Source organism: Rhineura floridana, chromosome 6 (assembly GCF_030035675.1).
Source record: "Rhineura floridana isolate rRhiFlo1 chromosome 6, rRhiFlo1.hap2, whole genome shotgun sequence".
In the NCBI taxonomy this organism is placed as follows: Eukaryota; Metazoa; Chordata; class Lepidosauria; order Squamata; family Rhineuridae; genus Rhineura; species Rhineura floridana.
In genome coordinates this window covers 86,425,399-86,486,841 of record NC_084485.1, presented here as the reverse complement: position 1 = coordinate 86,486,841, position 61,443 = coordinate 86,425,399, and the positions used below count along the sequence as shown (strand labels likewise).

Sequence of the window (61,443 nt, the reverse complement as noted above, 5' to 3'; positions counted from 1 at the left end):
AAGAAAAAACTGACTGATATATCTGAATAAGCTTCTTTTGAGGCAGGAGCCCGTCTCAAAAGCAGGCACAGGCTAAGTCACCCTTCCCGGAAGTCCACAATGCATCATAATTAAAACCTGACATAAGACTTAAATGCATCAGAACGCCACCTGCCAATCGCTTGGATATCGCTAACGCTCATGCCCACGAGGGCCGCGGCCGTAGCTGCACCAATCCGAAATGAATGGAGCCCATAGACTCCCGCATCGCGACCACTGGCCAACAAGGCCCGCCGAACAACGGCCCAGAATTGAAATTGAGTCAGGGCAGAACCATCCGCATGTATGAACAGATAACGCTGGCCTCCTGGCCGTATAGACAAGAATTGCCGCATTGCAGACACAGGGCATAATTCAGGGACCCGGCAAGTGCTCAAAGACACAATACTGCCACGGCCCTTCTGATCAGTCTTAGAGACTCGTAGGGAAAACCTTACTATATCGGCACCTAGCGTGCAATCACTTAAGCATAAGGCTCTGTAGGCAACATCGCGCTTAGAGGGGACCAAAACTTCGCTAGGGCGAAAAGCACCATAGAACATCGTCAGAGTTACTGCGGCGAAAAGGTGCAACTCATACAGAGATGAGCATAAACAATGAAACAATGCCAGGAACTGGAGGAGGACATCTGGCGTGATTGGCCTCCTCCAGTCAGTGGGCCTGGGAGCGGAACGTGACCAACCCTCAAGGACCTTTCTGACCCTAAAATCTACAGAATGATCCGGCAGTCCCCGCGCCTTGGAAATAAAGGCCAGTGCTGAAATGTGCCCAGCGATAGTAGAAACAGCCATATTGTGCCCTTTTAAAAATATCATAAACTGCAATAAGTGGGAAGCAGGAATAGGCCATGCCATAGGCAATCCAGAAATGTTGCGAAAATCCTGGAACTTCACCAAAGAACGCTCATACACTTTTTGAGTACTGGGCGCAAGGGCGGCTGCAATAGCGGCCCCGACTTCTAATTGCCAAGGTTCCACAGGAACGGTGGGACTGGGACTGGATCCAGTGCCACTCCAGGTGCAAGCTCTCGAAAGCGCGCCATCTGTAAGCGGGAAAGAGCATCAGCCACGCAATTCTGCAAACCTGGAACGTGCCTGGCTATGAATAAAATATTAAAACGCAAACATTGCAAAACAAAGGCTCGCACCAAGCACATAACGCAAGGAGACTTGGAAGTCTGAGCATTGATAATGCTAACAGTAGCCATATTGTCACACCAGAAACACACTGTGTGATTTTGAAATACCAATGGCCAGATATAAACTGCTACAATTATGGGAAAAAATTCCAAAAATGTCAAATCAGAAGTAATCCCAGAAACATGCCACCTGGCAGGCCATCTTGCAGCACACCACTGGGATCTAAAAATTACTCCAAAGCCGAGGCCTCCAGCAGCATCAGAATGTACCTGTAACTCAGCTTCCAATAATAATTCCTCTCGCCAAAAAGAGAGGCCATTAAAATCCATCAAAAACTGAAGCCACATATATAAGTCAGCTCTCATCCCTGCAGTAATTCTAACAAAATGGTAGTGAGAGCGAACTCCCTTCATGGCGTCACAAAGACGCCTGAGGAATGCACGACCAGGTGAAATTACTTTGGATGCAAATACTAAATGACCCACAAGTTCCTGCAACTGAACCAACGTAATCTTCTTCAATCCTAAAATCTCGGAAAGCCGTTGCCAAAGGGCAATCAACTTTTCTTGTGGCAAACAGGAAGATTGAGCCACAGTATCCAACTGGATCCCTAAAAAAATTAGAGAAGTAGTAGGACCCTCAGACTTTTCTGGTGCTAACGGTACACCCAATTCTTTAGTTAAAGCTGCAAATGATTGCATCAGATGGAGGCAATGTGAAGACCCAGCTGGCCCAATAAACAAAAAATCATCAAGATAATGAGCAGAGAAGGAAGAAGAGGCTTTCTTCCGCAATGCCCATTCTAAAAATGTGCTGAATGCTTCAAAAGCAGCACAGGACACAGAACAACCCATTGGCATAGCCCTATCTACATAAAACTGACCTTGAAATTTAAAACCCAGCAGATCCACATCCTCGGGGTGAACTGGGAGGAGGCGAAAAGCGGATTTTATATCACACTTAGCCATTAAAGCGCCCCTACCAGCCTTACGAACTACTCTCACCGCTTTGTCGAAAGACGTATATCTAACTGATGCATATAACTGAGAAATCCCATCATTAACAGAGGCACCTTTAGGGAATGACAAGTTATGGATTAAACGGTATTCCCCAGGCTGTTTCTTGGGAATAATACCTAGAGGAGAAATCCTCAAATTTTTTAAGGGAGGAAAAGAAAATGGGCCGGATATCCTGTCGGCAATTATCTCCTTATTGAGTTTTGCTAGCACCACCGAAGCCATGTTGCTAAGAGAGGGCTGATTTGCTGAGGAAGTAGCAATCCTAGGACCCTCAAATGGAATACGGAAACCTTCCATAAAACCTTGAAGCAAAAAACTAGCAGCTTGCCTATTGGGATAAAACCTCAACAGCCCAGCCAAAGGAATTAATTTTATCAGGCTACTGGCCTTGCGACGTACCGCCGCTATTGCCAGATCCCCGTTTGGGCTGTTGATGGTCCCCTGTACTCTGGCGAGCTGTACACGCTCGCTGGCACGATGAGCTGGGGTGGGAACCCCCACATAGACCGCAGATGTGTCTGAACTTACAAGGCCGTCTGAGGCAACGGCCGGTACTATTAAATGTCCAGCAGACGTGTTGGGATTGAACCCACCGCCCGCCTTGGCCTAAGCCAGAGGCGGAAGTCTGTGCACGCGCTAATATGTGTCCACTATCAGCTCTATCTCCTAAAGTGGGTCGAGCTGGAGTCATAGAGCGGAGCCACAAGCCCGCATGCTCAATGTCCCAACGAAGGGTGGGGTCCAACACCGCTCTCTGCCTAAAATTTTCATCGTACCGCAACCAAGCGGTACCAGAAAACTCGCGAAAGGCTCGATGAACAACGTCCTGATATTTAATCATGGACAAAGCCCTAGACGGGTAAGCCTGAGTCATAACGCCCATATAGATAGTATAAGCGCTCAACCAATTAGGCCACACACGGTCGACCTTCCTTTTCATGGCTGCCTCACGCTCCTTAAATTCCTGACCATCTTTGGGCTTTATCTCATTTTCACGAAACAGGAGAGTAAACAGGTCTATATACTCTCCACGCCAATTTTTTTCCTTAGTAGCTAACAGTAAATGGTCACCTAAAGGAAGGGAGGTATCGCCATGTGGATAAACTCCCGAAGGAAGAGGCAAATAAGGAGGAGACTGGACAGAAGAATCACCTGACGGCTGCCAAGGTGTCACTGCAGCCGCCGGCCAAGGAAGCTGGGGTTGCTGTGGAACCAGCACCCCTCCCATAAACACCACAGGGTGGGTAGTATCACCTGACTGAGAACCTGGCATTTGAGGGTCCCTAAAAGGGGCACTTGAACTCTGAACCTGTGTGCTGAGAACATGTGAATGCGCAAATTGCTCACCTGCGTAAGCAGCCGGAGAAGCAACCACTGGGGGGTGCAACCATCCCCGAAGTTCCAACAGGCGTAGCTGTGGCCGCCGGTGGCATAAACTGTGACTGTACTTGAAGAGGACCAGGAGCAGGCAGGAGTAGAACAGCAGGAGAAGAGATGGTAGCAGGCACAGCAGCCAAACCCACTGGAGTCACAGCAACCACCGGCTCATCAATGGGTGCAGCAGCTTCAAGAATACCAATCCTAGAAGCCAAATCCGCAAGAATACTAGATTTAGGCACTCTGGCAGCCAAGCAAGCAGATTTCTTACCTGCAGGGGCGGAACTTGGGCCCGCCTCTATGTCTATTGGCTGCCTACGCTCCTTTTCCAACGCCTCGACCCTAGCCACCAAAGCACGGATAGTCCCCAAATCCTCTTCATCATCGGAAGATTGCGGCTGGTGCAATGGGGGACGTTTTTCAGCTTGCTTCATCACCCGCACCCCTTTTTTCTGCTGAACTTTCTTGGGCGGCATGATTAGAAAAAACACCAATAAACAACAATTATGCAAATTAAGAGAGAATTCAAATGCAATTTTACTCCACAACTTTCAGAAATTTTTAAGTAATAATAATCACCCAGAAATGAATAGCTACGGAACTATAACATTATTGTATTTATTTATTATTTTTATTATATTTATTTATTTTTTATTTATTTTTATTTTATTTTATTTATATATAAAAAAAATTTTAAAGGGAAGGGAGGGGGGTGTTGTTTTAGTTTAATTGATCAATTAACTATAATAAAACAAACAACCGTTATAATTATCCAATTAATACAACACCTTATCAATTAAATTATAATATGCAAGAGCTATTTTTATACAACTTAAATTTTGCAATGAATTGAATAAATACCAACAGGAACAACTGAATCAGCTAAAAACTATAATTAAACAATGAAAGGATGGGAGGGGGGGAGGGGGGAAGGGGGGGAGAGGTGCTTTGGTGCAGACGAACAGAACCCAATAACGAACGCCAATTACCAACAAGAAGGAGGGGGTAGAGGCAGATAAACAGTAACGAAGCAAAGGAGGACTTAACAGAATAAATTCAAAATTACAAAAGAAACAAATAATCAGCAAACTACAACCCCAAAAAGAGAATTTTAAAGGCACAGTAAAAGAGCAATGACGTTAAACCCAAACAGGGGAGCACAGGGAAGGAATTAAGCTGCCGTCTAGCCGGCGGGCAGCAGCCGGGCGCATGGGCGGACGCCCGCCACCCAGCTGATCAGCGGGGAGAAGAGCGAAAAACTTCGAACCAACAAAGTATACAATAGTAAAATAAGAAGCCGGCGACCCGACAGGCAGCCACGGGAGCTTGAGCAGATGCCCGCAACCCAGCTGACGAACGGGGATTTTAGAAACGCAAACAAAAGGTATTAAAACAATAGCAGTGGTGGGGGTAGGAGCGTGGGTAAACCTGGCAAGGGAAAGATGGAATACTGAGAAGGATCACACCCAAGACGCCAACGGAGCCACGGGAAGAGAGGACCAAGCGCAGATGCCGCAAGGCAAAAATGCAAGCGCATGGGGGAAGGAGCAGCTTTATATCTGCTGCTCCAACGCCCCTTTAGATTGGTTAAGCCATCTCACGTGGCACCCTGACATAATTTCTAGAACCTTCCCGCGTCTTCCCTAATTAGGGTGGAGGCAAATCACGCCCCTTACTGGAACGGCAAAGTCCAGGTGCTTTTTCTTCAGGAACTTCTCAAGTTCTTGCTCATCCTTGAGGGACTCCAGTCTCTCTAATTGTGAAAGAGGAGTTTTAAATTGTGTTTTAAATTGTTTTTAAAATATGTGTTTTTAAATTTGTATATTTGTTTTTAATGTTTTTAGTTATTGTAAACTGCCCAGAGAGCTTAGGCTATGGGGCGGTATAGAAATACAATAAATAAATAAATAAAAGACAGAGAGAGAAATGAGCCTTCTTGCTATGAATGATTTCCTGAGGTCACTGGTTTAGTTTGAAGTTTAGCTTGGAGTTACTGTCAAAAAGATGCCTTGGCCTGCTACAACAGAAGAGGCAGGAAATAGTAGAGGCCAGTGGATAGTGATCCCCAGTCCGTAGGGTTGCCAACCCTCCAGGTTTGGCCTGGAATGACCAGGAGCTCTATCGCCAGGAGAACAGCCAATACTTTAGGTCTGGTCTGGAGTCCAAGAATTGACCCCAGTCTCCAAGAACCTCTTGAGACCAATACTGGAGATGTGACAAGCCACCACTGTGATCTCACATGGCCTGTCATCTCAAGAGGCCTAAGCAGGAAGGTGCAGGAGATACAAGTGGGGGGCTAATAGTAAAGAGATGGGAAAAATGGATTTAGGAGGCTAGTAGAGGTGCAGAGATAGCCAGGAGTGACAGAGAGGAGGAATTAAGTACTCAAGAACATTTCCCTGTATCTCTCTGTAGCTAAGCATGTTGCAAATATATAATCCACAATTGCCTCAGAAATGAGATGAAGGCTTTGAGCTTTGATGTAAAGACACTTGTCCTCAAGATATACAGTTATTTTAGCTTCTTGGCCAAGAATGCAGAGCCTCTTTTGTCCTTTTTTGAATTTGTAGAAATGGAATACAAAGATGTGCTTTGGCACATCCCAGCAAGGTGGCTGTCACTTCTACCCACTATGGAACGCATACTACATGTTGGCCAGTGTTGAGGGCATACTTTTTTCAGAGGAGAAATAAGAATGTGTGAAGATTTATTTGTTTGTTTGTTTGTTTGTTTGTTTGTTTGTTTGTATATCCCGCCCTTCCTCCCAGTAGGGGCTCAGACTGTGTGGACAGCTTTCAGTGAAGAACACAAATCTCTCCCTCCTTGTTATGTTTACTTTTTGCACAACCTGATGGTAATCTTTCAAGATGCTATGAAGAAAATGGAATGTAACATCAGCTCTGCAGAACTCCATGGTGTCATGGAATGCCTCCATTCAAAGTAAAGAGAAGAGGGGACAAATTCTATGCAAGATCAGCCCAACTCATTTTGGACAATATAGCTGACAACAGAAAATTCAGAGAGGAAGTGTATAATACATTGACATGGTGCACTGAATACCTAGAGAAATTGTATGGTGTTGAAACATCACTTTTAAAAAACAAATGTCAGTGCTCTATCTTCACAATGATATGAAATAGGCAGATTTACAGACTTGCTAGGCACTCCACATTGAAATTGACATGGACAAGCTGTATGATGACTACTATGTTTTACAACAAATAAGGGAAGAGATTGACTCCAAGGAGCAGAACATAGATCAGAGGTGGTTGGAGGTTTTCAGACAAATGCAAGAGAGTAGTGGCAACCATATGAAGAAACTGGTCTCTTTTGCACTTTCCATTCCTGTGGCTAATGCCTACTCTGAGAGAGTTTTCAGTTTAATGACACAACTGTGGACCAAGGAGAGAAACAGCTGAATTACAGCATTGTGAAGGCTGAGCTACAGGTGAAACTGAACATTAACATGACCTGTGTAGAGTTTCTAGACCTCTTAAAAAAGAACTGGCATCTGCTAAAAACAGCAAGAGGCCAGATCAAATATAAATTTAAAAAGCAGAAAGCTGAGGACAAGCCAACCCAGCTTTAAGGTAAAAATATCACATTAAAGTATTTTAGTATGACGGTGTCATGCTGCAGAGAGGGAGGATAGGACAAGCATAAGAGGGTGGGAGAAATGGCCTCCACTAGTGGTTGTCTTTGGAGACTCTCGGGTTCCACTGTTGTTTTTTAAATGTACTCTTTATTTTAAAGGTTTTTCTTATTTTTTACAGAATGATAACAAAATGACATGCAGAAAGAACACAGTACACTGAGAGAAGAAAACTCAAAAAGAACAAAAATAATATAAAATAAATAAATAAAAGGGGTGTACTCTTTGGTCTGGTTTACCAAGTTTGGGTTTAAACAGTGAAGAGGAATTAAGAACAAGATCATTTGTATCTGGCACCTAACAGCTAATAAACTAGGCAACAACCAAGTGTCCCTACATACAGTGTTCCACAACTGGGGCACCTTTTCCAAGGAATCCCTATGTCCAATTGTCACCAGCCTAAACTCAGAATGAGGGAGAACCCAAAGTATAGCTTCTGATAAAGATATTAGTGTGGGTGAGTAAATTCACTGTGGGAGCAGGCAGTCCCTTCATATATCTGGTCCTGAGCTTTATAGGTCAAAACCAATACCATGAAAGTGCTGGGAAACAGATTGGAGCTTGCCACATATATGATGGTCATTCCTGTGTACAATGCATTGTAGTAATCAAATCTAGATATCGTCATGGCATATATGACTATAGCAAAGCTCTCTATGTCTTGTCTAGGAGGCCTGCAACAGTCTAAGCTGGTGGAAGGTGCTTTGTGCCACATATGCCACTGCAACCTCAAAAGTGAGAATTGAATGAAACAGCATCCCCAAACTAGGAACGTATTACTTGTTGAGTGGAATGCAAAACTATTCAGAAAAGACTGAATGTCATTTTCCAGATTCAGGAAGCCAGCTATCACAGTAGGACCTCATCTGCACTGAGCTTCTGTTTATTAGCCCTCTCCAGCCTATTACTAACTCAAGGAACTTGTTCAGCACTTCCATCACTTGACCTTTTTCTGAGAAAATCTTAAATTGGAGAGTCAGTTGCAATCCTCCTGGACTGGCTAGTTTATATGAGCTCAGATGAAAAAGATAGGCAGAATTGGTGTTTCCAACATACTGATGATTACTAATTCCAAATCCTTGAATGACTTTACCCAGCAGATTAGTGCAAGTGTTATAGCATAGGGTACAAAATAGAACCCTTCAGTACCCCCATAGTATGTTCCATGGGACATCTCTCAGGCAGATTTAGGGGGGAACAGGTAGCTCCAGAAGTAATTTTCTAAAATCGTCTATCCATTCCATTCATGAAAACATCTTCTGGATTGAAGAACCATCCGTGAACAGGACAGCTTTGGATATCATCCATCTGAGCAGTAGCAGTACATGATACTTAGAACATCCCACCAATATCTACTAAAAACCATTTAAAACCACTAAAAGTCTTACAGAAGCAAAAATGTTTTAACTTGTCTTTGAAAGGCATTCCACAAATGGGGCACCGCCACTAAGAATACCATTTCCCTAGTGACACCACCTACCTGGCCTCACCTGGTAGAGCACCCAGAGGAGGGCCTCTGTGTACCTCCAGGTTGTTTTGGATTACCAGAGATGAGATGCAGACAAGAGATTTGCTTACAAAGAGTTAAAATTTATTGAGTAACTTACAAGCATACAGCCAAGTAGCCCAATAAAAGTGGAACAGTCCGCAGCTCTGCAGTAGCTGGCTCAGACTGAACACCCCATTGGGCACACGCAACACTTTTATAGTATTGAAGCTAGCATGTGGCATTGGCATGATTACATACAATTATTGGCAGGGTTACATACACAAATAATATTTTTCATGCATTAAACGTTACAGCATAACACTGATAATTGGGTTTTTGACCTTCTCATAGAGCATCTTCAAAAGCCAACTGATTGCTAGAACACTATATGGAAATACCCTGGCACCCATCCTTGACAAACTATATGTTGACTGTATCTTCACTCCCATCTCTGCTAACAAGCAGTTGGCATACTATCCAAACTATCCTTCTTCTGACCGTCCTTTGACTCGTCCATCTATCAAGCAACTGCTCATTAGCCGTCCCTTGATTTATTGACCTACTTTGATAATACAACCTAGGCTTAAGCTAACTATAAAACACCTTGTTCATAACATATTATTGAATATATGCCTAATTGGGCTCCTTTGATGCCTCTCTACTAACAAGGTGCATTCCCAGCATTATACTGGGCAGGTCATCATGCCCTTTCCTAGCTTAGGTTTTCAGATGATTATGGAATGCAGGGGCCTGAAAGGGGGATACAAGCCTTTAGGTTCACTAGCAAATACATATTGAATCTATGCTTAACATAAGGCTACAATATCTTGCTATAGGCCTCTACTTGCTTGCTGGAAATAACAGATTGGTACAGGGTATACAGCCTCTGAAGCAGATTTTAAATTTACACAAGTTCATAAGGGAGAAAATACTCCCTGAATTTTACATTTACTTCTTGTTTGGGGCAGCGTTTCTACTGAGCAATATCAAGTACTCCCTTTGGCGTTGGTAAGGCATGTGGACATCCCTTCTTGTCACTTTGGACAATAGATGTCACCTGGCCCATGCTTGGGTTGTGTTTCCCTCCTCATTTGCATGGAATGGGCAGTGACTGAATCATATAGCAGTGGGAGGGGGCCTATCAAGCCAGAGGAAACTGAAGCCTTTGTACTGAAAGGTCTCTTGTCTCTAAGTTACAAAATGGAGGACAGCATTTTTAGGAGTCACGAAGATCAGGTCCTGAAAAAGCTGAAGAAGAGCCAATTTGTGTCCTTTCAAATTGAGACTGTCCTACCTCCGGAGCAGAGCATATCTAGTATAAAAAACCTGGCTGAATGCGGTTCTCTCATCGTGACACATTTAAATATTTTTTCTTTTCTTTTAATAATGTTATTTGTTATTTAATTTTGAGAATTGCATTATTTTATTGATGTATATATTGCTATATTCATGTTTTTGTAAGCCGCCTTGAGGGCCTTTTGGCCATAAGGTGGGGTATAAATTTAATTAATAATGATAATAATACTGCCAGCTAAGCAGGGGTGATGGGAGTTGTAGCTGAACAATATCTGGGGCCCCAAGGTTGAAAAGTTCATTGTTCTAGATTATGTTGGCAGAAGGTGTCTGCTTGGAGCTATTCAAAGTCCTTCTACTTCATCCTGCTCTTACCTGCTACTAGTCTAAACCACCCTCAGGACAGTATGAGCCATGGGCTCTCAGGTCAGGACAAGACAAGACACGATACATACATGATTTACCTTTAATTCAAAGGAAGTATGTTGTTTTCTATGAAAATGTTTTATTCATATGCTGGTATGTGCAGATTTAGATTAATCAACATTTCTTTAATTGGTTAACATATTTCTATAAATTGTACAAGCAGTCAATTTCTTCTGTGCAACTCCTAGATTTTACTTATTTATTTCTTACATTATTTGTATCCCACCTTTCAGAATATAAATCCTTCCAAGACAATTAAATTACATATTTGAAAAATACAATAAACATATTAACTGGAAATCAGGATCCTTCCTACAGGGCAGTTAGTGGTAGGGAAAAGTGCAGCTGCAACACTATAGTTATGGCCTGGATGTTACCAAGCCAAATGAAGTATACTTTTGTTCTTTTAAACAACAAAGTATTCCTAGGTCTGTTACATAAGATATATAAAAATAAAAATCCAGCTATATTGTGCTGTAATTTCAGGGGTTATATTGCAAATAACCCAAGAGAAAGATAGCACCGCCAGTGAAACAGAACTATTCAGTAGGCACAGTAGATCATTTGCCCTAGAATCACAGCAAGGTAGCAAAGAATTTCTCACAATTAAATGCCCATCATCCTAGCACTGCATTTGCCAGGGACAAATACTCATCCTGAATCAGTAACAGGGTGTTGGTTAGATGATGACTTCACTACTGTCCTTTAATAACTATTTACTCAATTAGTCTGACAAGACTGCAAAGGAGAAAGCTACTGGTAATCTGGGAGGAATCCTAGTTCATCACTACTTTGGGAGGTCACAGGTAAAAGAAAATTAAAGGGTGTCATTATTTATTTTCATTCATTGTTGATCCTCCCAAAAATCCTGGAAGCTAATTCTTTCTAAGGGTGAGGGAAAGTGATTTGCCCAAGGCCACACAGTGTATTTTTGTGACTAATTGTGACTGTGGCCACTCTCCCAGGTCAAGTCAAACCACTGGACTACCCTAGCTTTCAGAGTGAAAGTGTGCTGGCACATTTGTAAGACGTCATCCTGTTCTAAGCCACAAAGTCCGTCACCCAAAATAATGTTGAATATTTACTGAAAAACGAAGGTGCTGGCCAATGTTCCATACATATATTTTTAATTAGAACCTTAAACAGGTGTAATAGACAAACAGCTGTAGCCGAATAAGTCATCTTCAGAGTCAATGGACTGTGAAATCAATGGACTTATATTAGTCATGCTTATTTATTTCTATGGGTCTACTTGAGTATAACTCAGTTAGCTACAATCCAAAGTGTTGCATTGAGAATTTTAAAGCAATTACTGAACATTTTATTGCAATAGTAAATAGCAGACTAAAAATACTGAAAAGTTCTATATTTGGAAGTGGTGCTGTATGTTTAACCAGTTTCTGTATGCCTGGATGACATTCATAAAAAGTAAAAGTATAGTGTATCATATGTAATTCATGGTGTCTACCAATATTTCTTGGCAGGAATTGAGAGTACAGAAAGAAGTATCAGTGGAGAGACTTCAGCTTCAGGTATATCCCATTCATGGACCGTGTGACAACCTGTGGAAAGGGAATGGGGATCTTGGAAGGATCAGGAAAAAGCTCAAACCGTAGGAGTGTCAAGGCAAGAGCAACTTTCATCTCATTCATAGCAAACTGTTGCCCAATACAGTTCCTGCGTAGAAAAAAGGGGAACATTACAGTATGAACAGAAGAGTTTTCAGAGATCGTCAACTAAGGGCCTTTTCAGTTGCTCATCTCACTTTTAGATTTTCCTCCTCAGAAAAGTCGTCCTGGCATCATCTTTGTTCTCTTTAGGGGGGACTGTGTGCCCAGCCCTCTTAGGCTTTTGAGTCTGTATATGTTGATGTGTACTGGTATTTTATTCTCCTGTGCTCTAGTTTGTATTGTAAATTATTTGTATCACATTATTCTAGTGTTTTATTATTTTAATTTGTAAGCTACTCTGAGAGATGCAGCTGGAAAGTGGCTCATAAATAAATTTAATAAATTAAAAGAAAAGAATGCATTTAGGCAGAGGCAGGGCCAGCAACAGGGGGTGGCCAGGTCGGGCCCTGGCTGAGGACCCCTGTGGCCCAGAGAGGCCCCTGAGGGGGGCCTCCTTAGGGTGGGAGGGTAGCACTCCAATTCTGCAATCTGCAGCAACATCAGCTCCCAACCCTGCTGCAGATTGCGGAGATGGAGCTCCCAGGCACCTTCCCCCCATACAGTCATTGCGGGCTTCAATAAGCCCACAAACACTGCCCACCTACCTCTCTCATCCCTGTGAATACAGCATTTATGCCTGCCATCAACTAAGATGGCAGTGGAGGCTTCCCTAAGGGGCTACCACTCCTGCCACCATCTTGGTTGATGGCAGGCATGTGTGTACAGCTTGCATATCATTTACAGGGACAATAAAGGTAGGTGGACATGCGGGTGGGTTTATTAGCCCTGCACTGCTTGTATGGAGGAGTTGGGATATGGCACCACAGGCCCAGGGCAGGCTGGTGCCCAAGGGCCCAGGCATGCCTGGTGCCGGCCCTGGGCAGAGGAAATATTAATCCTAAGACTTGAATCTAGGTATTTATTTATTTACCAATATCTGACAGTATTGGGTACATAATAGATTCTGGCCCATCTGGAATTTTTTAAGTCTTGGACACAGTTGTGGCTTTCATGGATGATTAATGTCAAAGTCTCTTATTACGGAAGAAACAGTACAAAGTATTGAAAGACAAATCTTTACCTTGGCCCTGCAGCAAAAGGAAGGAAAGCATATGGATGGCGATGATTTGAACTTTCCAAGGAGAATCTTAGAGGATCAAAGTCCTGCATCAGAAAGTAAGACATGAAAATTTGAATTAGTATGGCAACTGGCAATGGCAGCAAGAGCTGAAGAGAAAAGAAGTATTCTGAAAAAGTAGTATTGGCAGGTTGCAGTTCTCGACACATTTAACTTGGTTGCTGCTGATGGTTTATTATTATTGGTATTCATATATTATTTATTTTATTTATTTATTTTTTATTTTATTATTTTTTCCTTTGTTTTCTTTCTCATTCTTTTCACTGTTAAATTTGCAAATAAAAAAATTAATGTTTCCCCAATGGGCTTAAGCAAGCAAGCCATGCTGCGTACTGTCAGAGAAGGCTGGAAACACCTTTGGATACATTCAGACTTTTTTCTTTTTGCTAACAGCAGCTGGCAAGGAAGGGATTTGGATCCAAGCCATGGCAAATGGGGGAGACAGTTTTTGCTCTACAAACATGCATGTGCGCGCACACACACATACTGTGTATATATAGAGAGAGATTCCCCCATGTAAATCTCTCTCACACAAGCACACATACCCTAGAGCTAATATCCTCAGGGAAACATATGAATCAGTTGTACCTTTATGTTTCTGCTCGTCACCTCACACTATCTCTGGGAATATATGGCTTGACATTGGCCCATTGATGTAGGGCAATAGGTTAAAGCAGCCTAATCCAGATGTTGCTGGATTCAAATTCCGATCACCCTAGCCTGCATGGCCAATGCTCAGGAATGATGGGTGTTGCGGTCCAAAACATCAGGAGATCACCAGGTTGGGGGAGGCAGGGCTAAATCCCCCTTCAAATTGGAAAATTTGTTAGTAAAACAAATCAAATTTTTGAGATGAATTCACATATCTAGGTCACATGTATCATTGGCTGAGAGAATGTGACAGTTTTAATTGTTTTTAGAATGTTTGTAATTATGTTGTTATTGATATGTTTGCCACCCTCAGCATCTTTGGGAGGAAGAGCAGGATATAAATTTGATGATGTTGATGATGATGATATAGTTTGGCCCCCAGAGTCAATGTGATAATCAATTTGCCTCTTTTCTTTAAAGAAATTTATGTGTATCTAAGGATTGCATTTCTCCAAACACATCCAGTTATCTCAGTCTCACCCAAAAGGTCTTGCTTAGCCCTTTATTCCTTTATTATTACCTCAGGATTGTCCCAAACCTCAGGATTTCTGTGAAGACCATAAATATTCAATGCAACTAGAAACCCTGTGAATAAAAGAGAGATCTGGCATAGTGGTTAGAATGTTGGACTACGACTTGGGAGACCAGGGTTCGAATCCCCACACAGCTATGAAGCTCACTGGGTGACCTTGGGCCAGTCACTGCCTCTCAGCCTCAGAGGAAGGCAATGGTAAACCATCTCTGAATACCGCTTACCATGAAAACCCTATTCATAGGGTCGCCATAAGTTGGGATCGACTTGAAGGCAGTCCATTTCCATTATCTACTAGAAGACTATTAAAATCATATAATGAGCAGGAATATTATGTAATGATAGTTAATATCTAGTGACATTTACCAAAACACAGTAATTCTCTAAAGCTGGCTGCACACTGCACAGACAGGCAGGAGTTCTTACACTTGTTACCAGATTGACCCTGTACAGATTGCAGGAAGGCAGTTAGAAAGTGTGCAGTTATTCCTTGTCATTTTTATTTGTCCAAGGAAGTCATTGAGGTCTAGCTGGGGCCTCCAGAGATTGTCTGTCCAAGCACTAGCAAGCCCACATCTGCTCAGCTTCACAGTGTACTCCAGTCAGATGTCTTCCAGCCCAGGTGGATAGTGGGGACCATATGTGATGCATAAATGTCACACAGATTCTAGTTTCTGTGAAATGCTATAGCCCATCACACATGTGTGACCTCAGTATTGCCTGTGACAAGGGGCAGATTACTGCTAATCCAACTGCAGGGTTCAGGTGGTATGAAATAGCCGTAAGAGTTGGACTTCCGGGAAGGGTTGCTTTGCCTGTGCTGCCTCTGAGTCGAGCTCTCATCTCAGAAGAAGCTTTTTCAGCTTTAAAATCAGTCAGAACACTCTTTTTGACTGGTAAAGATTTTCTCCCGGGCAGGGAGAAACATAGAGATTAACCACAAAGCCTGTTTTTGTGGGGAGGACTGGATTTCATTTATTTATGAGAGAAGGTTCAAACTGCAATGCTGGACGGACTTTCATCAAGCTCTAGCTGATTACAGTGACACGTTTATCTTTTCTTCAAAGAAAAACGGACTGTAACAGGCAGACCAGCATCCTTCTTTCTATTTTCTTTTTTCACTTGGTTTAAATTGGTACAGCAAAAAAGAGATTTTTCGATGAATCAGCTGTGAAGAACTTCTAGGTGAGTTATGGCTTTTCTCTTTCACTCACGAAATTAAGGAGGAAAGAAATCGAAAAAGCTTATCTTTGTTTTTATCGCAAAAAGCTGTCCTGGAGGTGCATTCTAAAGATACCAACGGAAGAGGGATTTCTATTTCGAGGAGGGGGGAAAAAATATTTTTTTGGTCTATTTCATTTTGACGAATCTGCTTGTTCACGACGCCACTAATTGTTTTGATGTTGGGAACTAAGTTTGTTTTGTATTCCTGAACACATAGAGATAAGGCAGGCTGTACTGTCTACACTGATATTAGCAAGCCTGGAATATTAACCCAATTGTGGCTGAAATAATTTTTGTTTCTGTGGTTTTAAGAATGGCAACCAGGAAAGTGATTGAGACCATAGAAGAAATTATGTTTCAGAAAATAATGGGTGAGATTGAGATAACGAAACAAACCCTGAGACAGGGTAGACAGGAGATGAAAATTGAATTTAACAAAATGATGCAGGAGCTTAAAGAAATAGGGGATTCTGTGAGAGAGGAGTTTGATGGGATTAGAGATGAGAAAAGAAAAATTAAAGGGAAGCTACAAGCCCTGGAGATTGGAACAAATGTGAAATTGGAAAAAGATTTGGAGTTTATGGATGTTAGAAATAAAGTTTACTGTTTGGAATTCAACATTGTCTCTGAAGAAATTAATGAAGATTTTGGTGGTAAAGTTATCAATGTCTTGGATAATTTTCTGGACTGGAATGATGTGATGGAGCTTGACATAGAAAAAATCTATGGAGTTGGCTACAGATATGTGACAGTGGAGAAACTCTTAAGAGATGAGCCAGTGCATTTTATAAAAAAGAAGAACAGAGATATGACTTTGCAGCAATATTTCAGCAACATATTCAGAATTCTTGACCGGAATGATGTGATGGGGCTTGACATAGAAAAAAATTATGGAATTAACTACAAATATGTGACAGAGCAGAGATGCACCCAGAGCAGAGATGTGACTTTACAACAATATTTCAGCAACATATTCAGAATTGATGGCAAGGACATATTTGTGATGGGGGAAATTCCCATCAGACTCTTGTTATATGACTATGGCTATGACAGCAAGATCACCTGGCATGTATAACCGAGACCTGGGTGGGTGAGCAGGGAGGAGTTGCTCTCTCTCAGCTTTGTCCACCTGGGTATACGGTGCAGCACTATGGTAGACCTGAGGGTCGGGGAGGCGGGGTCGCTGTGGTCTATAGGAGTACTTTCTCTCTCACCAGGCATCCTGTCCAGATGGCGACTGGTCTAGAGTGCCTCCACCTTGTGCTGGGTCAAGGAGACAGACTGGGAATCCTGTTGGTGTACCGCCCACCTTGCTGCCCAACAGCTTCCCTAGCTGAGCTGACAGAGATAGTCTCGGAGGTATTGCTGAGGTCCCCCAAACTTGTGGTGTTGGGGGACATCAACATTCATGCCGAGACTGTTTTATCTGGGGCGGCTCAGGACTTCATGGCCTCCATGACAACCATGGGGCTGTCTCAATTTGTTACTGGCCCAACGCATGTGTCGGGTCACACTCTTGATTTGATCTTCGCCACTGGTCATGGAAATGGTGATCTGGAGGTGGGGTGTTTTTCATCTACTCCATTGTCATGGACAGATCACCGCCTGCTGAGTTTTAGACTTACGACGTCTCTTTCCCTCTGCAAGGGGACCTATTAAGTTGGTCCGCTCTCGGAGGCTTATGGATCCTATTGGTTTTCAGACGGCTCTGGGAGTTTTTCCAGTTGATAGTACTGGCGCTCCTGTTGAGGCCTTGGTCGAACTGTGGAATACAGAGATGGCCCGGGCTATCGACACGATTGCTCCCGCGCGCCCTCTTCGATGCAGAGCTCATACAGCTTCGTGGTATACCCCGGAGCTGAGAGTGATGAAGCAAGAGAGAAGGAGGCTGGAGTGCAGATGGAGACGAACTCCAGACGGATGCAGTTATGCTTTGGTAAGTGCCTCTACTAAGTCGTATATAAAAGCGGTAAGGGTGGCGAAGAAGTTCCACTTCGCTGCCTCTATCAGGACATCTCTCTGCCGCCCTGCAGAGCTTTTTAGGGTTGTACGAGGACTCTTACATTCTGGTCCTCGAGATACTATTGAAACATCTGAAGCTCGCTGTAACGACATCGCAGGGCACTTCCAAAATAAAATCGCATGCATCCGTAGGGACCTAGGCTCTGATGTTATGACAGACGAATCCATTGAAGTGTCCAGAACACGGCCTTGTCTTTCATTATTGGATGAGTTTCAGTTGGTGCAGCTTGAGGAAGTGGACAAGGTGCTTGGATTGGTGCGGGCGACCACGTCTGCTCTAGATCCTTGTCCATCTTGGCTAGTGAAGGCTAGCAGGACTACTACCACCGGCTGGGCCAAGGAAGTGATAAATGCCTCCTTGAGTGAGGGAGTAGTCCCTAGTAGTCTCAAGGAGGCAGTAGTGAGACCTCTTTTAAAGAAACCTTCCTTAGACCCAGATAACTTGAACAATTATAGACCGGTGGCGAATGTCCCCTTTTTGGGCAAGGTTCTGGAGCGGGTGGTCGCTGGTCAACTCCAGGTGCTCTTGGATGAGACCGATTATCTGGATCCGTTTCAATCCAGTTTTAGGCCTGGTTTTGGCACTGAAACAGCCTTGGTCGCCCTGTATGATGACCTTTGTTGGGAGAGGGACAGAGGGAGTGTGACTCTGTTGATTCTCCTTGATCTCTCAGCGGCGTTTGATACCATCGACCATGGTATCCTTCTGCGGAGACTCGCAGAGTTGGGAGTTGGAGGCACTGCTTGGCAGTGGTTCCGCTCCTACTTGGCGGATCGTCGCCAGAAGGTAGTACTTGGGGAACATTGCTCGACACCTTGGACTCTCCATTGTGGAGTCCCTCAGGGGTCGGTTTTGTCCCCCATGCTTTTTAACATCTACATGCAGCCTCTGGGTGCCGTCATCAGGAGTTTTGGAGTGCGTTGCCACCAGTACGCTGATGACACGCAGCTCTATTTCTCCTTTTCATCTTCTACAGGTGAGTCTGTGGATGTGCTGAATCACTGCCTGACCGCGATAATGGACTGGATGAGAGCTAATAAACTGAGACTCAATCCAGACAAGACTGAGACACTGTTGGTGAATGCCTTCCCTGCCCAGATGGTGGATGTTTACCCTGTTCTAGATGGGGTTACACTCCCCTTGAAGGAACAGGTTCGTAGTCTTGGGGTTCTTTTTGATCCTTCCTTGTCTCTTGAGGCGCAAGTGGCCTCGGTGGCAAGGAATGCATTCTACCACCTTCGGTTGGTAGCCCAGCTACGCCCCTATCTGGACAGGGATGACCTCGCCTCAGTTGTTCATGCTCTGGTAACTTCTAGGTTGGATTACTGTAATGCGCTCTACGTAGGGCTGCCCTTGAAGACAGTTCGGAAGCTTCAGCTAGTGCAAAACGCAGCAGCCAGACTGCTGACGATGACCAGCCGGTCAGCGCATATAACACCTGTTCTGGCCCATTTGCATTGGCTACCCATTTGCTTCCGAGCCAGATTCAAGGTGCTGGTTTTGACCTATAAAGCCTTACATGGCGTGGGACCGCAGTATCTTGTGGAACGCCTCTCCCGCTATGAACCTACCCGGTCACTTCGCTCAGCATCTAAGGCCCTCCTCCGGGTACCAACCCATCAGGAAGCCCGGAGGACAGTTACTCGATCTAGGGCCTTTTCTGTAGTGGCCCCCGAACTGTGGAATAGCCTCCCCGAAGAAGTACGCCTGGCGCCGACGCTTCTATCTTTTCGGCGCCAGGTTAAGACCTGGCTATGCTCCCAGGCATTTTAATGCGTTTAATGTTACAATTTTAAATCCCTTTGTTTACTGTTTATTTATTGTGATATTTTGTATTTTTGTATTTTTAATCTTTTGTACACCGCCCAGAGAGCTACTCGCTATGGGCGGTTTAAAAATGAAACAAAATAAATAAATAAATAAATAAATCATGGGATACTGATAATGGATGAATGGACACTGAAACCGCTGGATTTAACAGGACTATTGAAGATGGAAGATGGAATTAATATAGATAATGGAAGAATGGTTATTGAAATTATTGGGCCTAACAGATTTGAATCAGATGGATTAAGCGACATGTTTATTTGGAGAAAAATTGAAAGATATATCTCTCAAGGAATTGAAACCTCTCTTTGACTTTTTGTGGAAAGAATAAAGTAATGTTTATGAGATTTGATGATTAATTAAGATAACTACTGGAGGAAAGTGATTTTATAATATAATTTTAGAGATAGGATTGTTATATATTGTAGACATATAACTGATCTGCGACAAATCGGAAGTCAACATTTTATTTTATTGTTTAATTGTTTTTGTTTTGTTTTGTTTTTTGTCTTTGAAAATTTGAATAAAAATTAATGATAAAAAAAAAGAAATAGCCGTAAGAGTTGTGGGAGTAAATGAGCAAATCCACATCTTACCTTTTTATCCAGGAAAAGTGACAAATCTGACATGAAGAAATACTTTCTGAGCTAAGGTAACAGTAGCACAACAGCTACAGACCTGTGTCACAGTATAATCTATCCTTCTTTTTTACCTGCAGTGGAGTAGCAATGTCATACCCACCACCACCACTGTCCTGCCTTAGATATCTTCAAATGATCACATGTGGACGTAACATTTGAGTAGGATATATTTGCAAAAGACCAAAGCGAAAAATATCCAGATAGTGCAATATGTTCTCTCCTCAGATTCCAGGAACAGGATGGCCATTTAGGCATTGCCAAAAAAGAGAACTGCATCATCAGAGAAAGAGAACAAAGAGGATCCCAATTTGTATAAAATCTGTATGTGCTAATTTATATGCATAGATGCAAATTTATAATTGTAAAAGAAATACAATACATCTCACCATAGTAGAGAAGACTTTGACCAGTTGAAGTTTGCCTGCTCAGTCTGCTCTCCAGGTGCCAGCTTTTGATGGGCAATTTCAAGGTCCTTGCCCTCACTTCTTGTGAATAAAGTACCACAAGAACCATCTTTAAACTACAGGGTGAGTTCTGAAAGGGCCCTGGATCCATGTGGCCATATAAATAAACTTCGATGCATAAATGCAGAAGAGAAAGGCATCATTATCAGTCTTTCATGTAAGTCAGGGGTAGCTAACCTCCAGTTTGCCACCCCCAAGATCCCAATGATTTGGCAGCAGCAGAAAAACTTTTTTTTACAGTAGACAGAAGTGGGGTGAGTGGAGCCCAGAACCCTGATGGGGATGCACATTGGCCCATAGCCAGTCATCAGATTGATCATTTGATGAGTGAAGTGGGGAGTGATAACGACCATGCACAGATCATCTAAGGAGCAGGAGGGCTGTGTGACCTTTGTTGTATGCATATGAGTGTATGCATGCAAGAATATAGAGTGGCCACACAACTGCTGGCAGACAACCCCTGGTTGAACAAAAGATTTGCCACCGCTGACATAAGTGTGCCAGACAATGCAATCAAATACTAAAGATAGTGTAAAAATGAGTATTAATATGAGAATTAATTAGTAAAGTCGTAAGTGTATGAAACAGTGCAATTAAATAGTAAAGACAACATAAAAATGAAGTTGCAAGAGGAAGTGACTAGTTAAAAGAAGGTCTGCAGAAGGAAGAGGAGGAAAGCCTACCTTTTGGTAAGGTTCGTCCATCAGCAAATGTCACAGGTGAATTCAGTTCTCGTCCTACAACGGGTACTGGAGGGTAAAGCCGAAGGCTCTCTTTAATGCACATGGTGTTGTATGTCATCTTTCCCAAGTCATCCCTTAAAGACACCAAAAAAATTACTAGTTTTAAGTCTCCTAAACTTTTATAAAAGTGAAGTAAAAAAGAGGAGGTGAGAACTATTCTTGCTCAAAACCAGGGATGGGAGAGAAATTCAATTGAGTTCACATTTAATGGTGGACTCATCTAATTCACACTTTCCAAAACAAGATGTGAACCAAAGCACAGCTACCCTTCAAAATTCACACTTATCCAAATTTTGCAGTTCAATTCTTCAGCCAAGTAATATGTACAAAAATGCATATACCAGTGCAAAGTATCCGTATAAATGCATGTGGTAGTGAAAATAACATACAAAAATGCATTATATCAGCATAAATTGCTTTGCAAAAAATATATATACTATGAGAACTTCACAGTGAAATGCTGATGAATTTTCAAGATGACTTTTTTTTAAAATTGCAAACTGAATATGGAAAATAGAACTTAAGACTGGAAAAGGGAAAAAACAGAAAGAAACCGAAATTAATATATTCACCCATTCATACTCAAAACTCCTGCTTCATCTGCAGCAGCTCAAATGGTCCTATAAATAGAATGGATATCTAATGAGTTTAGGGCTGATCTGAAATTTCCTAGAAAATATATTTTAGAAAAGGTTTTACAATTTTTCTTTTTTGAGCTGCAATTGAACTGCTGGAGAATTTCAGTCCTCCCCTGAAGAACATAGAATCCCACCTCTCCAATTTTGCTGCCCACAAATAACATGGAGAATGCTGGGAGGCAATTTTTACTCAGCTCAAAATGGCAAATGTGCTGGGCATCAAAATAAATTGAGAAAATAAGCAAGGGGTAAGTATGCAAGAAAATGCACTGGGGGATTCCCACCTCTAATCCAGAGAGGCCATGCCTGCTGCCCTCATCCTGTCTCCACATGTTAACAGAGAGCTGTATGTAGGCACAAGCTATCTGTAAGACAGAGCTGGAAGTTAAGTAAACAATTAAGAAGAGCCCTGCTGGATCAGGTCAATGGCCCATCTACAGGGCTGGCCGCAGGCATACTGGGGCCCTTGGACACCAGCCTGTGCTGGGCCCTGGCACCTGCACGCTGGAGGTCAGGCGGGCGAGGGGGGTGGGACAGCAGGTGAGTGAGTGAGCAAGTGGGGGTGGGGGGAGGGCGAGCAGGTGGGGGGAGGGTGAGCGGACAGGGGAAGGGCAAGTGGGGGGAGAGTGACTTAGAGAGTGGGTGGGGGGATGGCGGGCAAGTGAGTGAGCGGGGGCAGTGGGAGGGCGAGCGACCAGGGGAGAGGGCAAGTGAGCAGGCATGGGGGAGGGCGGAGGGCGAGCAGGTGGGCAGCTCCCTCCCTGTGATCTGCGGCAGGGAAGCTGCCACGGAAGGGGAGCGCTACTCCACCACCATAACGAGTGGCCCTTCAGGGGGCCCTGTGGGCCACAGGGCCCATAGCCAGGGCCCCACCTGGCCACCCTTTGGAGCCGGCCCTGCCCATCTAGTCCAGCATCTTGTTCTCACAGTGGCCAATGGGATGTCTGTAGAAAGCCCGCAAGCAGGATGTGAGTGCAACAGCACTCCTCATTTGTGATTGGAGGTTGGAGGTATGTATGTGTGTGTGATCAGACTGCTGCTTGCTCTTCAGCCTGGATCTTAAAGGGAGAGGAATTACTTGGCTTGGTGAGCATGTGTCTTATGAGCCTATTTCGCTTGCATACAATCATTTAAATCAGGGGTAGGGAACCCTTCTCAGTTAAAGGTCCACATTTCATCATGGGCAACCTTCTGGGGGCTGCATGCCAGGGATGAGAAGAACAGTGGGTGTGACTCTTACCTTTATACAGTAGGCTACATCGCACTATGCAAAAGTCAGCGGTTTCTACAGACACAAATACACACCCCTTTCTCTCCCTCATTCAAGCAAGCAGGACAAACCATCACAGTCCAAGGACACATCCAAGACAGACAAGAGAACAGAGCAGGGCCAATACGGTTGCCATATTGCCCGGATAGCCGGGTTTTACCCGGATTCTATGCATGCCACCCAGCATCTGGCTAACCCTTTATGTGGCCCAGATTCTCAGCTTTAATTTAAAAAAAAAAAGTTTCTAGGTGGTCCGGTTCTCGAGATATACATAAAAACGTCAGCCACCCCCCTCGACTGTTAAATCTTTCTTTAAACAGTACTGTACTATAGCACTTTGTAGCTTTAACCCCACCCGTTCAGCATTGCAGCCAATCAGGGATTGTGTTTCAGTTTCATTGACCTGAGGCAGTGTCTAGAAAACAAAATGGTGGTTTCACCCCCACACACACACGTTTATCTGAAAATCTCATAAATTGGGTAAGTATATACATTTCAGTTTTTTTTCCTCTTGTGTGCAGGAGTCAGAGCTTGGGCAGTGTTTTGAAAACCTTCCCAATACTTGCTTTTTGTAAAAGCAATGCTAATCCCATATGCCCAAAGTAAATCCCATTTAATTCAATAGGACTTACTTTGAGCAGACATGGTTATGAATGTGCTGAAAATCAATGGGACTTTGGAGTGAATGTAAAAAAGTATTATGTTTGTGTTCTAACTCTTTCTGTCTCCAGTCCAATTTTAAAGCAAGTAGGCAGGGCTTACTTAGGTATTACAGTTTTTATTCTGTAGGAAAGTAATACTGATTTTTTAAAAAACTAATACTGATTTTTCTGCAATAACCAACTGGTTTGACAATAAACTATTATATGGGCTGTATGTATTTATACATCTGCTTTGTGTGCATGTGTGTGTATGGAGTCTTTCCAACACCCCTGTGAGGTAGGGTTGGAAACCAATGCAGCTCACAACAAGAAATAAAGCCATTTAAAATCCAATGACCATAAAACAAGTATAAACAGTTGCAAAACAGCGTAAAGTGGCATGATTCGGAATTTTGGGTTGTGTGAATGAAGTTGCTTATCACTTGAGGTTGCAGTTCTGTCCCTGTTTGAGTAAGCCCCACTGAATACGCTGGGACTTGCTTCTGAATAAATAAACCTAGGATTGCACTATAAATATCTTTACAGTTTGTGTAAATAATAAATATATTTGATAGTCATGCTTATATAAATATTTCTTCATTTATCATATTTTTGGTTTTTGGTTAGGAATCCTGACTGGTTGTGAGATGCTTAGTTTTTTGCCTTACTCATAGGAATCTTGTTGTGGTTGGTATGGTATTACATTTAGGAAAGTGTTACTGCCTTCTGTTTTTTTTTCCTATTTGCATTTCACTTATCTTTAACCTCACTCCGTTACAGCCATAGAAGCAACAGCAGCATATACAAGATAATTAGCTCCCATTAGTGATAAGAACAAGAATTTATAATTATTATTTCAATTAAAACAAGAGGCTTATCAATACTTTGAAGAGGACCAGATATTTATTTTCTTTCTGAGCCCAGGACTGGGTCTTTCATGATGCCCGGTGTGTGGGGGGGAGCAGGAGAGTAGTTGATAAGACAGACATCCTGGCATTGGTAATCTAATTAGCAAGGTATGTGTGGGGTTGTTGCACACTTCCAGGCCCAGTTTCATTTTGAGTATGGAGGTGGAACCTGTGTAGATGTGGTTGAGAAATTTTGAGTTAAGCAAAGCTCTGCTTTTATAAAACCTAAGAAACATACAGATACTTTGAATGTCTGAGTGCCTGCACCAGTGGAATACTGGAGGAACTTGTAAAACTTGCTGCAACAGTATTTAGAACTGAGCATGTGGTGTGAAAGACTCCTTTTCCTAACATTTTGGCTTCTTGTTTTTCTCCACCCACCGCATCTTTGAAATATATCGTATATGGTTAACCGTGCTGCTGCCCTGACTTACTTTATGTTTGTTGCTATTTTGTGTTTTTATTATGTTTTTATATTGATTGTGTATTTTTATTGTTTTTATTATATTTGTAAGCTGTGCTGAGCTCTGTTTTTAACAGCAAAAGGGCAGGATATAAATTCTCTTAATCAATCAATAAATACTCCATAGTGTTGGAAACTAGAGTCTAGGCATTTAAGGCTGAAAATGTTGCTTTTTAAAAAAAGATTTCTCACATCTTTCCCCAGTTTTTGGTGGTAATTCCTAGGCACAAAACAAAACAACTGGACAACCCAGATATTAATATGCAAATAATATGCAAATAATATGCAAATAATTTGCATAATAAGCAAATAATTTACATAATATGCAAATTAGCCTGTCCGGATTTGTGGAACTGGAATATGGCAACCCTAAGGGCCAATGAAGGGTGTGGACCAGTTAGAGAGCCCTGGAGGGCCACATTTGGCCCCTAGGCCAGAGGTTCTCCTTCCTGCTTTAAACTGCAAGGGGAATTCCTCCCCCCACTTTAAAGGTCCATGGGGTAGGGAAATCAAGGCTAATCTACCCTCTCCTGTTATCTATTCTTTTTCCCCACTTGTTGGCAACTGTTAATAAGGATCTATTGAATCATGAAGAGACTGTCACTAGTCTGGGCAAAAACTAAAGCAATAAAAATCATACAGCCAAACTTCATGTGCAACCTTGGGAGACTGAATGGTTCTCGGTGCTCATAACTGAGGGAGTGGAGAGTTGAAAATCAAGCAAGGAGTTGTAATCATGGAGGTAGCCTACCTGGATAGAAGAGACTCCCCTTTCTAGAACTTATCCCTAGGACATGAGGAGCCAAGAAAAGCTGTGCAACGTTGGGGTTGGGACTAAATATTCATTTCTCAGCCCTTTATATCTGTGTTACCTCTTTGTGCATGGAATGGGTAAGAGTGGCTGTTTGTGTCTTACTTTACATAGGGCAGTCCTCTGTTAGAAGAGCTGCCTTGCCCAAGTCTGGTTTAGAAAAATAAGGAAGGAGAAGAAGGACTTTGAAGTTGCCCATCAATAGTTAGCTGAAGCACCTCGAGGGCAGACTGAGCAAACTCATTATGAGATGTATTTTCATTTAAATCATAGTAACCATTTCTATTTCTAAACTTTCTAAATCTGTGTCTTATTGTGCCTTTTTTAATGATGCATTTCCTTTGTTATTATTTTTTGGGGGATGTGGAAGCGGTCATCCTAACTGCAGTACATCAGTGAAGCAGGCATTGCAGTGATTTAAATGTAGAAATAGAGATAACAGCTGTGAATCACTCTTTTTCCACATCATACGATTTAGCCAGCTTCCATGGGATTTAAGCCGCCTGAGACTTGTGGTCAATGACTTCCTAAACTACTCTGCAGTGTTGCTGTTACCCATGAGGCTCATTTGACATCTACACATAACCAAGCCTTTGGTGTTATTGGCCCAGTTCTCTGGAATGCTCCACCAACAGAGATTCAGCAGGTGCCTTCTGTTTTAACCTTTAAAAGCCTTCTGAAGACGTTTCTGCTCCATCAGGCTTATGCAGGCAATTAAGAAGATGTATTTTTGCAGTAGCTGACCTCTGTTTTCACTGTATTTTAAAATGTTTTTTACTATACATGTTTTATTTGTTGTAAACCACTTTGATGTTTTTTGAAATGAAATAGAGGCATACAAATATATTTATAAATTAAAAAAATAAGATAATCTCTTAATTTTTGAGAAATCACAGAACAGGACCCGTGAAAAAAATGTGTAAAGAATGTAGTCTGACCATTGAATATCCTCCTGTTGCCCAAGAAGCTCCTTTATCTCCTCTCTGCATCTCTGCTGATGTTCAGGGTTCTGGGCCATACAGTGTAACAGCCAAGAGATTCCACTAGCTGTGGTATCGTGACCTTCAAACATGAATGTGTCCACCTCTGCACGTATGTCTTCATCTGATAATGGATTTCCATTTTCATCCTAACCGCACAGGGAACATAACGTTTTACAGCACTGGTGAGATCCAATGTTTTGAGCTTGATAAAAGTCTTAACAGAAGGATAATCATTCACAATTCCTTTAAAACAGCCCTGTACCACTTGTGACCTAGCTGCACGTAAACCACCTGGTGGGCCACAATGCAAGGCTGATGAGCTGTAGCTCACTGGTAAAGGCCCCAGGTTCAATCCCAACATCACCGTGTGACTGAGAAAGACCCTGTCTGACAACCTGGATAGCTACCACCAGGGTGTACTGAGCTGGATGGCCCAATGGTCTGATTCAATAGAAAACAGCTTCCTATGGTAAATCACAAGCTGTGCAGGTTTACTTTAAAGCAGGGAGGGGGAGCTTGTAGCTATCCATGTATTGTTAGACAACAGTTCCCATAATCTCCAACTACTGACTGTGCTAGCTGGAGTTAATAGGAGTCCAACAACCTCTGGAGGGGCCACAGGTTCTCCCTCCCTGCTTTAAAAGGGTAGGAAGCTCCTTCAGCTGCCAATTTTCTGTCATGATACCTGTGTCATGGAGGGATGAACAACAGTATCAGCCATAAGAATACTGTAAGATAGGCCTACAGTATTGATGTAAACAGATCAGTGTATTTTGTGTAGTTGTTGGTGATTAATTTTCAGGCCCAATTTCAATTCCTAACTTTTACAGTCCAAAATGGAATTGTGCATGTACAGCTTAGACAGCAATGCCCCTAACATGACCCCTCCTCCCCCATTGTTTGCTTCTGTGTGGTGGGAGAGCCCTGCTCCAAGGCTCTTCTATTAGAGAGGTGAGAGGTGACAAGGCCTTCTCTGAACTGTTGTAATAAGCTCTTTTAACTTTTAGGGGAAATGTGTAAAATGCATATCGTTTAAAATATTCTTTTGGAGCCTAATATATGGTTTTGTTCTAGCCTTTGGTTTTATCCTGCAGTTGGCTTGTTATTTGTTTTTTAAAAGATATAGTATCAACTGTTAGCCTCATTGAGCATGGAATAAGGTGGTGTGTGTGCGTGTGTGTAAACAATGGTACACAGACCATGGGATTTTTGCTTGGGCCATGCCATCTGGGGATTAGTAATGGAAAAGCCCTTGGCACGATAAATGAGAACTTTGGCAAGTAGGCATAAATGCATTGGTGTTACAGTGTTCACCTTTGCACAAAGAAGAATATCCAGAAAGTCCAAGCGCCTCTTCTTCAGGATCTTTTCAAGCTCTTGCTCATTCTTGAGAGACTCCTTTCTCTTTTTTATTATATTATCTGTATGAGATATACTCAATGAATAAAGGTGTACATAAGAGCTAAGCAAAGATTCACTAATAGGCAAAAAAACCCTGCGTTTTAAGAATGTGCCTATAGCCCACAGCTATTTCTATCAAACTTTAAAAATCAGGGAAATTGGGCTGCTATACTGAGTGCACCAGGGGAGCAGGAGACCTGACCGAGTTAGTGTACTGCCCTACAAATATGTCAAAATGCAAACACAATTTGGGTTGGTCTTTCACAGTCCAATCCACTTGCTGTGTAGCTTGGAAAAATTTGGTAACGTGCAAGCAGGTAGGAAGGGGAGGGAAGGAGAAGGGTAGCTTTGATCATTTGCATGTTTATTGAGTTCAGTGGGATTTACTCCCCTGCAATCATGCTTAGGATAGGTAAAACTGACCAGGGGGGTGGGAGGGAGGGCTGGAGTGGGCAGGGAAGGAGCAAGAAGGAAGAGGGGAGGGAAGAAGGAAAGGAGAGGGGAAGGAGAGGAAAGGCAGGTCTCAGTAAGCATTTGCATGCTTATTGATTTCAGTGGGATTTACTCCCAGGCAATCATGGTTAGGATATGTAAATCTGACCATGGGGGAGGAGGAGGAGAAGAGGAGAGGAGAGGGAAGGAGAAAGGGAGAGGAGAGCAGAGGGGAAGGAGGGGGGAAGGAGGGGTTGGAAGGGGAGGGGCAAAGGAAGGGGGAGGGAAGGGGCAAAAGGGAGGTGATGGGAGAAAGGAGGAGGGGAGGGCAGGTTTGATGATTTGTGTACTTTTTGAGTTCAATGGGATTTATTTGTGTGCAATCACGTTTAGGATAGGTGGAACTGCCCTGTGGGAGGGGCAGAGAGGGAAGGAGGAGGAGGAGGAGGAGAGGAGGAGATTAGGTACATGGGCACTGGGCAGAGGGGAAGCCTCTTTCCTTTCTAAAAGAAAAACATTGTGAACAGTATCATTGCTTTTCAATGTTTCACCCACCTTTTTATTCTACAGCAGGCACATGTAGTCTCCCACCCAAATTTAAACCAAAGCTGTCCCTGACCACATCCACACCACACCTTTATTTCACTTTACACAATCATGGCTTCTCTCAAAGATTCCTGGGGAGTGTAGTTAGTGAAGGGTGCTGAGAGTTGCTAGGAGACATCCTGTTCCCCTCACAGACCTTCAATCAGAGTGGCTGACTGTTAAACCACTCTGGGCACTGGAACTCTGTCAGGGGAATAGGAGTCTCCTCTCAGCACTCTTCACAAACTACACTTCCCAGGATTCTTTGGGGGAAGCCATGACTGGCTCAAGTGAAATAAAGGTATGGGGTGGGTGTACCCCCCTGATTAGGCAAGCGAAGCAGCTGTCAGTCTGGCTTTTAGAACACTGAGAGTTGGTTCTTACTGAGGATGCCTGAAATTATCATTGAGTTCAATGTAAAATTCATTTAATTAAAAATCAGCCAGGCATTTTTAAAACCTTTAAACTGGAGTTGATGAAGGTCAGAGTGTGGGGCAAAGTCAGTAACAGGATTACAGGTATTCTGTGAACATGGCTGATTTTAAATTAATTTCAACAAATTATGAGAACTCTGACAGAAAAAAGTCCAAAAGTGGTCTGGTTTCCCCCCCACTCTTTTTACACTTTGAACTCTCGATTCTCTCTGACTGTTTTGTGTATTGCCATGAAAATTTAGAGTTGTTAAGCAAGCATTTCTGAGTTCAGGACTATACATTTTGTAAGGTTTTGTTTTGAAATGAGCTTATGGGAAGCATCAGAATGGCATGGGGAGTATTTTCAATTTAACATTGAGGAATGTGAAAAATCCATGCTGGCTATAGTAATATCTAGATTGTACTATGCTTTTGGTAATTAAGCCTCTTGTTGGTTTAGCTGGAGAGGTAAATCAGAATGTTCATTAGCTCAAGGAACTAAATAGTTTTCAGTCCAATTTCTGTGGCAGAAGAACGAGTTGTCACTTTGGGATGAAAATCTTGCACAGGTCCTAGGTTGCTGTCCTGCCCAGAGTGAGACTCCCCATATGGAGACGAGGATGGAATTAATTCCTGTTTTATTAAAGTAACATCGAAGGCAATATGTTTCATAGGCACACTATGCTAGCTCACTGCAATCCCTAACTAGGCTACCTAAGTAAACTCTGCAGCGTGTGAAGGAAGTTGAGTCAGCACCCAGGTCAGGGGGGAACAGGCTTAAGTAGGAAAGGTCTTCGCCCGTAATCTCTGACTCCTTCGAAGAACCTCCCTCTGACCAAAGCGCTTCTCCTGGCATCTGGTGCGGGGCAAAAGGGGGTGTGCCTCCACTGGCTCATCCCACACTACAGCCTCGATAGGTGCTGACTCGGCTTCAGGAGGTAGGGAAGCACTTGATATGCCAAGGGGGGAGTTCGGGGGGGTGGAGTTGGTGCACGGGCCAAGACATCCCCCAATGGCTCTATGAGGCGTTTGAAGCTGAGCGCGGTCTTCTTCGGCGGGAGAACTGTCCGTGGGAACTGGCACAGTGTCAAACACCCCCCTCCCGCCTCGTCCTTGAAAGTCTCAACACCCTCTGATTCTTCCCCTTGCTGTAGCAGCCAGCACTGACGCTCATCCAGCCCCCCCTCCTTGATCCTCCTGAGGGAGCTGGGGCTCAACAGTAATAAAGAAAATGAGATTAAAAATCTGCCCTTCTACCCTCTTGCTTTCTTGAGGGCCTTTTGACCTCTGTGGACACTTTGCAATTCAGTAAATATTGTATGAGCTCCAGAAAGAGTTGCCAGAAGCCAGGGGAAAACCCTGAACCAGATTTTTTCTTCTTCTGATAAATGGAAGCCCTTTCTCCTTATATAATAGAATAAACAGATAACTAGATAAGGAGATGTTGAGTTGTAAGGGAGGAGGTAGATGCTGTATACATCGTTAATTTTGCTTCTCCTTTTCTTTAATTTTTAATCTCTCTAATATTCCTAATAAGTCTGCTGTTTTACTAATCATTTAACCTGTGCTAAATTCCTTTCTTAATTTCTGCTTGTTTTTCATTTCTATACCTTAAATGTCCTTAGCACATCAAACCTACACTGTTAATAAACTGCCAGCAGCAGCAGCAGCAGAAACCCAGGGAGCAGCAGCTGAGCGAGCCCGAGGACACGGAGAGGAAGACAACATTGAACCAGCAAACAGCTTCGCTGTAACAAATGCCTGTCGCCCTTCTGCCTCTCGGGAACTGCCGCCCCCGCTAACACCTCCTCCTCTTTCTTGACGGTGCCGATAATGATAATGTTGCTTCTATTTAATTTAATTTTTGTATATTGTATTGTTTATATTGTATATTATTGTATTTTTATACCTGTGTTTATTTTTCTTGTAAACTGCCTTGAGGGCCTTTGGCCGAAAGGCGGGGTATAAATAAAATTTAATAATAATAATAATGATAATGATAATGATAACATAATGATAATGATAATCTCAGTTGTACTAAAACCTTATGTTTTTGCTTTTGAATGTTTTATTATGAAGTGATAATATAACACAGAAGACGAAGAAGTCAGCAAGACATACCTGTGTGAAGGTGGGCTAGCCTGCAAGCTTTGTGAAATTGACGCCCTTGGGAGCTCAACCAGTAAATGAAATCACTGTGATGCAAAGGTGTTTTTATTCTCTGATAAAACAGGAAACTGAGATCAAAGACAGCTTGAATGTAGGAATTATCTCTGTGGACAGAGAGAAAGTGGAAACAAATATAAACTCATCAATAAACAAAACAAAAAAAATTAGGTGACATACTAGCAAGTCCCATTAAACACAATAGGACTTGTTTCCAAGAACACATGCATAGCATCAGGCTGAAAGTTTTCTGCAAATATAGCAAAGCTATTTTTTTTAGCAAAATCAGTAAGAGAGGAGCAAGCACACCCATCATAATTATTTTACTCTCCAACTCCTTTGACTGGAAACAATATGCCTTTAAGCAACTGACTCAAGTGCCTACTCCACTGAACAGCAGATTCTGCAGTCTGTTTTCTAAAAATCTGCTGGAGATTTGATGTAGAGTGGGTGAGATAAGGCAGACAATATTTTTCAAGAGACATTCCAAGTCTGAATTCATGGTACTACTGAAATAGTGTAGTAGCTGCTGAAAAATTGCTCGCACATCATGCTCAGTCTCCACATTGGACTGGAACTAGAATGGCCTCCACTTGAACCAGGATGGAATTTGACTGTTTGACTCTTAAAATCAAAAAGGTGGCAAAGCAGCTTTTGTGTGGGGGCAGGAGGTAGCCAACAGGATCTGACAAATCATGCCCCAAGGCTAAAGGGGGAAATCTTGACAATAATCCAAATGGGGGAGGGAGAGAACTTTGGAAAGTGTGAGGACTCAGAACGCATGACAGCAGATAGCTGAAAAAGGTGCAAAGGACAACCAAATTGATCAAGGGGCAGAACTCCCATATGAGGAAAGCTTACAACATTTGGGGCTTTTTAGGGTTTGTGTGTGTGTGCGTGTTTTAAGGTGTGTAACAGGGGATATGATAGAGGTGTATACAATTATGCGTGATGTGGAGAAAGTGCATAGAGTGAGGTTTTTCCTCCCTCCCTCATAATATAAGAACCCAGGGACACCAATGACGCTAAATGTGAGAAGATTCAGAACATACAGGAGAAAGGATTTCTTCACACAGTGCACAGCTGAGTAATGGGATACTCTCCCACAAGATGCAGGCATGGCTACCAAGTTGTATGGATTTCGAAAGCCTACACAAATACCAGTCACACAGGTTGCTGGGATCTTGTGTATGCTTCTCATGCCAGAGCTAGGCTAGCCCATGGCACAGAAAAGAAGGGTTGTATCTGTCTGTGGGAGCCACCTTGTCTGAAGGAGGCATCTTGTACTGACCTGTCTGTCTGACAATTGCTCTTGTAGCTGAAGGCACATTTCATGATGGTATCAAGAGTCATCAGACTGACATGTTCAAACATCTCCACTGAAGTTGTGGTGTCTTTGAGGATCAACTTTTCCCATATATCCTAATATTTTAGGAAAGGGGCAGAAATGAGAATAGGGAAGTCTCCAGAAAGATTACATGATACGTGATCAGATATTGCATCACATTCTGTTGAGTTAGATATGCGAAAATGTTAAAGTCATAAAGAAGTTCTGTCTAAACTTATAAATAAAATAAAATAAATAAAATAATAAACGTCAGATATATATAGTCTAAATTAAAGCAAAACCCTTGGAAAGCCAGTGTGGCATAATGGTTAGTCTCAGACTAGGAATGGGGAGAGTAGAGTTCAATACACCAGTCAGTTGTAAAGCTCCCAAAGAATTATGTTGAGCCAGTCACTCAGCTTAGCCTATCCCACAGGGTTGTTATGATGATAAAATGGGGGAGCTCCTTAGAGGAAAGGCAGGATATATACATCTCTCCAGCCAATGATTCATCAGTTTTTGGTGCATTGGATTTTTAGAACATCAGATGTGCCAGTGACTGCCCAACTATGGATTTTGCTGTTTAATGGAGAAAAATTTAGAATCAGCTATGTTTATTTTCTGATGTGTTCTGATTATTTGTTATTCTTAACGTCTTCTAAGATAGAGCACAAGATTGTGGGTCTGGATTCTTTCATGTACTCACATGCATGAGGGTGAAACTGCACATTACAAGATAATCGTGAAGTTACCTCATGTTTGTCTCATAATGCTATAATGCATGGCCTGGCAGGGAGCATTTGCAAGGGAGAATCTTTGGGTGAGAAGAACAGGTGCTTCACCCTTTCCCCATTCACCAATTATCTGGACCCTTCTGGTACTGAAGGCAACCGAGTTATTGCCCCACGAACCTCAGTCTGCTCTAAATCATCCCCCACCTGCCTGCCTTTTTACTTACAGCCCATCCAAGGCCTGTCACTTCCCTCCTCCTTAGTTTCAGTGTTCCCTTTGTAAACCTCAGCAGGAAAGAGAGTAATGATAGAACTGTTTGGCTGTACCTGGCATTAGCTCTGGCTCCTCTGCCTTCCCCCTACCTACTTTCCCTTACTGCTGGCCCTCCTGCCTTCTCCCCTACCAATCCCAATGGGTATGAGCCACTACTGCCTCCTGGGCAGCTCCTTCAGTCTACTGGCTCTGTTACTGGAAATAAGCCTAGCTTGGAGATGCATGAAGCCTGCAGTGAGGGTTGTGGAGAAGAATCAGTAAGTGTGAGGCAGGATCAAGCACCCTCCCCGCTTCCCATCAATTCTCCTCTGTGAATGACCTCTGCACTGGGTATAATGTGTTGTTTTTCCCTGAAAGAGACTCATCTGGGTGTTCGGGGATAACTAACTGAATGTGGACCCTGAAAAAAACAAGACATCTGAGGAGCTAGTTAATTGATCATTAATTCACAGACCTCTAGAACACATGGTTATAAAGGAACAAAATTGTAGTAGGCATCCAGTCCAAACCTCAGGCTGACAACCTAAGGGAGCTTTTGACATACAGTTCTAGGTAATACAATACTGTCCATCCATTAAAATGATATTCAGTGTTCTCATATAAAGTTGATGGTTGTCAGCATCTTGAGTCCATTATGAAAATGTGAACAAATTAATTAAGTCAACATTAAGTTTCACAAGTTTAGGAAGGAATTTTAAAATACAATGCCTGTGAAAATTTGCTGGCGGCAATCCAAAGGACTGCGGAACTAGTTTCATACATTCATGGGGGCTTCAACCTCAAACATTTCAAAAGATCTTTGTGATATAGCAGAGCATTTACTTCTGGTCAAAGTAAAAAACAATTCAAAAGCCCCTTGAGCCTGCTCATGTATGACTATGAAAACAGACTATAAACAGAGATGACCTTGTGAAAATAGCCATGGAGTTTCTTACCAACATGTCCTTGACTGATTCTGCCATCAGAGCCACATAAGGCTTCAGGACATCATAATGGAATCCGGGAGTCAGGAGTTTCCGGTGCTGCTGCCACTTTGGCCCATTCAGGGTAAGTAACCCCTTTCCTACCAGGAAAAAGGAAAATATGAGAAATATAAGCCAAAGATAAAGATGACTTTGAGACACCAGGGTCAGATGGTAAATTCCGTACTGCAGATCAAGGAGCTTACAGAAGGAGGTATTCCCCGCCAAAAAAAATATTGGCCAATGGAAATAGGCACTTAATGATAGTGAACAATTCAAATGAGAAAGCCCTATTCCACACTAATCCATTTACATACAAAAAGGTTTTTTAAAAAAAAATATTGTTTGCAGTGTGTATATTTTCCTACAATCTCCAAAGTCCATCTTTGTAAACACTTTAAAGATGGACTTTTCAGATTGTAGGGAAATATATAATATATGGGTCTGATTCCTACGTAACATGGGAAGAAATCTGCCGGCCAAGCAAATCTAGCTGGCATATAAGTCTTCTGGAAGGCACCAGTTTAATAAACACCAGGAACTTCCCGTAGACAAGGGGAAATTTTGAAAGATTGACATATACATAAAAGCTTGATGTAACAAATGTCATAGTAAATACAGTAATGTATAAAATTAGTGAAAGATAATACATACCAATCCATGGAATTAGGAACCTGTATGTTACAAGAGGCTTAGGATCTGAATAGTTTGATAAATGAGAGGGGGGAAATGGTGTTAGCATTAGATGATATAAAGTATTTGTGAAAACATATTTGTTTCATTTATTAAATTGCACGCCGTTGCCTCAGGGAATTCCTATGGGCATTCAGAGATCCCTCACTTTTTTTTTCTTGAGTTTCCATATGAGTTTGCATATGTAAATCTAGTCAATGTATTGAAATCAAGGGGGATCACACTGCACTGCACAGCCCCACCCGAGAGGAGTTAGCCCACTTTTTGCTTGCTCACTGCTTTGGTGCATTGCCTACTTGGAGACCAGAAAGGAGCTATAGGGTTGGCAGAGGCAAGTTGACTTGGGCATAGCAGGCAGCCAACAATGACAGATAGAGGAGGCAAGTAGAAGCCAAATCGGAGCCACATTCACACCATTCATTTATTATCCTCACAGAGCTACAATTTTCCGAGTAGTTGAACAGTCAGTCCCTCTTCCCAGAGAACTCTGAGTACTGTAGCTCCATGAGGGGAATAGGATTTCCAAACAACTCTCAACAATCATGACAAGCTACAGTTCCCAGGATTCTTGGGGAAAGCCATGACTTCAAAGTGAATGATAGTGGAATAAATGTATAGTGTGGATATGGCCAGGGTGAGGGGCGGAAGGAGACACACAGAGAGTTGTCAGTGTGTGGTCTTGTTATCAGTATTATTCAGGACCATGTTCAGGAAAGACAAAGAAGTTCTTCACACAACATATAATTAAACGATGGAATTCGCTCCCACAAGAGGCAGAGATGGTCACCACCTTGGATGGCTTTGAAAGAGGATTAGGCATTAGAACATTGGTCTTCAGCTGGTGGGTTGGGGCAATAAGGTGTCAACATCACTTTTTGTTTGCTTAGAGTGCTTTTTTTAAAAAAAGCAAAAGAAATAACGGGGCGGAAGAAGGAGAGAGAGAGAGATGAGAAAAGTTAGACATACACAGTTAAAAATGGAAAATGAGATCACACTTTGCAGATAGGGGCTAAAGCTGAATCCCAGGTTTGAAAAGGTTTAAGACTTGCAGTCTTAGATTTAAAAAAGTTTTTCTGTGGGCTATTTCTTATTACCGCTTGATGCCACCTGTTTAGTGTGGTTTCTGCTTCCGTAACCCACTGGGTCACATCCCAAGGCTTTTCTCTCAGGGACTATAATCTTATTTTTTAAAAGCTGATCAACCTACACAAAACAGGTATGATGTTCAAGTATACTCCATTACCATGACATTCTTTACAATGCATAGGATTGCACTATAAAAGCTCATGTCTGCTTTCAAGCTTTAGCATGGTCTTCTTCCCCAACCTGATGCCCTCTGTTTTGGACTACTACTGCCATGTAGAAATGGCTGAGAAATTCAATTCAGTTGGCATTTAAAGGTGAGCTAGCCAAATCCACATTTTCCAAATCAATACATGAACCAAAACACAGCCATCCTTACAAATACACACTTTTCTGAATTTTGCAGTGCAGTTTTCCAGTCAAGCACTGTGTACCAAAATGCATACATCAGGATAAAGTGTGCATAAAATACATATATTAGTGAAAATAACATACAAAAATTGATTATATTAAATCAGTTGCTTGCAAAAATGTGTATGTATGTAAAAACTGCCAGAGACCACCTTGACTGTAAGACCTGCAAGACCCTCTGCCTGCTTGCTGGCCTCTTTCCACCTGGCCTGGAAGGGTGGGGCCTTGACTGACTGCAGCTGTAAAAGGTATCACAACCTGAAGATGCCAGAGACCATCTTGACGGTGGGGTGTTGTTTAGGAGCTTCTGTTTGGGAAAAAATTAATTCTGCTGGTCAGTTTTTTGTTTTGCTGTTATTGGGATTATGCTTCTGTATTTTATTGTTGGATCTTATTAGTAATTATAAGGGTGTATCAATTTATTGTAAGTTTCTTAAGATGTTTTTGTTAACTTATTGACTATTTGAATTTATTTTCTAACAGTGAATTGTATAACTTTTTTCATGTTGTGAGCCACCTTGAGTATAGATTGCCATGGAAAGAGTGATGATGATGATGATGAAAACTGCATAGAAATATATTTATTAGAGAAATGTGCACCAAAATGCTGAAGAATTTTCACAAGGATTTTATTTATTGCTGCAGAAATATGGAGAAATGAATTTGAGACTGGAAAAATGAGAACCAAACAATGACAGATTCATCCATTCCTACTCTCATGCAGAGCTTGGAAGTAACTTGTTAGAAATAATTCATTACTTTTTAAAGTAACGAGTGGGTAACTTCATTACATTTTGCTAGTAATAGAATGACTAGCAATTTCCCTACATTTTAGCAGCAATGGTAATGTTTCCTGCATTACGTTTGGACATTACTTATGGGGGAGCAAGTGGAAGTCTTCTGCTCCTGTGATTGGTGGACAGAAGACATGTGCCTCACACTGGGCTTCTGCGCAGCCTTGCTCTTCCCTCGTGCTCTGTGTTAGGAGGCATGAGGGAGGAGGTGAAAAGGCAGATGATCATGGAGTGGAGAGAGAGAGAAAAAATGAACGGTGGAAGAGAAAGCCAGGGCAAGGATGACGGAGGAGAAGGCAACAGCAGAATGGAGGTTAAGAGCTGTGGAGGTGAGTGACGATGTGTGTGTGTGCACGCGCGTGCGCTCCCTCCACACATCCTGCCACCCCCAGCTGCTCATCCCCCCCACACCCTTTGTACCTCCTGCCATCCCCCTTGCATGTGCTGCCACCCCCCCACTGCCGCTTGTGCCCACCGCCATCCCCACCATGCATCCTGCCATCCCCACCACATGTCCTACTGCCCCCTGCTGCATATGCCCCCCCGCATGCTGCCCCCCCACCGCTCATCCCCCGAGTTTTACCTGAGAAGTTTTCTCACATGGTTTTCTTTCTCTCTCTCTCTCTTGCGCGTGTGCTCTCACACACACACACACTCACACACACACACACGAGGCTTGTGCTTATGTGCTTTCTCTCTCTTGCTGGCCCTTTAAAACCAAATTCCTAAGCGTTTGTTTGCATTTAGATCTCTTTGGTTCCTTCCTATCTGAAGACAAATCCTCACAAAGGCTACTTAATTAGACCAAATAAGATTTCAAAGTGTCTTTAAAATCTCTAACATCAGTTTCTACCTTCACCTATTCCTCTTCATGGTGCCATCTGTAGCAGATTGATTTTTCTGTTTCACCTTTCCCTAGGTTGACTGGGGCTAATGGGGGTTGTAGTTCAAAATATCTGGAGGGCTCCAGGTTGGGGAATGCTGTTTTAGCATATCCTTGAAATCTGAATCAATTAAATTGACTTCCGGGAAGGGTGACTTCGCTTGTGCCTGCTTTTGGGACGGGCTCCCGCCTCAAAAGAAGCTTATTCAGATATAAATCAGTCAGAACATTTTTTTTTTTTGACTGATGAAATTTCTCCCGGGCAGGGAGAAACGTAGAGATCAACCTCAAAAGCCTGTTTTTGTTGGGAGGACTGGATTTCATTAATTTATGAGATAAGGTCCAGCCAACAATGCCGGACGGACTTCCTAACAAGCTCTATCTGCTTAAGCGATACGTTTATCTTTTCTTTAAAGAGAGAACGGACTAACAGGCAAGCACCCTTCTTTCTATTATTTTTTTTACTTGGTTTAAATTGTTGCAGCAAAAGGAGATTTGTCAGATTGATCGGCTTTGGACAACTTCTGGGTGAGATATAGCTCTTCTCTGTTATTCACGAAATTAACAGCTTATCTCTGTTTCTGTCGCAAAAAGCTGTCCTGGAAGTGCATTCTAAAGATAATAAACAGAAGAGGGATTTCTATTCCTGATTTCTATTCCGAGGAATATTATATTGTCTGGGACTATTCTCTTTTTGGTCTATTTTATTTTGACGAATCTGCTTCTTCACGACACCACTAACTGTTTTGATGCTGGGAACTAAATTTGTTTTGCATTCTTGAACATAGAGAGGTAAGGCAGGTTGCTCTGTTTATACTGTGATGTCATCAAGCCTGGAATATTAACCCAATTGTTGCTGAAATAAGAAGTGGTTCTTCTTTATTTTTGTTTTGCTTTGTTTTCGTGGTTTTAAAAATGGCAATCAAGAAAGTGGCTGAGAATCTGGAAGTAATTATGTTTCAGAAAATAATGGATGAGATTGAGATAACGAAACAAACCCTGCGACAGGGTAGTAAGGAGCTGAAAATTGAACTGAGCAAAATGACGCAGGAGCTTAAAGAAATAGGGGATCCTGTGAGAGAGGAGAATGAGATCAGAGATGAGAAAAGAAAAAATAAAGGGAAGATACAAGCCCTGGAGATTGGAACAAATGTGGAATTGGAAAAAGATCTGGAGTTTATGGATTTTAGAAATAAAATCTACTGTTTGGAATTTAACGTTATCTCTGAAGAAATTAATGAAGATATTAGAGATAAAGTTATCAATGGCTTGGATAATCTTCTGGACTGGAATGATGTGATGGAGCTTGATATAGAGAAAATCTATGGAATTAACTGCAGCCATGTGACAATGGAAAAACTCTTAAGAGATGAGCCAGTGCATCTTGTAAAAAAGAAGAACACAGATATGACTTTACAACAGTATTTCAGCAACTTATTCAGAATGGATGGCAAGAAAATATTTGGGATAGAGGAAATTCCCATCAGACTCTTATTATATGACTATGGCTACAACAGCAAGATTATTATGGAATACTGATAATGGAAGATTGGACACTGAAATTACTGGACTTAACAGGACTATTGAAGATGGAAGATGGAACTAATAGGGATAATGGAATAATGGCTATTGAAATTATTGGACCTAACAGATTCTGATGAGATGGATTAATCGAAATGTTTATTTGGACTATGGTTATGACAATAAGATTATTATAATTATTAACGAGATGGATTAATTGACATGTTTATTTGGAGAAAAATTGATAGATATATTTCTTAAAGAATTGAAACCTCTCTTTGACTTTTTGTGGAAAGAATAAAGTAATGTTTATGAGATTTGATGATTAATTAAGATAACTACTGGAGGAAAGTGATTTTATAATATGATTTCAGAGACAGGATTGTTATATATTGTAGACCTATAACTGATTTGATATGTGACAAATGGGAAGTCAACATTTTATTTTTTTTTGTTTAATCATTTTTGTTTTGTTTTGTTTTTTGTCTTTGAATGTTTTATGATTTTGTTTTCTATGTTTTATGAAAATTTGAATAAAAATTATTGTAAAAAAAAAAAGAAATCTGAATCAATTAAATTTAAATCTTAGTAAAAGCAAACAGCATCACAAGTTACTGTCCATAGATAAATACATGATTCATTCTGATAGCCTCTCCTCCTCCTCCCTGATATTAACGTCACTGTACAGTCAGAGAGACATAAGTTACAAATTTCTTACCACCTCTGCTGCATGCTGCCTTTGCATATTCAGGGTGGTTGATGCCCAGAAAAGCTAAGAATCTTCCATACCAAAGTGGATGACAGTGCGGATATTTTTCTGTCCATGCTTTTGTGTTCCGGAATTCTTCCGTGGGTATCATCTGCATTGTTTTTTTACAGGTCAGTAATCAGTTTACTTCTTGGACATTGAGCTTAAATATTTAGTTAGGAATGCAAATAGACTTAGATAATCAGAAAATGCAATGGTTTATGGGTTTAAGCAGGGGTACATGTGTAACAATGGAATGAGTTTTAGCATTTCTCACATTCCTTGACTTGGGTCAATACTAAAACCACATCTTTTTCAGTCTATTTTCTTTTTGTTCTGCATTCGCTTCCCCTTATCAACCTCAATTGACCCTTTCATGTGTAGAAGAAATAAGCTGGTTAAGCATGAGTAAGCCATTGAACTCTATATTTTAAAGAGAAAAAACAGCCAACAAATGCTACATTAAGGAAAGTAAAATTTTCTGATTGGAATAAAAAATTTTAAAAGTATAATTATGTTTATCCTTAATTATAGTTTTTTTGTGCAAATTTAAGAAAAAATCCAGTTTTAGGTAAGGCAGAATAAAGGAAAGACATTGCCTTTTTGGCCATTCTGGCAAGTTTTTCCAGGTATTCAGTTTCTTCAGCAACATATTTCCCTTAGTGTACATAATAAAGGGAATATTTAACAGACCTGGCTATGATCATTTGCTTAACAGGATCATGTCACTGTAGCATTTATAGCAATCAGAATCACAAGGTGGGGATAGGTGGAACCCTAGGAGTTATTTAATCTAACCCCAACCCTATAACAAAACAATATCAGAGCAGTGCTGTTAACAGGAGAAAGAAAAAAGATCAGCCCTTCATCTCCAAAGGAGCACCTGAAAGTATCAGAGACTGTGGTTGTGAACACACTAGTTGCCTACAGCAAAGCATTTCCATTAGCCACACCTGGAGGGGGAACGGGTTGATCTGCCAATAAGTTGCAAATTGGCAGCTCTCCAGGGTTTCAGGCAAGGGACATTCACAACACTACCTGGAGATGCTAGGGATTGACCCTGCAACCTTCTGCATGGAAAGTAGATACTGTACCACTGAGCTACAGCCCTTCCCCCTAATCCTTGCACTAAGGAACATTCACCTTAGCACTAAGTCCTGCCTTTCCATTAAAAGTCCTAAGTCCTGCCTTTCCATTAAAAACCCATTGGGGAATCAACCCTCCCCCAAATAAGATCTTTTTGAATCTGAAAGTTTGAAACCACATAACACATGCATATGATAATAATGTTTTTCATCCTAGATCATTTCTTCATAAAACATTGGCATTCCAAACTGCCACTTCATTAAAAGTGTTTTCCCGCCCCCTACCCACAGGATTTAATGGTAAGAGATAATTATGTTTTCCGAAAATATTCAGCAACTATGTGTAAAGGCCAAGTTGATATATTTCTGGAATGTAAAATAGGTGTGGGAAAATCATTGTGGAGTTCTTAAACCATTGTTACATAATGTGTTGTTTAAGCCACTCTTCATGTTTATCATAGATCATATAAGGTTTCTTATTACTTCCCTATTCTTTTCTACTAAAGTGCTCTCAAGAGAAATGTTTGTTTCGACTGGCGGAGTAAATTCTTTGGTTTCTGCCCATTGAATTAAATATTTGCAGTTCAGCCCTGTATCTAGCCATGGACTATGAGAAATTTAATCATGTGTTGATTTCCCCATTTTTTTAAAAAAGAGAGTAATAAGCAAATGAGATATGAGAAAGTGGTGGCACTGACCAATTGTTTGGTGCTAATAGGACCTACCCAGTCTGTAAAAATATGGCATATTTCATATAACTAAAATGGTGGTTTGAGTCAGACATGCCTAAGGCAGTGCCTTCACCCTGTCTCAGTCCAGTCCCACCATGATATCTAAGATCAACCATGAGTGCCTTCCAAATGGTATAATCTATGAGTTTTGTTCCAGCAGCAGGAGCCACAGCAAAGAGATCTGCTGGGATACAGTTATACCAAATGTTTGTTGCTATAACCTTTGGGGGGGAGTCTGAAATGTTTCTTGGCTGACCATCCCCCCAAACCTTTGTTCAAAATCTTTTTTGCACTTGTTCACACATTCTTCACACTGTTCCTCTGGACAGCTGCTTTTACACCATTTCTACCATTTTGACTCCTACCAAGACCAATTCTTACTCACAATGTGATCCCAACCAGTCAGGGATCACGTTGTGAGTGTGATAATGTCACAATGCTGAATAGCCAATGAGATTTAGCATTGTGACAATGTTGCTGTGGGCAATTTAGAGTGAGGACAATGTTTCTTGTTTTGCAATGCCCTCACTCTGAAGGGTCATAATAGGTGGGGAATACATGTCAAGTGAGGCAAGAAGCAGAGTGTAGCTGCTTTTTTGGCCATGGCTGCTGGCATTGCTTCCTACATAAGATGGGCAAAACTTTGCAGCACTATTTAAAGTCATACTTCCATTCCAAAATGGCCCAAAATGGGGCCCTTTTGTATTACCTGTGAACAGAGCTATGATGTCTAGAGAGCTGTTTTAGTTCAACACTAACTATAATAGGTAAGTTGTAGAGATGTTCTCATGCTTTCACTTGTGCAAGAGGTTATGCACACTCTTGCACAATCATTAGATCCAGTTTCATTTTTTTCATGCAAGCTCTAGCATAAGATATACAACCGCACTCTTATAAGTAGAAGATACCTTCTGCATGCAGAAGGCCACCTTCACATCCCATCCAATAACAAATGACATACATGCAGAAACACTACAGCTATAATGGTTAAAGGATGCTTAGTTCTCAAATGAGCAGGAAGTAGTTTCAGCATTGCTACATTCCATGACTATGGCTAATCACATACAATGTCTAGGAAAATGTAATGATAGAATCAAAGTTTAGATTTTGAGATAGCTGTTCTGCAAAAGTTCCCTTGACTTCATAGGTCTCCATTTCATTTTTTACTAAACCTCTTTCAAAAATTCTCAGACATCTATGCTATTGGTATGTTAACCTTGTTTTTCTGCAACCAGAAAGAAAACCTACCATTTTATCCAGCTTTTAAGAAATCCCTGTTTACTTCATAGTTTTAGGTAAAAAAATTAAACTCCTTGCATCTTGGCTTAGCATAAAGCCCCACAGGTCTGCTATTGCTAATCTCTAGGGTTGTTGCTGAAGTTTGCAATCGTTGTGTTTGAATTATGACTTAGTTCTGTTTATAATGTTCAGCAATATTATGAACTAGCACAATTTCTCCCAAAAGTTCTCTAGCTTGGAATGTCAATTGAACTTCTTAATATATGCATGGTCAGTACTCAACAGACCAGGTACCCCAAGCCAGCTGCCTTGTAGGTACAAACAGACTGAACAGCAATATTAACAAAGCAGCACATTTTGCTAGAAAATGCTTAAAAAGAGTCATCTATAATAGTCATTAGATGATACTCTTGAATATTATGGAGATATTTGTACATCCTTTCAGAATGTGATGGAAGGCTGAGCAAACGCTTGCATGACTGGATTCCTATTAGGATATAATATGAATGAGAAACAACATTGAAGAAAGTGATCATTCTGTGTGTCACACCATAAGGAACAAAACCACTGATTTCACCTACCTTGGCATATTTCCAATGTGATATTTGTATGTAAAAAAAAAATCCGGTTTATAGTTAGTCATCCTTCTATAGCCTATCACAGTGTTCTTCAACCTTGGGTCCCCAGATGTTGATGGACTACAGCTCTCATCATCTCTGACCATTGATCATGTTGTCTGGGGATGATAGGAGGTGCAGTCCAACAACATGTGGGCACCCAAAGTTGAAGAACAGTGGTCTATCGGTAGCTTTCATAGCTTGATTATAGCTTCACCTGGCTTGGAAAAATGGCTATATCATCTAATAAGCTAATGACACAAGTATGACCCATGACCCGTGCATGATCCTTCTAATCTTGTTTGCTAATGCAACAGAGCAAATAATAGAGGTGATGGGGGGCAGTCCCTTTTTGTGCCTCTTGATATCTGCACTCATACAAGTTTGTGTGGTTTGTAGTTGTAGATATAGCTGTGAGATAATATGTAGAAGTCCCCACCATTTTCATTTTCTGTAATAATCACAATAGGAATGGTTATTCTAACATATCATATGACAACATTATTACTGACTTGCTCATGGTGTTGCTGCAATGAACTATAGTGAACATTCTTCTATATATAGAGGACACCATTAGCCTCCCAGCCTTAAAACCTGTTTGGTCTTTTTAAATAAAAGGATGTATCATGCCACCAAACTGTTTGGCCAAAATAGCAGTATATAATTTGGTAACCTAGCTTACAAGAACGATTAGTTAGTAAGACCCAAGGGAAGTGGGGTCTTAGGAATTACAATCATTCTGAATTGCATCCACTCTCCAGGGTCTTGCCACCACTCAAAATGTCACTAAAAAGAGATGTTAGGTATAGGAATAAATATGTCTGCAAATTGTTTATAAAAGTCACCTGAGTATCTTTCTAAATAATAACTTTATGATTTTTAAATGGTTAATGACCTGTTTCTTTCGCTGTTATCTTTTGATTTAGAGTTCGCCTATGTTCATAAGTGTTCAAACTCACTGAGTCCAGAGCTCCCTTAGTCTCAAGATAAGCACTCATAATATATTGTCCAAGACTGGACAACATTACGATATGTAGCAGATTATTTTTTTTTTAAAAAAGGAAAAGAAAAAAATTAAAAAGGAAGGGAAAAAGAAAAAAACAAAGAGAACCAAGTTAATCTGCAAACTATAAATTACAATCAGAAGCAGGTAAAAACATAACTCCATGTACATAGTCAAAAGATTTTTTCCGTCATTCATTTAAAATGTTATAGAAGTGCTAGATTACCTTATCCATTTATTCCAGTATACAGGGACTCAGACTTTACCATTGATTATCTGACCTCATCTCTTTTTTCCCCTTTCCATTTACCATTTACCACAAAATTCTATTAATCTGCACCATATATCTACATAGACCGATGGTACTGAGTACTGATGTATGCCATCATTTGTATAACAAATAAAGTCCTGCCATATTGCTAAGAATTGATCTTGTGTAGTTTGTTCCCTAAATGCCCTCAGCTTGTGTGATATTTTCTCTAGCAGGGCTACTCGCCAGACTTTCTTATACCAGCAATCTAAACTATGCAGGTTGAATACCTTCCAGTGCTTCACTATCAATGCCCTTGCAGCTGTCAATAAATATATGACCAGCTGTTTAGTGTTTATCTCTCTATCAGCACTGATGAACAGATTCAACAGAATCAAATAAGGAGAGGGAGAAATATTTTAATTATTAATGAAATTTCTGAAAAGACCTTATCCCAAAAGGCTTTTACTTTTATACATTTCTACCATGGGTCTGGGTGCCAACCCTTTGGCATCCTTGCCAGCACATGAGGCAGGATCCTGGATGTATGAATAAGAGCTGTCGGGGAGTTAAATGCCAGCCATGTGCTAATGTTAGTGAGAGTTGTGGTGAAAAAGATTTATATGGTGGCTTCTTCCAGAGTTTGATCCAATTTTCATTTCTTATTTCCATTTCCCAATTAAATTCCCACCATTCTTTCTGGCGATCATATTGACAGTAGTCCAGATATAATAAGTGTTTATAAAAACAGCATTTTGCGATCTTTCTTTATCAGTTCTGTATGAGTGCTAGTACTCATTTTCTTCAGATAATTTACCAACATTTTCAAAATTGTTGCTAAATTATTAATAGTGTTGGTTAATATGCAACATGGACTTAATTATTTGCCAATATCTAATTATTCTAATTCTATCTAAAGATTCTAATTCAGTCACAGAACAGGTTAAATTCTCCATTAAGGTCCTCTTCCTGAAGCTAAGATAATCTTTCAAAAGGAATTGCTCAATACTGGGAACATAACATTGAAGCTGTTTTGCCCCTAGCTTTCCCTTTAATTAATACAAAACACCCCATAGAGACTTGGCAAATATCCTGTATTTCAAGGACACTTTTTTAAAAAAATGCCAGTTTCTAAGACACCACAAGACTCTTTATTGTAGTGATGCTTAGCTGTTTTAAGTAACTTCAAGAGCCTGATAGGGCTGATCATACATTTTAAAAAAGAAATAAAAATATAATCTTGTACCACTCACTTCATTATCTTCAAATATCACTCTAAACCATGTTGCAATAAATTTCCTTTCTGTTTACCCTTTACTTCCAACTCACTGCTCTATCTTGGTGGTAACAACTGCTGAAGGCTTGTGCACAGTAACAGGAACAGAGAGATCGGCTCTAATAGGGCCCAGTAACAGTCCTCAGAAAAATGTAGTAAGGAAGCCAAGCCATAAATCACATGGTCTTCGATGTCTGTATACTAATGCACAGAGCATGGGGGAAAAGCAGGACGAACTTGAACTCTTAATACAGGAGGGCAATTACGACTTGATAGGTATAACTGAAACTTGGTTGGATGACTCGCAGGACTGGAATACAGCAATTGAAGGATATAACTTGTTCAAAAAGAACATAAGGAATAAAAAGGGAGGTGGAGTCACGCTATATGTTAAAAATATATATCCCTGCACAGAAATACAGGAAGGTGAGCTTGGTAGCTCCACTGAGAGTATCTGGATTAAAATTAATGGGGCAAGTAATAAAAGGAATGTGGTGCATGGAGTCTACTACTGACCACCCAATCAAGGAGAAGATGAGAATGTAACTTTTGAAAAGCAAATTGCCAATGTTTCGAGGAGACATGATGTAGTAGTAATGGGGGATTTCAGTTATCCCGATATCTGTTGGGAGACAAATTCTGCCAAACACGCCCCCTCCAAGAAATTTCTGACTTGTGTTGGAGATAACTTTCTCCTACAGAAAGTGGAGGAAGCAACCAGGGGATCAGCTATCCTGGACTTGATTCTAACCAATAGAGATGATTTGGTGAATGAAGTGGCAGTTAGGGGAACTCGGGGAGAAGGTGACCACACCATACTTGAATTCTTGATTTTAATAGAAGCAAAAACTGAAAGTAGCCATATGCGCACCCTGGACTTCAGGAAACTCAGAACAATTGTAAGTACCGTTCCATGGCAAGCCACCCTAATGAGAAAAGGAGTCCAAATGGGTGGGGGCTCAGAGGTAAGTGGTGGTAACTCAGCCAAAGCTCTGCTCATGGCCAGAGTTCGATTCCAATGGAGGGAGGAAGTCGAATCTCCGGTAAAAGGGGTTGAGGTCCACTCAGCCTTCCATCCATCCGTGGTCGGTAAAATGAGTACCCGGCATAGGCTGGGGGGTAAAGAAAGGCCAGGGAAGGAACTGGCAATCCCACCCCATATGAACTGTCTGCCTAGTAAATGTCGCAAGATGTCACCCTAAGAGTCAGAGATGATTCGCACTGTAAGTGCGCAGACACCTTTACCTTTTTTTCTAAAAAAGGAAATTCTAAAAGTGCAATGGCATGCAATTCCAACAAGGAAAAAGGGGGGGAAACAGCAGAAGAAGCCAATGTGGCTTCACAAAAAGCTTAGAGATGACCTGAAAACAAAAAAGGACACATACAGGAAGTGGAAAGAAGGCCAGGCCACAAAGGAAGAGTACAGGCAGGTATCACAGAATTGCCGGGATGGTGTCAGGAAGGCTAAAGCTGAGAATGAGCTGAGGTTAGCAAGGGATACTAAAAGCAACAAAAAAGCTTTCTTCAGGTATGTCCATAGTAAAAGACAGAGAAAAGAAATGGTGGCACAGCTACACAGTGAGGATGGCAAAATGAAAACAGATGACAAAGAAAAGGCAGAAATGCTCAATTCCTACTTTGGCTCAGTCTTCTCCCAAAAAAGGGTCTATGACCTTCCTGGGAAACATGAAGTAGAAGGGGCAGGATTGAAGATTGAGACTGATAGACAAATGGTCAAGGAATACCTAATCACTTTGAACGAGTTCAAATTGGCAGGGCCCGATAAACTAGAGTATTGAAGGAACCGGCTGAAGAACTCTCAGAACTGCTGTCAACAGTTATCTTTGCGAAATCATGGAGGACTGGTGAAGTGCCAGATGACTAGAGGAGAGCTAATGTTGTCCCTATCTTCAAAAAGGGCAAAAAGGAGGAACTGGGGAACTACAGACCAGTCATAGTCATTGTCAAACTTTATTGCCTAGCCGTAGGCCTTTGCAATATACATTATAAAATTTACAGTATTAAAAAAATAAAAATAATAAAAAAAATACCAGCATTTTAAAACAGCTAAAAAGTACATATCCATGATACTACTCACTAAGGATTGGTTAGCAAAACTTCAGCATACTTCGCCCATAGCTTTTTGGGCAGCGAAGGCAAAGAGGGCTACTCTGTGTGTGCCTAATGGGTCCTGGTCCAATAAGAGATGGACCATGATTTCTTGCAAAGTTCCCTGTTGTAACAACAAACCATCAAGGAATTTAGCTCTCGGGTGGGCATATAATGGGCAATCCAGCAAGTAATGGGTAGATCTTCGGCCACCTCTGCTCCGCAAATACATAATCGCTGGGCCCAAGGGACCTGGCTATAGCGGCCTAACAAGACCGCCATCGGCACTGTCTGGAACCTTAGGGTGGTAAATGCGTGTCTAAAGTTTGTTGCCATAGGATAGGACATGTAACTAGCCCTCTGATGATCCAACTTAATTGCTCCGTACCACCTTGAAAATTTGGTATTATTAATGGCCAGATGATCAATCCAGAAGCAGCGTTGAAAAATTGCATCTTTCAACTTAACTCGGTTCGAAATGAGTAAATTCGGGGTTGTTATGTGGTACAAGTGATATAGGCTTGCTATTCTGGTGCACCAAAAACTATCATTTAATGCCTGGTCATAGCAGATTTTTGAGAGTTTGGTAGAAGCGTTTTTTAAAGATTCCCAGAAATTGAACAGGGTATAATGAGCACGGGCTTTAATTTGGAGGAGGCCAAGTTCTGCTCGGAGTAATGCAGCCGGCGTGCCTGGGAGGAGGCGGAGGAGTTTTCTTTAAAAACTGGCTTGAATTGTCTCAAGGGAGGACAAGATGGAACTTGCCCATCCCCAAACAGGTGCACCGTATATAATCTGGGGAAGAACTTTGTTTGTATAAATTTTTAGGGCTGGGAGGACTAAATTGCCTCCTACTGTTCTATAGAAGCTCAAGATAGCCCCACAGGATCTTAAAGCTGCTGTTTTAGTATTGTTTATATGTTTTTTCCAGGAAAGATTATCCTGGAAATAAATACCCAAGTACTTAAAAGCATGACATTGATCAATCAGGTGGCCATCCATAGTCCAGGAAAAATTTCTATGCCTTTGGTTTTGGAATAATTGTTCTGGAGGTTTTCTATTGCACAATAAGCGCTGCATTTCCTAAGCAATCTCCTTAGGCCAACATGTGTAATGGACAACAGGATCATGTCATCAGTATATAAGAGAATCGACACTTTCCTGTTTCCAAGGGCGGGAGGAGGAAAGAAATCAGGGCCGGCCAATTCAGAGGTTATTTCGTTAAGGTAGAAATTAAATAGAGATGGGGCCAAGAGGCAACCCTGTTTAACTCCATTGTTAGTAATGATGGAGTCTGTAAGGGTGCCAGAAAGGCCCACCCTAACTCTAGCACTGTTGTCAGTGTATAGTTCTCTGATGAGGAAGAGAAGACACTTGTCTATATTAGTTTTGGCCAGTTTGGCCCACAACCTTGCTCTATCTATAGAGTCAAAGGCCGCCGCCAAATCCACGAAGGCCGCATATAGATGTTCCGTAGGGCCGAGAACACTTTTCCTTGCGATATAGTATAAGGTAAAGCAGTGGTCCATCGTGCTTTGACCTTTACGAAAACTGGCTTGTTCCGGGGAAATGACCCGATTAGTGGCTTCCCACTCTTCAAATTTAGATAACAGGTATTTAGAGTACAATTTCACTGCTGTATCTAGCAGACTGATGGGGCGGTAATTATTAGGGTCCAGTCTCTCCCCTTTCTTATATATGGGAATGATTATACTTTGCTTCCATCCCATCGGAAAAATACCTGTATTATTTATTTGTGTAAACAATTTGGCTAATATGGGTGCCCACCAGTCCAGGAAATTTTTAAAAATTTCAGGGGGGAGCATATCCTCACCCGGAGCTTGACCCAATCTCAATGGAGACAGAAGTGTTTTAATTTGACAGGTCAAGACTGGGGGCCATGTAGGCAAAGAGAAGTCCCATTGTGAAGGGACCACGGAGATTTCAGTGGGCATAGCATAAAGCCTACTAAAGTGTGTATACCAGGTGGCAGCAGTGATCTGGCAAGGGCTGAGGGAGCCTGTTGTACGCATCCCTTTGGCCACCTGATCCCAGAATGATCGCTCATCTTTTTTTGCTACTGCCTGGTCTAGTAGTTGCCACTGGGAGATAGAATATAGTTCTTTTTTTCCGTTTTAATAATGACTTATACGAGGCACGCAAAAGGACAAGATGCTTGCGCTCAAAATTATCTGGTGATCTCGTTGCGTGACAGGCATAATTTGCCAGCTGGTGTTTGGCTAATTTGCATTCACAGTCATACCACCCATTATTCAGAGGCCCACGGCCCCTCAATTGTTTGTTCAAGGACAACATGGGTCTCATAAGGGATACCATTGATTGGTATGCCTGCAGAACATCTGAATCGGATACGAGTATTGCTTGTCTGGTGGTTACAGAAAGATTACTAGATAGGAAATCCAAAACAGAGGAGCACAGGGAGGCAGACCAGCGCACTCTCCATTCAGATAGGTGAATACCTTCCAAACTTAATTGTGGCGGGGGGGGCGATTGGAAGTAAAAGCCTCATTCTCATTGAGAGGGGAAAGTGGTCACTTTCCACCCTATTGATAACATCAAAACTTAACACTTCTGTAAGTAAGTTATTGGACACAAATATATAGTCAATTACACTCGCTCCCCTAGTAGTTAAGTAAGTAAAAGTGCCTTTAGACTCGTCACAAGAGGAGCCGTGGAGGCATTCCAAGTAATGCAACATCAGAACATCCAAAAGTCTATGGCCTTGCTTATTCAATACTTGATCTTGGGAAAATCTATCCTTTAGTGGGAGATAAGAATTTGGACCATGATTCAAGGACCATTCAAAGTCTGACTCTAGGTTACCTAACCTAGCGTTAAAATCCCCACATAAAAGCAATCTTGCATCAGGGAATTGTTGCTCTACTTGTGACAAAGAGTCTGAGAGAGATTCCCAGACACTATGAAGACCCACTGACTTGGCTACTGCCGGGGTGAAATAAACATTAATAACGATAAGTAATCCAATAGAACGCCCACTCAGCCGCAGCCCCTGGACATAATGGCCGCTAATCGAAGTCAAGGGGTGAATCTCCACTGGCAGGTCCACAGAAATTAAAATACTAAGGCCACCACTAGGACGACCTTTTGGGTTTATCTTAAGGGCGGGGTGGAATATGCTTTAAAGCCATCGAGAGATGGAGGGTTAATGTCAGTCACCCACGTTTCCTGTAAACAGACAATAGTGAATTCACGTAAAAAGGAGACCAATTCTGCATCACTATGTTTGTTGGCCCAGCCTGATATATTCCAAGACAGGAACGAAATTTGTCAGGCTGGGCCAATCAGATCTAGTTCCTTTGCGTAGCTAACACAGCAATTTGTTATGGGATAGGAAGCAGAGGGAGCGGATGGGGAGGTTTCCCTACATATCAGATCTGTTGTACCCCCAAGGTTAAACCCTTCATCTCTCACGTTTGCGGCAAATGCCACATTCTGAGCGTTCTGAGAGCTGGAAGAGTTCACCTCCACAATTGTTAGGGGGGCACCAGAAGAAGAGGCAGGAAGGTTGTAAAGACACTTAGCGGAGGGCAATTCGGTCTCCTGGGGAGACAAGTGCTTAGATCCGAGGAGGAGAGAAAAATTATTGCTAGTTCTAGCTCTTGTGGCCCGTGGTTGGGGTGGTTCGACTGGGGTAGCAGTAGGGAGGTTAGATGTTACAATATAATTCCTTATATTCCCTTGTATTGCGGGAAGAGCTCCTTTCCCTGTAGTCAGCAGACTTGACTCCTCTTTCCCCCTTTCTCTGTGGGATCGCCCTCTATAGAGGGTGTAATTAGTTCCCTCTCATTGATGTTTAAAAGATGAGCTTATAACTGCTCCAATCTTTGTAGTATTTCAAGCCAGCCACCTAGAGGTAACACTCCAAAAGAGTGGAGCAGGGCCCGTTCATCATTATCAAGTAGGCAGGTCGGCCGACTGTCCGGGGGTTGCCCTGAATGTCGCAGGCCAGGCTGCTTCCCTTGTAAAATTCGGGACTCAGGGACTCCATTCGATGAGTTTCCCTCTGGGACCTCCAAGTCTATGAGCGGACCCTGAGGCCATAGGGCCTCCTGTGTAGAGTATGACTTCTGCTGTGGGAGGAGGTCCACGGGCTTGGCTCTGTTTTCAAAAAGTCATACAGGCACAATACTCCATTTAAGCAATTGATCCTTCTGGGCCAATATGTGGCGTACTATTATGGGTGAAGAGAAAGTAACCACCGCCCTTGCTCTAATGTCATCATAGTAAAGGTACTCCACTAATACAATATCCTGTATATGTATATTTAGGGAGGGGAGTTCCTTTAAGATATTCACTAAGTGTTTTTTTCGTGCAAGCTGTTGTATTAAACCTCTAGGTTTAGGGAAGTTAATAAAGGCCAGTTTACTTGGATTTAGTACAAGATTCCATCTTGGTGTTGTTCAGTGAAGCGAGTTATGAGACTCACAGACAGGGATTTTTAGTGAGAGAAGGAAACCTGCAATAAACGGGTTAAGCAGAGCAGAACAGAGCGCCAGGTTTGCCAAGGTCAGCAGCTGGTGGGCAAGTAGATAAGCAGGAACTTGCAGAAGCTCTGGTGTGGGGGAAAAGGAGTTTTGGAGAGAGAGAACTGTGTTTAGCTTTTTGTCAGTAAAGACTCTTACAAGAAACTTGCCTGGCCTGGCTCATTTACTGATCTATGCATCCCTTGAAATTTCTTCTTTGTATGATCTCTATACGCACACACAGACACTTGGCACTCTAGGAGATTGCATCTGTGGGAGAGACTTCAATCCCTTCTCCTGTAACAAAACTCCCTGCCACAGATCTTGAAAGGGCAAATGGCTAACCTGCATGCCTAAGGGGGACAGGGAGGCTGGAATCAAGGAAGGAATGGGGGAACAGGGAAAGGGATGTGTCTCCTTTTGGACTGCCATATCTCTCATACAGATGGATTTGGAAGGTAATATGGTCTCTTTCTCCTTCGGCGGAGATGGAACCTTATCCAATAGATCAAACAAGGGCTTAAAATTCATTTTGGAACCTCGTCCCGGTTTTTGACTTTTACGGTTTTTACTCTTCTTCAAAGTAGTATCTTGTTTATTTTTCTTGGTCCAATGAAAGTTTTCCTTTGGTGGAGGGGGCTTGATCTCAATAGAGAGAGGCACTGTTTGTTTCGAAAACAGAGGGTCAGCTGCAGGTTGAGAATGGAGCTTGACTAAAGTTGTTAAGAATTGGTTACTTTCAGTCAGAAAATTTTTCACCTTCTCCATCTCACCCGCCAGCATAAAGAGCCAGCCCACAAGAGGGGGCCCTACCTCTAGCTGATCGACTTGATCTGTTGAACAAGGAGGGTCTGAGCAGATGTTAGAGGAATTGCCTCTGTTCATGTCCTTTTCATGGAGGGAATTCATCAAAGATATCTTATCCTGGATAAGCTTTTGTTCTGACGAGGGAAGACGAGTTGCTGGTACGTTAGATGAGCACTCTCCTGTCCGAACCTTAGTAACATCCTGGGGCTCCTCGAGCGTTGTGGTCTTTAAAGAGCCAGATGATGAGTGGCTTGTTTCTTTAAACTCAAAGTCAAAGCTCTTCGCTAACTCAATTTCGTACAGACCAGTCAGCCTAGCATCAATCCCTGGAAAAATTCTGGAGCAGATTATAAAGCAGTCAGTCTGTAAGCACCTTGAAAGCAATGCAGCGATTACTAGGAGCCAACATGGAATTATGAAGAACAAATCCTGCCAAACTAATCTTATCTCATTTTTTGATTGGGTAACCTCCCTTGTAGACTGTGGGAATGCTGTGGACATAATATATCTCGACTTCAGCAAAGCTTTTGACAAAGTGCCCCATGATATTCTGATTAGCAAGCAAGCTAAATGTGGGCTGGATGGAACAACTATCAGATGGATCCACAGTTGGCTCCAGAATGGTACTCAAGGAGTGCTTATCAATGGTTCCTACTCAAACTGGGAGGAAGTAACAAGTGGGGTACCACAGGGCTCGGTCCTGGGCCCAGGGCTCTTCAACATTTTTATTAACGACTTGGATGAGGAGGTACAGAGCATGCTTATCAAATTTGCAGATGATACAAAATTGGGGGCGTGGAAGACAGAAACAAAATTCAAAGGAACCTTAATAGGCTGGAGCATTAGGCTGAAAACAACAGAATTAAATTCAACAGGGATAAATTCAACAGTGCCAGTAAGAAGGCAGGTAGGTGAGGGCAGGTTGAAGCTGGTGGTGCAGTACCCCATTTGCCCTAATGGACTCCACAGGCTCAAACATTAGTCAAATAACAGCTCGCACTATGCAAATTTATTCAGGAGAAAATCTGTTTAAGTGGGACTTAAACTGAACTCATTTGGATTTATTTATTTTATTGATTTATTTATTATTTGATTTATATCCCGCCCTTCCTCCCAGCAGGAGCCCAGGGTGGCAAACAAAAGCACTAAAAACACTTTAAAACATCATAAAAACAGACCTTAAAATACATTAAAACAAAACAACTTTAAAAACATTTTTTAAAAAAAGCTTTAAAAACATCTTTAAAAAGGTTTTAAAAACATATTAAAAAGCAATTCCAACACAGACACAGACTGGGACAGGTCTCAAAATGCTTGTTGAAAGAGGAAATCTTCAAAAGGTGCGGAAAAGATAACAGAGATGGTGCCTGTCTAATATTTAAGGGGAGGGAAGATTTACTTCTGAGGAGAAATACTCTGTAGATTACTTTCAAACACTGATTCCTTTCTCCTAAAAAGTGGTGAGCTAGACTTTTCAAACATTTATCTTCTAGAGAATCATATCTCATGGAGAAGAGCTTATTAAAATGGTAAAAGGAAACAAATACTATCTTCTTGTACCATCCTCTTTCTGCTGTTTTTCAGCCAAAGTATTTTATTTATTTAAAAGATTTATAAACCACTTCACCAAAGAGCTCTCTAAGCAGAATGCAAATAAAACAGTAGATAAAACACAGCTAAAATTTACAACACACACATACACACACTATATTTGTCATTAAAACACAGATAAAATCAGTAAAACTTTTAAAATGAATATGGGTATCTCAATTATATGTCTGGATAGGCTTGCTAAAATACAGATGTTTTCAGCAGGTGTCTAAAATAAAATAGGGAGGGTGTCTGCCTAATGCCAATAGCCAGGGAGTTCCAAAGCACAGATGCTGCTACACTGAAGGAGTGGCTCCTTGCAAAGACAGACAAACATTACGCAGTACCTATAAAAGTGCAAGCAGCCTCAGCCTTAACTTTCAACAGGATAAGGCACTCTCCTAAAACTCAATTAGTAGAAAAATCAAACCAAAAACCTATTTCTGCTATATTTACAAAACAAAAAAGAATAATGGAGACATGCATCCATCACTTTCTCAGTATCAAACTTGGTAAATATGTAGATACAGACTCACTCTCTCACACACACACCAAATATACTGCCCCAGCAGCCACCTTACCATTTTGATATGGCCATATAGCCAGTGAGTGGGAGGTCCTGGAAAACATTTGAGGACTTTGACCAGGTGCTGTTCCCTCCAATATAGCTGGATGGCTTTCAAGGCTACATAGGTAAGGCCCAAAATAATTGATAAGTGGAAAATATGAGAGAAATCCCAAGCCAGCCAAGACCAAAAAGGCATGATCGTCTCTGACACAGTTTTCATCCTTCCACCTTGGTTTGTGGATAGCTCTGTTTCCGCTTCTGTTGAGCTCCTATTGCTCAAAGTGCCAGGTCTAATAGAAGTTCTAGTCCTAATTCTAAACACTTTCAGTTGAAAATTGGTCTCATCTCAGGTGCATTCCCAGGAGAATCAGAAGTATTAGCCTTTAAAAAGAGCACATCTTTCTCCCCGAAAGCTCTCCGTACGGAACTCTCACTGAAAGAACAGAAATCTAGCCAAAACCTTACTGGTGCCAAAAAGGGCTGAACTGCTGACTAACCAATAACATTCTCTCTTACAGCTGTCCTATTACTCTCTCTGGAACAAGTGTAACAACTATTGTGCTCTTTAGCATTTCCTCAATAAATTTTATTGTATGAAAGAACATTCATATCTCTAACCTGTTGACATCTCACAGGGTAGCAGAGAACCAGAGCTTGGAAAAGTTACTTTTTTGAACTACAACTCCCATCAGCCCCAGCCAGCATGGCCACTGGATTGGGCTGATGGGAGTTGTAGTTCAAAAAAGTAACTTTTCCAAGCTCTGCAGAGAACATAGGTAATTCCCACACCTGGTAGTTGAGAGCTATGAAAGAAGCACAAGATACCTGAGGAATTAAAGCTGACATGCTGCAAATTTGACTGGAGCTATGGAGCAGGGAAAGGGGTGCTTAAAACTTTTCTCCATGGGACATTTTGCAAATCAAATGCACATTCACAGCTCTTCTTCTCCTTGGGTAATTAAAACAAGAGGGAGCTCAGAATATTGCCTATTGAACTTAGATTACAAAATTCAGACTCCTCACATAAATTGGATATGTATAATCTTCTCTCACACCTTTTCCCTAACTGATATAAGTCCTGCCTTGTTCCCCTGGCAGGCAGGGCTAATAGCTGGTAGGTGTGTGAGTGTGACATGCCATACATTTAAGTACCCCTTCCGTGGCGCAGAAGATCACCCGTGGCGCAGAGTGGTTAACGGCAGTAATGCAGCCGAAAGCTCTGCTCACGGTCGTAGTTCGATTCCAATGGAAGGAGGAAGTCAAATCTCCGGTAAAAGGGGTCAAGGTCCACTCAGCCTTCCATCCATCCATGGTCGGTAAAATGAGTACCCGGCATATGCTGGGAGGTAAGGAAAGGCCGGGGAAGGAACTGGTAATCCCACCCCATATATATGGTCTGCCTAGTAAACGTCGCAAGACATCACTCTACGAGTCGGAAACGACTCGCATTATCAAAAACAAAAAAACCCTTCTGACTGGATTTAAAACTGAAAAAGTTTCATCCAAGACGGGAGCCCGTCTCAGAGGCTGCACAGGCGGAGGGATCCTCCTGGGAAGTCCAAAAACTGACTTATTCTTTAAGACAGAGACGGAGAGCTTTTTTTTTTTTCCACCCCAAGGGCTATATTCCCTTCTGGGCAACCTTCTGAGAGCCACATGCCAGTAGTGGGGTGGAGCCAGACACAAAAGTAGATAGAGCAGCAAATGAAAATGTCACTTGTGCAGTAGGCTACATACTCTCTTACACCCCTCTCTATCCTCAGCCCAGATAAGCAAGAGGCATTATCAGAGTTCAAAGACACATCCAGCCAGGCAACCACATTTGAGGAGTGTGTGAAACAGGGCTGGTGAGGGGTGTGGTCTGGGAACAGTTCTGAGGGCCTGGTACAGAGGTCTCAAGGGCTGCATTCAGGCCCTGGGCCTGAGGTTCCCCACCCTGCTTTAAGATGTCAGAGCGCTTGTGTTTCCTCTATTCTCACATTCAGTTTTTAATCATCTGCATACAATGTAAAGGCTGAGCTAGTTTTGTACCACAACAGCCATCTCTAAATGGGGATAATTTCTTCCGGATAAGGAAGAAACGTGAGATTTCCCACACAGCTTTGTTGTGATTGTTGGAGACTGGAATTCGTCAGAATTGTCTGTGAAAGAAGGTCTTCCAGCAGCTCGGACGGAGCGAGGATTTCTAGCTAGCTCAGCTGAATAAGTCACCCGTTTTTTATTTTTCTTTAAAGAAAAATGGACTAACAGGCAAGCATTCTCCTGTCTACGCTTATTACTTTCTTATCTATACAGCTAAAGAGATTTGTCAAAGAACCAGCAATTAAGAAAACCTGGGTGAGTCAAAACTTTCCTTCTCTTTTACTCACGGAACTAAGGGGGAAGAAAATAAAAATAGCCTATCTTTTTTTTAATTGCAAAAAGCTGACATGGAAAATAGCATTATAAAGATTACAACGGATGAGGGGTTTCTGATTGGAAGAGAAAAGAAAAATCTTTTTGATTTATAAGACTTTCGTGTAATATATGTCTGGGACTATTTTTTCTGATCTACTTTTTTTTTTGACGAATCTGCTCATTCTGTTTGTTACTAGTTATTTGGATGCTGTGAACTAAAGCTGTTTTTGCACTTCTGGGCATATAAGAGATAAGGGCTGTCTAGAGTGTGACGCTAGTTGGTTTGAAAGATTAACTCCTTTGTAACTGGATAAAGAAATAAACTGCTCTTTGCTTGGGACATTGAAAATTGAAGGAGTTTTGTTCCTTTGGCTTTAAGAATGACAATTAAGAAGATCGTGGATGTACAAGAAGGGACTTTATCTTTAGACATGTTTCAGAAAATAATGAATGGGATTAACTCAATAAAACAAGAACTGAGAAATAATAGTCAAGCGTTGAGAATTGAATTTGACGAAACGAGACAGGAGCTGAAAGAAATTCAGGATTCTATGAGAAAGGAGAATAAAGATAGATCTGGAAAACCAAAAAAGGATGAAAGAGAAATTAAAGGCAAGGTTCAAACTATGGAGATTGGATTAAATATGGACATGGAAAAAGATTTGGATTTCCTGGCTGTGATGGATCCTGGAGACAAATATTATGGTTTGGAACTCAGCGCTGTCCCTGAAGGAATTGAAGAGATTGGAGATAAAGATATTATCGGTTCAAAAAAATTCCTGGACTGGAAGGATTTGATGGAACTTGAAATGGAGAAAGTTAACAGAATTAATCCCTGTTTTGTGTCAATGGAAAAATCTTCAAGAGATGTGCTAGTGTATCATGTAAAAAAGAGGAACAGAGATGCGGCTTTGCAACAATACTTCAGTGATACGTTCGGAATTGATGGCAAGAAAATATCTGTGATAAAGGAAATTCCTATCAGACTCTTATTATATGACTATGACAGCAAGATTATTGGGTGCGTAAAGATGGAAGATGGAATCAATACGGATAATGGAAGAAGAGCGATTTGAAATTACTGGACTTAGTAGACTTGATGAGTTGGATTGACATGTTTATCTAGAAAAAAAATTGATGGACATATATCTCAAGGATTGGAAACTTCTCTTTGACTTTTTGTGGAAGAATAAAATGATATGATGTTAATGAGATTTGAAACCAATTAAGATAACCGCTGGAGGAAGGTGATTTTATAATCTATTAAGAGACAGGCTTGTTATATATTATAGATTTATAGCTGAACTACGACAAATCGGAAGTCAATATTTTTATTTTTTATTTATTTTTTTATTGTATTAGTTATTGATTTGTGTTTTTTCTTTTTGTATTGTTTTGGTTTTGAAAATTTGAATAAAAACTAATTGAAAAAAAAGGAAACGACTCACATTATAAGTGCGGGGACACCTTTACTTTTTAAAGAATCCTAGGAACTGTAGTGTACCCTGCACAGAGCTACAATTCCCAGCACAGTAAGCAAACTACAGTTCCCAGGATTTTTGAAGAGGGATGTGCTTTAAATGTATGGCATATATGCAGCCAGAAAGATATGTTTCTACTGGGAAAATGGCACAGCTTCCCTTAGTACCACTGTTCTGATCAGACAGAGCTCCCCGTAGCTACTTTTCAGTTGCTGGAGGATTTTTTTTTTAAAAAGTTGAGAGATTTCATCAAGGAATTACCATTTCTCTTTTGGCCTTCAGGGCTAAGCACATGCAAGG

General features: G+C 41.6%; 1 protein-coding gene across 2 annotated transcripts; it reads right to left on the bottom strand.

Annotated features, from left to right (window-relative positions):
• Positions 1–8,795: 8,795 nt before the first annotated feature.
• On the bottom strand, positions 8,796–57,723 carry LOC133387662 (cytochrome P450 4B1-like). Of its 2 annotated transcripts, XM_061632895.1 has the most exons (12): positions 57,279–57,722; positions 41,456–41,597; positions 36,007–36,051; positions 35,326–35,453; positions 33,350–33,480; positions 32,014–32,165; positions 28,376–28,482; positions 27,017–27,207; positions 21,288–21,421; positions 14,414–14,478; positions 13,186–13,268; positions 8,796–12,111 (listed from the first exon to the last, which is right to left on the bottom strand). In XM_061632895.1, exons 1-12 carry the CDS (start codon positions 57,483–57,485, stop codon positions 11,943–11,945), a joined length of 1,554 nt encoding a protein of 517 aa, XP_061488879.1. In that variant the 5' UTR covers positions 57,486–57,722; the 3' UTR covers positions 8,796–11,942. The 2 variants fall into 2 exon arrangements, with proteins under 2 accessions (XP_061488879.1, XP_061488880.1); XM_061632896.1 differs by lacking the exons at positions 8,796–12,111; positions 13,186–13,268; positions 14,414–14,478 and adding an exon at positions 20,459–20,712 and having other exon boundaries at positions 57,279–57,723.
• Positions 57,724–61,443: the final 3,720 nt, after the last annotated feature.

Bases quoted from the DNA above. Each gene is read 5' to 3' on its own strand.
- LOC133387662 (XM_061632895.1), bottom strand. From the start codon at position 57,485: ATGAAAACTGTGTCAGAGACGATCATGCCTTTTTGGTCTTGGCTGGCT. The intron at 41,598-57,278 runs GTAAGGTGGCTG...AAAACAATGCAG, and splicing joins TATATGGCCATATCAAAATG to ATGATACCCACGGAAGAATT. The intron at 28,483-32,013 runs GTATGTCTTGCT...TATCTCATACAG, and splicing joins GCTAGCCCACCTTCACACAG to ATAATATAATAAAAAAGAGA.